General features: G+C 30.5%; 8 non-coding genes across 8 annotated transcripts; 3 read left to right on the forward strand and 5 right to left on the reverse strand.

The window, feature by feature from the left end:
* Nucleotides 1-28,135: 28,135 nt before the first annotated feature.
* Trnas-aga (transfer RNA serine (anticodon AGA)) lies at nt 28,136-28,217 on the forward strand. Its single transcript has one exon. It is a non-coding gene; the product is annotated as a tRNA-Ser (tRNA).
* Nucleotides 28,218-28,318: 101 nt separating this feature from the next.
* Nucleotides 28,319-28,400, forward strand: Trnas-aga (transfer RNA serine (anticodon AGA)). Its single transcript has one exon. It is a non-coding gene; the product is annotated as a tRNA-Ser (tRNA).
* A 101-nt stretch (nt 28,401-28,501) lies between these two features.
* On the forward strand, nt 28,502-28,583 carry Trnas-aga (transfer RNA serine (anticodon AGA)). The gene has a single exon. It is a non-coding gene; the product is annotated as a tRNA-Ser (tRNA).
* Nucleotides 28,584-41,057: 12,474 nt separating this feature from the next.
* Trnas-aga (transfer RNA serine (anticodon AGA)) lies at nt 41,058-41,139 on the reverse strand. The gene has a single exon. It is a non-coding gene; the product is annotated as a tRNA-Ser (tRNA).
* Nucleotides 41,140-41,243: 104 nt separating this feature from the next.
* Nucleotides 41,244-41,325, reverse strand: Trnas-uga (transfer RNA serine (anticodon UGA)). The gene has a single exon. It is a non-coding gene; the product is annotated as a tRNA-Ser (tRNA).
* Nucleotides 41,326-42,438: 1,113 nt separating this feature from the next.
* Trnas-aga (transfer RNA serine (anticodon AGA)) lies at nt 42,439-42,520 on the reverse strand. The gene has a single exon. It is a non-coding gene; the product is annotated as a tRNA-Ser (tRNA).
* A 4,126-nt stretch (nt 42,521-46,646) lies between these two features.
* Nucleotides 46,647-46,728, reverse strand: Trnas-aga (transfer RNA serine (anticodon AGA)). Its single transcript has one exon. It is a non-coding gene; the product is annotated as a tRNA-Ser (tRNA).
* A 99-nt stretch (nt 46,729-46,827) lies between these two features.
* Nucleotides 46,828-46,909, reverse strand: Trnas-aga (transfer RNA serine (anticodon AGA)). Its single transcript has one exon. It is a non-coding gene; the product is annotated as a tRNA-Ser (tRNA).
* Nucleotides 46,910-72,089: the final 25,180 nt, after the last annotated feature.

Here is a 72,089-nt window from a genome sequence, read left to right on the forward strand (position 1 = left end):
TCTCAATTTAAAACAATTTTAGCGCCGCTTAATTATTCTGAAGCGACCTAACTGATTTATAACTGCTTTTCGTGTTGCGGTTGAATTAATAACGCTTATGGTGGTATAATGATACCAGGCGCTTTACTGCGAGGATATTGTTGTATGTAAATAAGCTTGATTTATTATAGGAACATTTCAATTAATGCACTATGCGAATCTATATAGGAAATTAGGGTTAAATTACTTTATTTTTTAACGAAATTAATTAAAAAGTTAGAGATAAATGGTTTATATTATTAACCAACAATAAAATTGTTAAACATACAGTACGAATTTGGAACTGATCAATACGTATTCCTTTTATGTTTAGTAATTCAAGAACTTTCAACGAGCTAGTGTTGACATAAGGAGAGAAGACAAAAATTATAGCAGACCTGCTCTATCGAGCACCGTCTGGGCAAAAGAAAAAAGACAAACAAAAGTAATAAAATCAAACTTTTATGTCAATAAAGAAATTTCTTATATCATTACCCGTGTTTGTATTACCGTTTTTGCACCAACTAAATTCCAAAGTTCTAAACGTTTGTAGTTTGATGTTTGCTTTTCCACGACATAATTACAATATAATTAAAAAATTGGTGAGCATCAAGCCAAAATGCTCAACCCTTATCCACATTACAACATGTCATAGCAATTTGTGTTCTTGTATGTTTTCCAGGATATAATTTAATATAAATTGTCTGGAATATCAAACGCTTAGTTCAAAAGCATTAACAAGTGGCAGCTATATCTGCCTTTGTTCTTGAAAGAGACCTTAATATAACTAACAAGTTACATTAAGCGTTCCATTATCAAAAGATCATCTACTAGACGGTATCAAAGTATGAAGCCTACCTGCATCCCCTTTATACCGATAACAAAACAGAGTGGATCGCGACCCCACTTTGCTCACAATTATTTGGTTAGCACGATGTGTGCTGAAACATGTTACTTCAGGCTTCATTAAGACAGACGCTGACGTTGAGTTCGATCACGTCGATATAAATTACTAATTATGTGTAAGGAGTCTGCTGAACTTTCTCGTCCTCACTCTTCGGTAACTTTAATAAGATGGTTTCTTTGACAAAGTTTAAACGTAACTTACAAAGTATCCGATGTTTAATTATTAATAAAACCTATGCTACTTCTATGCATATATTAATTACCAATTTAATGTTTCATACGTGTTCGTTAACTTTCTTAAAAGTAACTTTGTATCTCTATTATTTTCTAATGTTGGAGATTATAGAAAACATTTTGTTCCACATGAATAAGGCAATAATAAATATGCCATCAAAGAATTTAATAGTCTAATACATCTGTTGCTACCTCAGATAATATTGTAGAAACAAATTAACTTTTTATGTGTATCTTTTGCTATATTGGCTATAATATTTAATAGGCTAAATCTGGCAGTGGAAATTGTGGATGTCTGTAATAAACTCCAGTCGTTCATATAAAAATGATATTTAGAAGCTACGAGTACTAAACTCAGATATATAAAATGTTGCTGGGTTAATAAATTTTATATTGGAAGCCCACATAAGTTACATCAATGTAACACAACCGTATCAAGAAAATACAATTTTTATAGTCATAATTAGAATTATTGTAGTTTCATATATATATTTTAGCTACAACATTAACATTCATATCCACTGGAAAATATATCCACGTAAAAGTAATTATTTATTAAAATCAGACCTAAAACAATGTATTTGCAACAAAGCCATTTCCACATTGCTAATTAGCAGTGCACACAACATAAAAAATAAAAAAAATCTCTAAAGAAAACAGCTGAGCACAAAGCAAATTCCCAACTAAGCAAGACTGTTTACTGTATGAATATTTAATAGTGGAAGCTATATAATAAACGGATTTCTATGCAATGTTTGCCGTAAAAATTTTGGAAAACTTGGATGTTTGATTCTCGTTATTCAAATAACTAATGAAATTAATTCCCATTTCTGTTCTCTAATGTTTGTCTGAGTAAGAATTTTTAAGGAGATCTAGTTACTCGACTGTAAGGTTTTTATGTTTCAAATTATAAGTAATTTAATTTTCTATTGATTTTTCTTAAAAACATCTTAAAATTGGATTAACTTTAAAACGTTGGTTGCTCAGATCATATTTAATTTTTTGTCTACTTCTGAAATATTTATTAATTTGTTTATTTTAGACAAACGGTGAAGATTTTTTACTGGCACTTTTTTTATAATTCTAGTTTATTACCTCAAAAAAATATGTCCTAAAAATTTCAAAATTTTATTTCAAATACATCTTTGGGGAATGAGCCAAAATTTTGTTATACACGAATAAAAAAATAGAGTTTATTTGAGGTTGTTTTACGGTAGCAAAGATTCATCCCACAAAGATCGTTCCAAAATTCGAAAAATTAATGTCAATTTCACCTCATGTTATTTCCATCCTGGGACACACTCTATATAACCAATATGTGACAAGAAATTCAAAATTAATATTTTGAAAGATTTAATAAAAAAACGAATACAATTATCAATTTTCATGATTCTAATAAATCTCCCAATAAAAATAAATAGTATCAAAAGCTTTAAATTAATATAAAATATGAAATTTATAATTTTTCATTAATATCTTGTATGCATTTTATCATACTATTGTTCTTTAATTTGAATATTAAATAATACAATATAATAAATATATTTTTAAGCCTTGGAATAATATACAATATTGAAAGAAAATAGAGCAACTTTAAAAACATACCAGTTTAATCTGGTTAGCATTGATAGGATTTTAAATGTAAGGCGACCTATTCCTGAAAGGTTTAACCCAAAGATTACCATACTCATTGTTTTTCGGGATTTGGAATGTGTTCCCTCTTCTGAATAGGGAGTCATGGATCGTTTAATGTATAAAGAAATATTGAGGAACAATATGGTTTCGTATTCAGATAAAAAATATGCCACTAAAACATTATTTTCAACAAGATAATGAGTGAATATTACTGATTATGTCCATTTCCGTGTCTAAATTGCATTTAAAACTTATGGGAGATAAGATAGTGAACAAAAAGTATAATAAACAGCTAGATTTATTCACAGTTCTGCAGGAGGCCTGGTAAAATATGAATCCAAATATTGTTGATCATTTGTTGCTTTCAATGAAAAAAGGTATTTGGAAGTTATTCATAATAATGGAAATTTTACAATATATTAGTGTAGAATTAATTAAAATATTAATTACAAATTATTCATAATAATAAAATTTTAAATAGCATAAGTTGCTTTACTTTTTGCCAGTTAAAGTTAATTTTTAATATATTATATATGTTTGTTTGAACGTAATAGCTAGGACAAATATTATTTGAATTTTAAATAAGTTGCTCTACTTTCTATCAATACTGTATATATTTGATTAATGGATTAATTGATTTTGTTTCAGATTTAATATTATCCTTATTCATGGGTGCAATTTTATCAAATTGTTAGTAAATTATTATTACTAATATTATAATAATTTAATTATATTTTACCACTTGGGTATGTCAAGAAGTAAATACCAAAAATCATGTGACAACTTTGTTATAATTTTGCTCGAACAGCGTGAAGAACATAATTTGATCGTCTCCAGTTTTACATATTTATTTATTTATATTCAAGTTGTCCGATAAAAAAGTGAGAAAGTCCGTAACATAGTTGTAGTTTTCGAAAGTGTTTATCGATGGAAGAACGCCGTCGTAGAAATTTGATTACCAACTGTTCACTTGAATGTACTCGTAATGTCACCCTAAATCAAGTTACGAATTCAGAACCTTCGAGATTGTGAATCAATTTACCTCGCTTTATTTTATGGCATTCCTAACACCAGTCTAGTTTATAAACAATGTTGCAACTTAGAAATCGACTAGTTCGGAAAGCTTCCTGAACATGTCTCCTGTTGGAAAATGCGGAGACAACTAACAATCAGACATATTTGATCCAAAAAAAATGTTTAGAAGTAAAATTTCTGACAAAAAGTTTGTTATTGCTTAAAATTAAATTTCTTCAACGGTTTTATTGGAGAGCAACTATAATATCAATTTTTTTGGTATGGATAATCTAACAAAATATCGACTGTCAACCCAACGGATCCAAATTAATCTAGTGGAAATATATAGGCGTTCCCTCCGGGTTATTAAAATATGATTAATGGCGTTATAATTAATATTTATAATCAGAAACAGTTTGCATTCACTTTTGCCGGGTCTAATTTCAATTTGCAGGTCGTGTACAAAAAGCCCCGTCCCGACCTAAAGACGTTAAACGTTAATACAACCCTTACAGGGTTTGTGCATTATCCCTTATTTGTGTTGTGTTCTGTTTTTGGTATGGGCATATCAAGCGACCTCATCATTAATACCAAGTAGTCCCGATGATGCTAACATGTATTATATAGACGGACCGACGACTCTGACTGGGAATATTTAACCCTCACGACTTGAGGAAATTTTACTCTAAATAACACGTTATTAACTTCTAACTCCAATTAATTTTGGGGCAGTTAAATATAGTTCTCCAGTTTTGTTGTTTAATCGTTCTAAACAATGGGGTTCATACGTCATCAGTGCATTTAATTTGTCTGTTTCAATTATGTTCTTTATAAATAATAGTCTTTTAATACAATAGTAGTATAAAAAATGAATTTGCCAGTATAAATAATTACTAATTACATTTTAATCGCCCATTTGATATTACATCCAAGGATTCTAACATTTAAGTCGTATAACGATAAAATTAATGTCCCCCCGTCACGAGGGTGTTCTCTAAAAAAATCCTTATCCCAACATGCAGTTGGCATTGGGAACTGTTGAGACACGACTTTTAACGGTAAAACGCGGCACGTTCTTTTGTTGCAACCATTTAAATTGCCGCGCTGTGTCAGTTTTGCGCTATCACGACATCGATCACCGCTTTTTGCAAAGTGAGAAATTACACAGGTATTAAATAAACATATTAATTCCGCATGTGTTACACACGACTGGGTTTTATGTAACTTAAAGTAAATCACGCAATGCGCAGTTTACGAACGTGTAATTTGTACCGGATTCTCTGCACCAAAATATGCTGCAGTTGCAAAATATTTGCACTTTATTATAGATCATTATAACTAAATTAGTGGTATTAGGCTTGTTGAGGAATTGTTTTTGATTGCCGCCACATGAAAATTATACCACACACTTCTATTAATAGAAGCTGTAATAAACATAGCAGGAGGCCAATTATAATTATTCAGCATATATACAATGGAACTTATTTAATTGTATAGAATTAAATTATTTTTTCTGAAAATTAATAGGAGTATAATCGGACCAACATTTCACTAGTTGTTTGAATTTATAGTGCTGATAATGGAAAATAAGTTGCTAATATTATTTCATCCGAAGGAGAACAACAAATTATTTTAATTGTTCTTAATCTAATTTTAATTAATAATCTTTTTAGTAGATATAATATATCGGTAGCCAAGTTATGGTTAGAATCTACCGATTGAAATGTGTTTACTTAAAAAATGAACACCACACAACACCACCACATTAGTTTTTCATTAGATAGGACTCATCACCAGAAAATTATTCCAAAATTTGTCAAATTAATATAATATCCATTTCACCTCTTATTACATTTATACTGAGACACACTGTATATAATATGTATCTTTTTACTCCGGCCTCTGAAAAAATAAAATAATTAATATAAAAAATAATAAAAAATTTGTTCATTTTTTACATATTTATAAGTAACAAATAAAAAAATATATTTTTCCAAAATTTAGTCAATAAAGAATTTAATCAGTATTAATTTTAATGCTTTTGTTTATAAAACATGCTCTTTACGATTATATCAATTAATATTGACATACATTAGTTTTTAATTAGACAAGACTCATCCCCCGAATATCATTCGAAAATTTAATACCTATTTTACCTCTTGTTACGTCTATCTTAAGACACACTATATATTTTTATATATCTTTTAACATCAGCCTCTGAAAAAATAATATATTATTTAAAATTAATATTAAAATTATTAAAATAAAAATAATATTCCTGAAATTTGATATCAAAAACAAAATTCCAATATAAATAAGTAAAAAATGAACAAGTAAAAAAAATATAATTTTCCTATAATTTAAATGACATTTGTCAGTAGCAACAAACTGTTTACGGTCATATAAATTAATTTTTTTTACACATTAGTTTTTCATTAGATGGGACTCATTACCAGAAATTTATTCCAAAATTCGACAAATTAATATAATATCAATTTCACCTCTTATTACATTTGTCCTGAAACACACGGTATATATTATATATATTTTTATTCCAGCCTCTGAAAAAATGAAATAATTAATATAAAGAATAATAAAAAATTGTTCATTTTTGACTTATTTATAAGTAACAAATAAAAAAATATATTTTTCCAAAATTTAGTAAATAAAGAGTTTAATCAATAGCAATTTTAATGCTTTTGTTTATAAAACAAGCTGTTTACGATTATGTCAATTAATATTATATATACATTAGTTTTTAATTAGACAGGACTCATCCCCCGAATATCATTTTAAAATTCGGAAAATTAATACCCATTTTACCTTTTGTTACATCTATCTTAAGACACACTGTATATATTTATTTATCTATCAGTAACATCAGTCTCTGAAAAACTAATATAATATCGAAAATAGATTAATATTAAAATCATTAAAATAAAAATAATATTCCTGAAATTTGATATCAAAAACAAAATTACACTATAAATAAGTAAAAAATGAACAAGTAAAAAATATATATATATATATATATTTTCTCATAATTTATATGACATTTGTCAGTAGCAATTTCAAGGCTTTTGTTTATGGAACAAGCTGTTTATGATTATATCAATTAATGTTGACATACATTAATTACATCATCCCCCAAATATCATTTTAAAATTCGAAAAATTAATTCCCATTTTACCTCTTGTTATGTTGTTATGTTAAGACACAATATATATACTTATATATCTTTTAACATCAGCCGCCGAAAAAATAATATAATATAGAAAATATATTAATATTAAAATCATTAAAATAAAAATAATATTCCTGAAATTTGATATCAAAAACAAAATTCTAATATAAATAACTAAAAAATGAACAAGTAAAAAATATATATATGTTTTCCCATAATTTAGTCAATAAATGAGTTTAATCAGTAGCAATTTTAATGATTTGCTTATAAACCAAGCTGTACTATTAAATCAATTAATTATTGACATACATTAATTAGACAGGACTCATCCCCCGAATATGATTCCAAAATTTCAAAAAGTAATACCCATTTCACCTGTTGTTATATCTATCACACTGTATATAGTATATATCTTTTATCAATATCAATCCCTGAAAAAACTAATATAATAGCACTATAAAATGTAGCTTCAAATGAAATAACTTATTTTTATATATGAGCACATTATGACAAGTTTCTTATAAACTATAAACATCCCTTTCAATGACAAACTATATATGTTATTCAGATGAAAGAAAATTAGTTTCAAAACAAACATTCAAACTTGATTGAAATAAAGATGAAAGTACCACCTGTTTTGAACATTCTTATTTTTCTATGATAAGAGTTTTTCTGTAAAATCACATTAATTTTAACACCTTTTGTCTTTATCCCATATTAGCTCCTGAATAATAATAAGCCCTTCTAAGTGACTAAGTATGAATACGGTGTATGAATATATCACGTAAGAATTGAAAACCGAAACAAAGTCCCAAAAATTTTAGAAACCATGTGTTCATATATCATTTTTAGGATAAATATTTTCTATGGAAGAAGTTTAAATATATCTTGTCTTAACCAGTTTAATCATTAATTTTATTTTGTCAATATATTTAAAATGGGTAATATTTGGATAACATATAACAGCTATTTACTGTACACTCTGTTTAAACCCACACGAAATTCTGCCTCATTTAATATGTATAAACAAATTTATCAATTTCGACTGCATATCATACAATTAAACAAAAATATTGATTCAACAACTTAGATAAATAAAAACCATTAATTTATGTAATAGCCTGTTCAACAACCCATCTTAATCTCGCTGCCAATAAAGATATAAATTATATGTGAACGCCCCGTAATATTAAACCTGTTGATATAAAAGATTAGCGAAATGCGTAACGTAGAGGCGTTAAAGGACTAGCCGAGGCTCTACGGCGGTCTTATGGAGAGCCTTTAAATGCCCTCTAAACTGCAAATACACCGTCTGGACCCCACATGTGCGACACAACCTAAATAATTTTATGGATAACTGAGCAAACTGAACCGGTTTGCTTATGTGACTACGAGAGCCGGGCGAAAATTAAATCCCGAAGTAATATCGCACCGCGTTAATTGAATTCGCAGATAATATCAACGATATGTGAACCTGAGCGGGCTCGCAGCGTTGCTTAAGAAACCGTGAGTGATTCATTCGATGGGGGCCATTGTGCATGTGCACGTTCTCTAAGGAGGAATGTTTCTGAAACTAATTGGAATTGTTGCGCACAAAGAACAGCCCAATTAAATTATGTGATTGTTCCAGGCGATGCGGAGATTTCGATATCTATGAGATCATTTAAATGCGAAACGTCAATCGAGCCTGTGTTTTATTTCAACGGCGATTTTAATTAAATAGTTCTGTGGATGCCTTCAACTACTTTTAAGAAATTGTTTGCAGTTTATGCTGTGGCTACTAGGTCCGTGATTTAATTAATATTAGGTCGAATTGGGGAGTGATCGACGAAATTATATTAAAAGTAGAATTTAGTCTCATTGTGCAGTCACCAGTTAAAGCCGTAAGGAACTGGGTCAAGTCAAGTGAACCGTGTGTTCAGACGGAAAAATCCCCGAGTCGTCGATACACATAATAAAATAAAAGCAGAAAAAAGTGAATCTTTATAGAAACCAACCGTTATCCTGTCATCGGTCCAGTCGTGGAACGGCTTCGTCCTTGCCCAGAGGGCGGGTGGCGGCTATGATTTATTAGACGGTCGCTTGACTCTGACATTATACAGCCGTTATGGACACTGAACTCTCAAAAACTATTTATGATTCGTGTCTTGATGATGACCTCTGAGCCCGACCAGCCGGCCAACGGGCCTGAAAACTTCTTATTGCGTTCCACTGTCACTGACAAGGACATATTTCCTTCACTATTAATTTTCGAAAGTCTCCCTCTGACCCGGATACATTTACTTAATCTTTCTTCACCACTCTCATTATTCTTTATTATGATTGCTTCTGCATGGACATGTATTAATTTTTGATTTACTGATTAATTGACCTCCATTTATGTGACAAATTTGCCCTTGGTTCTTGATTCTTTGTTTGATTCAACATTTAATTTCCTGACGTATTAAAAATCTTGCAAATGTAATTAAATATCCCATAATTCTTGTTGCGTTTCTAAACGGACAAAATAAATTCGATTTAAAAAATTGTCGGGACATATCCGCAAATCTAGAGTGTTTTCCTATTAGACAAGGCAGGAAATGCATTCCGAAATGTTTCCATTTCCGTTCGTCGGAGAGCTTCTGTTGGCGTGCGGTTGGTTTTGACATTTTTTTCTTTCACGAATCTGGGAGCGAATATATGACCGACTTTGTAAAAATGTCTAACGGAACGCAACAAATGATCTGAAGAATTTGTGCCACTAACTTTTATATTCAATGGTAAATTTAAAGAAAAATAAATATCAGATATGTCACTTTCATGTTACCGAAAATAACTTTTCACTCTCTGAACGTTTATCAAGTTATCAATTTATTTACTACACGCATAATTCCAACAGGCATATATTTTCATAATGTTCATGTTCATGAATAGATTGCGAATAAATGTGGCATTTTGGGATATACAATATTAAAAATAACACATTCACAGTGTGACAATATGTCCATAAAATGGAACGCGACGATATTATAACCGAGATATGTCAGTTACATGCGGTGATAAAAATCCAAGTATAATATGGCTTAGGGACACATCTCCATGGTGTTAGTGTAACAAGAGGACAAGGACGATTTTCTAGACATGTCCCGTGAAAACATAAACACAATAAACATGTCTCTTTCATATATTTAATAATAACTCTGACGTATCAAATATGCCTCATGAGGAATTTACATTGATGTCCTAAAAATAGCTCTAAACACAAATGTTTCCTTGTGATTTTTTCCTTTATATTTTATGAATTGTAGAACTAGGTTTAAAGATACAATGTACGAAGGCAATCCGAAAGTACACAACGAAAGAACGTATCAACCTTTAAAAGCTTATGTCTCAAGTTACAAGACGCTGAACTAATTGGTATTTATTGGATAAACATCAACTGTGGACAGTTTCGGTAAATTTTATAAAAATGGAAAAATCTGGTCATCCTTATATGATTCAGTACTTACATTTGAAGAGCCTCAACTCAATTATTATCAAAAACATTTGTTGAAACTATTCTGAGGGCGTCAAACCATTCTTTTCTATTCCCAAATTTGGCTAATTTAGCTAAACAATTGTAAAGAAATCCATTTATTATAAAACATTTTAAATTTCCAATTTAAAGAATTTTTATTTGGATATGTTATTTTGTATTTGGTCCTAAATTATCTTGGCCCATTTGAACTGTTTTAAACCAAGCTTTATAAGTGAAGACAAAATGATTTAGGACGTCATACGAAATATACTGCAGGTAATATTTCATCATAACAAAATGAAAAGAAAGGCATAAAACACAACAATTTTATAAGCTCCAGCAATTAATTTGTGTGAACTTTAACGAGGCTACTATATTTCTGTCTTGGAATTTTTCCACAAAAAACTGAATCGTTGCTGAATATCGTCAGCATTACAAAACCGTATATATTATATTAAATGAGAAAGAAACCTCCTTTGTAAGTGGCTGGATTAAATTCCCTTAAAAGCTTTACAATATAAATTGCGCGTCAAACGATAAATACACTTTGCGAATATTTTTTTTAGGTTTTATAGATACGGCAGGTATTTTTCATGAAACTTCTCGAGTACGGCTCCCTTTATGTTCATCTTCAACAAGTTTCTTATAAAAAATAACCATAAAAAAGAGTTTTAATGTTAGTAAACTTAAGTTGAACGTATCGTGTTTTCGGGCCTGGAATATAGTTTTCAGGACCTGTACTCTGGGTGCAAATTTAAATGTAAGTTGTCCTATATATGTTTAAAAATATGTGATGGGAAAGGAAATAAATATGTACGTTCCTGAGTCGAAAGGTGTTCATTTTAAACGCGTATATGGGACAATTGTATCATTGCCTAGTGGTTTTGTGACGATCGTGTGGAAGCAAAGCAAATGCAATTTTGCACAAATGGGAACTCGTTTGTGTGAAAAAAGGGACGACAGTTGTGGTGCCTGGCCTAATAGAACAAATTTCAAAGAACATAATACCGAACAACGTACAAATTCTCATATTCTGCTTATACGTATTCCGGCACGCCAAATCTCAAAAACGCTTCCATAAATATGTATATAAAGGAGAAAAATAAAAAGGGCGTTCTCGTATTAAATGATGTGATTTATGGATACTGTGTTTTTTTTTATATGTGGAAAGAGGGATGTACTGTGAGATAAATGTCCAAAATATATTCGTGAATGGTTTAAATAGTCCTGGTAATCATCAAGTCCGAATCAAAATATTCATTATAAGAATTTAATTATTGTATACTAACTGTAAAAAAACCGTAGCTTCCAGAACGCATTCAGATATTTTCAAAAAATTTGGTGTACAAGTAGATACCTATTGAAATAAGAATTGATTAAAATTTGAAGTCGATGGAAAAACGTATTGTCGGTTTTTTGTTCCTTTTTCTTCTTATCTTTAAACTGTTTCAAACAAGTGAATACTTAGTTTTTGTCACAATTTGTTTTATTTAGTAATTTGTACTAAAAATTTAACATGCCTAGAGTACAAAGAAGAAATAAGGTCACATTCAGTTTTCATTAATGGCAATATGACGTCTCTGCGATATGTGGATGACGTTCTGGAGCCTTATTTTCATCCCTACATAAGAAGAGATCTCGGAGTAACTTGTCAGCAACATAATCCCTGTCCACGTATTGCCATGAATACATTAATTAAACTTCCTAGAAGCCTCCCATGTGAATTTACTGCCTTGGCCACCTAGATCTTTAGACCTTTAACCAATCGAACATGTGGGATATGATGGGATGACTGTTAAAGAATTTACGGCGCCCTTCACGGACTCTTAATGAAGTAAGACGTTAGATTCTGTTCGTGTAGGATGTGATACCACAAGATGTCGATAGTCTCATTAAATCGATGCCACGACGCGTCAATGAGTCTCTTAATCAAAGAGGGAGTTCGACACATTATTAGCATCTTACAATTTATGATTTAAGATTTTTGTTTAATTTTTTAATCAATTATTATTTTTCTAAAAAAATCAATTATATCTAGGTGTTGTGATTTTTTTTGCACGTAGTACATAACCGTCATTTCATGTCCAAAATCTGTTTCAGTTTATTTACTGTTGTTTTGAAATTCTTCTGATACTCCCTCAATATGACTAATACAGATTCAGAAGTTTTGTGGTACATTACACTCTAGGTAACTGCATAAGGGTTGTAACACCAAGATCTTTTCCTTTTTATATAATCAAAGGTTTTAAGAGGTGTTGATAAACCAGTATATTTAGTGATCATAGTCACATGTTTAATGGGTTCATCCCAGATCACAGACAGTTAACTTTTTTTTGGTGTAGTCTACTATAACCAACTATGGAGTAAAAAATGATCTCTCACCTCTTAAAACCTTTGATTATATAAAAAGGGAAAGATCTTGGTGTTACAACCCTTATGCAGTTACCTAGAGTGCAATGTACCACAGAACTTCTAAATCTGTATTAGTCATATTGAAAGAGCATCAGGAGAATTTCAAAACAACAGTAAATAAACTGAAACAGATTTTGGACCTGAAGTAACGGTTATATACTACGTGCAATAAAAATCGCATCACCTAGATATAATTGATTTTTTTTAGAAAAATAGTAATTGATTAAAAAATGAAACAAAAATCTTAAATCATTGTGGTACATTACACTCTAGGTAACTGCATAAGGGTTGTAACACCAAGATCTTTTCCTTTTTATATAATCAAAGGTTTTAAGAGGTGATGATAAACCGGTATATTTAGTGATCATCGTCACATGTTTAATGGGTTCATCCCAGATCACAGACAGTACTTTTGGTATAATTTACTATAAACAACTATGCAGTAAAGAATGATCATGAAGAAGAGAGAAGAATAAAGAAATATACCCGTAGATCAGTTGTAAAAAAAAGTTGATCTAGGCATTTTATTTACTGTCTTACTGTCTCCTTTACTGGAATTCTTTTGATGGTTCCTGAATTTGACTGATACAGCTTCAGGACTATTATGATACTATACACTTCAGGCTGTCGTATAAGAGCTGTAATATTTACGCTTCCATGAGTATGAATTGAAACGAGATAAATAAAATAATAGTTGTAATAATTTATGGATGGAAATATATTCAATATATTCAAAATATATTCATAAATGGATTAAATAGTCTGAATAATAATTAAATCATTTGGTGTGTCAAATACATCGAATTCCGAATCAAAATTGACGTCCAAACTTAAACCGAAATGCCTAATGACTATTGCACTTGCGGTAAACCCGATTTGGTTGCAATCCGCTCATAATATCAGTAGACGAATTAATCCTGTCAGAAGAGGTCAGGTAGTAGTATGTAAATGTGGTGGAAAATAATTTGGACGAGGGCAGTAAAACGTAGAGGAACGTGCAACACTACATAATCCAGGCGTGGAGGCAGCGCCACTAACACCGGCACCAGATTAAATCATTTTCGTCAAATATTTTATGGGTTTTCGATGTGCGCCGCCCGTTATTTACGACCGACACACGCAAATCGCTACAGAATTTATGACGATATCGCTGATTTACTTGCGCTCACTTGCTCGCCGCGTTTTTCAATGTTCATCATATCATTATTTTGTGAAAAAGTCGGCCGCCGTAAAAAAGTCAAACATAAATTGTTAGGAACGGTCCTGTTCTGTAATTGCTGATTAATTGTCGATGCCGAACAAATTTACTCTTCTCATATTCATGTGTATTCACAATGTGACATTTTATGCTTTGTATTTTCAGTCGACTGAACGACGCAGTTATAAAAGTGATTCCACATGGAAAATTCATCAAATCAATTTCGAAACTGTAAAACACGCCAAATATATATATGCATAACTAATATATTTTATAAAATTTATTTTTTAAAACAAAATGATTGTTTTCTATTGTGAACGTTCATTGAACAAATTAATTTGGTTCTCACTTTATTTGTTTATATGTAAAACGCCATTTATTGCAATTAAAGCTCCAGCAAAAAAATTACTTTGTTTTAATCATACTTAGTTATTCCACCCAATTCTAATTTGCAAAGACGGATGGCGGACATAAAACAGTCGCCCGAAACGAGTATCGAGGAGCAGGAGAAACAGTCCTTAACGGACTGGACGGGAACGGTCCAGAAGTCGAAACTGACGTTGGTGTTTTTACGACGGCTTTTTTGCGGCGACGGTCAGAACGGCAATAAATAAATACAACCGTTTCCGAGGTGGGGTAATTTCGGTTTTGTTAAGACTCTTTTTCCAACTGTCGTGGATCGGTCGACCATTTGGCTTTCAGTTGCCGTTTCTCTGTGGCCCAAACAATGCCTAACTTATTGCGACTTTCCTTGGCTCGTACGTTTGCAAACCAATTGATACCGAAACTGTGCAGTTTTCTAAATTAATACGATCGTGACAGTATTTACGAATCGACATGTCAATAATTCAATAAATATAATTAATAATTACAATTATAAACCAACGCCTCTAGTGAGATCCGAGTTGGCCAAACTGTGACATCAGAATGGCTTCGAACAATTTCGTAATAATTTGATTTATAGGTGTGCGCATAAGTCATGGCTTATGTATGTAAGTCAACCCCTAAGTTATTGCTGCAATGTTGATCTTGTTCATAACTTAAGCAAATTTCCGGCCATTAATTAACACATTAAAGCTAGTCAGTTGCAGTTAGACTAGTCGGCCTGACTAGCAAATCAGAGCTTGCAGATTATTCCTGACACTGTACGTCTTACAACGTTGTTGCCCTCCGTTTTGAGTTCTGCGTCTATATCTCACGCTTGTTGATTATAATCTGTAACACTACTATAGATAATTTGATAACTTCACACTTGATGCACCATTAATTAATTAAACGCTTCACATTAATTAAATGAACACTTAATTACCACCACCATTCGTAAAATTTATAGGTAATTCGGCCTTAAAACAACACGCCATTATTAAATAATTTACAGGCCACGAGATAAAACCGCATTTTAATGTTATTTACCACATAAAGCCTTGTAAAACTTCTCTAAATTCGTAACGTCGCATTCAGCAGCAAGTCAATGTGTATGAGTGCACAACATCGAAGGCAACTAAGTAATTGATTTAGCGAGTGCAGCAACAATGTTCCGGACGACATTAAATCCGATTCTAAAACTCCGATGAGCATTATCTGGAAGATAAATTCTGTAATAAAATCGGATCTCAAACTTTAAATATTAATGAGCACCGTTTTCAAATAGAAATAGCTGGTGATAAATTTCAGATATTGAAAACTTAAATATAGTCGACATACTCGATTATTTTGACAACTCGAGCTAAATATTTGGCACAAACTTCGATAAGCCGAATTTCTCCTGTCTCATCTAAACTCTCGAGGTTTTCCTTTCCGATGATACGGCTATTATTCCCGAACGATATTCCCTGCCAACAACAATTCTAAGACCAATTATCGATTGATTAGAATAATGCCGGAAACCCCTACAATTTAGTTTATGGTGTTTACATAATTGCAATATCCTAAATTCTAAATGGAAGTACATTTTACTAAGAGTTTTTCCAATTTAATGCCTTAAAGACAACTACTACAGTGGTAATGTTTAAATTTCACTACTGGACGTGAGAAAACCTATGTATGAAAATGTCGATAAAGCTATTCTGCAATGGTTTAATCCTAGCTTTTTTGAGTATGAAATTAAAAATGCTTTATATAATAATCTAAAGTATCTAAAGTATCTAAAGAATCTAAAGAATCTAAAGAATCTAAAGAATCTAAAGAATCTAAAGAATCTAAAGAATCTAAAGAATCTAAAGAATCTAAAGAATCTAAAGAATCTAAAGAATCTAAAGAATCTAAAGAATCTAAAGAATCTAAAGAATCTAAAGAATCTAAAGAATCTAAAGAATCTAAAGAATCTAAAGAATCTAAAGAATCTAAAGAATCTAAAGAATCTAAAGAATCTAAAGAATCTAAAGAATCTAAAGAATCTAAAGAATCTAAAGAATCTAAAGAATCTAAAGAATCTAAAGAATCTAAAGAATCTAAAGAATCTAAAGAATCTAAAGAATCTAAAGAATCTAAAGAATCTAAAGAATCTAAAGAATCTAAAGAATCTAAAGAATCTAAAGAATCTAAAGAATCTAAAGAATCTAAAGAATCTAAAGAATCTAAAGAATCTAAAGAATCTAAAGAATCTAAAGAATCTAAAGAATCTAAAGAATCTAAAGAATCTAAAGAATCTAAAGAATCTAAAGAATCTAAAGAATCTAAAGAATCTAAAGAATCTAAAGAATCTAAAGAATCTAAAGAATCTAAAGAATCTAAAGAATCTAAAGAATCTAAAGAATCTAAAGAATCTAAAGAATCTAAAGAATCTAAAGAATCTAAAGAATCTAAAGAATCTAAAGAATCTAAAGAATCTAAAGAATCTAAAGAATCTAAAGAATCTAATGAATCTAAAGAATCTAAAGAATCTAAGGAATCTAAAGAATCTAAAGAATCTGAAGAATTGAATTGAAGGTATTATGTATTACATATTTTGTAGGTTTCAAAATGATGTTTTTTGTTATTAAAATGTGTACTTTAGCAATATTTTTTGTAATATCTAGCTTAATACATACTTACATATACATTTATAACTTTCTACGTATGTATTTTATTTAATAACTCGAAGTCTTGATATCTCGGATTTTTTTGTTTGATTGTACAATAGTTATGGAAAAATGATATTGATGATGTGGGAGTATATTTACCTAACTAGAAAGTCTTTGAAACCATTCTGGCGAAAGTGTATTCAAGCTAATCGTTATTGCTGCACACAGTATTACAACCGTATTAAATGGCACTTAATGCCGAACTTAACAGCTTTTAAAACGATACTAAAATCTTAATATCCCCGATATTATCTTTGATGTAACAAACTGGAACTGTTTGTGCTTTAACAATATGATTAAATTTTTTATTTATGGATTACATAAAAAATACTTTAAAGGAATGTCACGCCTGAAGATACAAGATAGAATTTCTTAAATTATTCACTACGTGAGTCACATTGGCGATACGACAATTATACGGGCTGAAAACAACTATCAATAATTACTGATCGATTGTGCCATGCGGTTTACGTTTAAATATGGGTACCATTAAGAGCTGTTATAAATTTTAATCTTTTAATAACAGTATGTAAATAAGCCACATTTATCATGTCACATTTCTTTATTAGATCTCATTCGCCAATAAATCATTCGACCCGCCGCTTAATGGCAATCCGTTTTGCTGCTGTTGTGACATGACATATTCCGTGTTCATGACCACAAAGTGCATTAAATGGCGGCAATTCTTATTAATTAAATTGTACTCAAAAGAATGTTATCAAATTGAGGAATTTCACGTTGCATGTGTAGCCTTGTTTACATACTATTAGAACAACAGCTTTATATGGGTCTAACCAACAGATTGATTTATTAACGAACAATTTATAAGGTAAAATTATAATGGACGAGTAAACTTTAATACTGCTGTAAAACTGCAAATGTAATGAGGGTTAAATGAGATTAGTTATATAACGTAACAAATTCCAGTTCTGGTCGTACGATCTTTTGAATGGTTATTTTCAAAGCGAATGTTTGTGATAGAAAAGACTGTAGAAACCATAAATCGTGCTCCAACAAAGGCATAATTGTTTATGGAATTGCCTGGACTAATCTAGAGGTAAATGTGGCTGCTGGGCTTTTCGACTTTAACCATAACGAGTACAAATTTGTCAGACAGACAATGAGAGTTTTCTTTGTGTAGGACAAACAATATTCTTTATCCAAGTTATAATGCAGTGAAACTACATCCTTCTTTGTTCGATTGTGAAATAACCGGACCTGCGAAAAGAGAAAAAAATTGGTTAATGCTCATGTAAATAAGGCAAGTCAGACTAAATAAATATATCAGAAATTTGCCAAAGTAATAAAAGTTTTTTGTTTTAAATTACTTAACTAATAAACTCATAAAGCAGTTTCAAATTCATATCTAAGTGGGTAATACATATTCGAAATGCACCATGTTTTCATTCAAGGCTTCGAGTCCAATTTCAAATTCATTTTTATTTTTGTTTGTTTCGGTAGAGAACACAGCAGATATTTTAAATATATAATATATAGCTGTAAGGTTTGAGAATAGATTGAAATTTTATTATATATTTTCATATTTTCTTTATATTACGTATATCACTTTTCGTTTGAAATGGGAATATTTCAGGAACAACGAATATCGAGCGCACATTGAGCTATAAAGTCGGAAAGGAATATTTTTAATAAATAATAAATCACATTTGAGCTTTTCATTAAAAACAAAAACAAAACATTGCAGCATGAAATGGCAGGCGAATTACAATAAAAATAATACAATTGTACATATACATATGTATAAACACTAACAAATTTCAAAAATTTTAATTATTTTTAAACAAAGGGTTTATTCAACGTAGATAAACAAATTTTAGAAGTTGATAATTTTTGTTATTCCTAAAACTAAAATAAAAAATGATCGTATTGTATTTGTAACTAAATAATAGACCACATTTAAAATTTTCTAAAACCAACCAAGCAAAGTCTAAATGTATTTTATAAAAATCCAGATAAATTACTTAAATTTGCTTTTTGTTACTATTATTATATATTTTCTATCAGTATAAAAATCCTGTCATGTTTTGTATAGATAAAGATGTTGTTAAATGTCTATTGCATCAAAATTATTGTGTTTTCAATGGAACTTAATTTTGGAATAAATGAATCAAGCAGTGGTTTAAGGTAAATTAAAGTAACTGAGAGGTTTAATGTTTTCCAAAGTCTTATTAGTTTATAGAAGCTGATGATCTGGCTGAATCTACCAATTCAGAATCTATATTTGAAGAGAATCTTCAGTAGTAATACTGTAAGAAACAAATTACATGAATCCAAATACGTTCTAGAATAAGATTCACCCCTCTTACTAGAACTAAACGTATAACGATTTCTAAAACTCAGTTGAAAATGATTGATTGGGTCACAGTTTTATTAACAGATGAATTCCATTTAGTTTCGATCCAAATTTCATCAAACGAGAGTGTGGAGGGTCTGGAAATTTAGAACATCTTAGGACATCCACAGAAAGTTTATACATATAGAAGTGGCACAATAATGGTTTAGGATGGTATCATTATTAACGATAAAACTGATAACGTTTTTCTAAATGATATTTTGCAATCAGCTTTCTTTCTATTTGTTGGTCTGTACAAGTTCGTAGACCAATGAAGGAACTGAAGTTTTATCATGGCTTGTACCATCATTAGACTTAAACACGAATTGTCAGAATGCATTCAAATACTTCAAAATGGTATTGACCTTTGTTCTATTTCTCTATCTCTATTTATGACCAAGAGCAGTTCTAAATAAACACAGAGGACATTGTTTATTAAAATTATTTTTGGTTAATTTAAATTATACTTCATGTTATGTTAAAAATTAGTGATATGTACGTTAATTTTTATATTTATATTTTAAAATTATCAAATATGATATTTTTCACTTTAATTTAATATAAATAAATAAATAATAAATTAGTTTTTTATTTACAAAAAGGTCTAAAACAAAATTCAAAGATTTATAAAATTAATTTTATACTTTTCTCATATGTATAATATACATAATTTACAAACTATTTCTATCTACTGTGTATGGGTTTATAGAAATTAGCAATTCTGCAAATGTAACTATGGACTAAGAAATATTTTAATCTTAATGCTTTGCTTTTGTGTCTTTATTAAATTATCTTTATTAAAATGCAGATTTGAAATTAAAATATGCCACATACATTTTTAAATCACCACAAACACGGTTCCGCTTATAATCCCGGTCAGCAACATGGTCCCTCAATTATCTAATGCCGTTTACAGGATAATGGAATCCTGGCGAAACGCCGTTAATCCTGCAAACATAACAGTCTTATATATGCACTCCATGAGGCTGTCATCAAACTTGATTAGAGAACAATGTAAGCATCGATCCTTTGGGCAACAGCCGGTGGGATGAATGGGTCATTATCAAACATCTGACCGAACATGTACTTTACCATCAGGCGTCGCCTAAAGTCAAACTGTGATGTATCTTGTCAATATGAATAATATATATCTCATATCAATTAATTAATACGTTTGAATTAAAATATAAAAAAAATTTACTTGAAATCAAACTCCCAATTACACAGCGGAGTATTTACCCGTATCAACCTAAATATTCAATCAAAGCCCAATGATGAAATAACAGCATAGAAGTGCAAAAGGCACTTTGGCTCATTAGACGCGTTTCGGGGTCCGAATCTTGATGCGGGTCTGACGTAAGTCGCTCTGGCGAAGTGTCGACTAGTTAGCTCGCCTCTTTCGCTAATAAAGACAGCCGTTTATCCAGAAACGATATTCTCTTATTCCAATTCCGATAGAAATACATAAGCAACACCGATATCTCTAATTATTTCGCCCTTTGTTCTGTCAGTTTCAATTAGGGTAGTTTCCGGAACGTGCCAACCTTCGTTTTTGATTAAATTAACACTAATTATTTAATGAATGTTGACTACATTCGTTTCGTGATGAAGTTCGTGTATTGTTGTTTATTGATATGATTCCAATAATTTCAAATCTTTGCCAACTGTAAAAGGTCGGGTATCAAAACATCAAGTGGCAACTGTAAAAACCACCGTCAAAACTCGGAACGTTGACAAGCACAAATCTGTTTCTATTTTCCAGCAGAAGATAGACTCTATTACCAATTTATTACGCCACTTAGGCCCTAAGAGACTACTCAGTTATTTATGCGGCAAAAAATTGCCTTAAAAATTACCCGCCGTAAAATAGAGACTGTTCTTTTTGTGTGCATTCCCGGTTAATGTAGCCGCAGTAATAAATAACGTTAACTAAAGATAAATATTATCAAAATATTGATCATTTCACAACTATACATGTATAGAGTTATATTATAACTTATATAGCTTAATAAATTTTCCAAAGTAGATATGATTAATATGATAAGTCTCCTTTCATCATTATTGAAGCATTTCCTTAGTATAATAGTTCTGATTACATAGTAAAATTAATATAGAAAATAATGATTAAAAAAAGGAGACCAAATCTTAGAGCTTCTTTCTTTAATATAGTTCATAAGTTTCAGGCAGAGTGTTCTTATAAATGTTAAACATTTGTCTATTATGTAATATATTGCACTACAACACTTAAGGAAACTATCGAGGTAGGTACTATAGAATCACCAAATAATCTTGCAGATGCGGAAATGTTAAGGGTAAAAATTTTTACATGAACTAATTATCGACACAAAGATGATAAGAAAACATATAGCTTCTTTCATTGCTACAGTTTATAAGCTTGTTATTATAAATGATCATGGTCATCTTTTCTCTATTATGCATCTATATTACTCATCTAACACTTAAGAAAACTATCGAAGTATTGTAGAATCCCCTGTAGAAAGTAAACATTCTTATAAGAACTAAATATCAATACAAAAAGAATAAGAAAACCCATAGCTTTTTTCAGTGGGGCTATATGCTATATTGCTTACATAATAATCGATAAATAAAATTTGAAAAACCCGTTTCGAAAGGTTGAAGAAGGAACCAAAACAGGGCACAACTCACCCCGATTTACCACTGAGAGGATAGCCACTCTAACTACAAAATCTTTAATGGCAATGTAGGTCATATGATAATTTGTTCAAAAGGTCTAATTCTTTAAGGGATAATGCGAAAAAATAGTCTCTTATTTTCCAAAAATACGCATTTGCAATAATTAATAGTCAGTGTGATGTAAAAAATTAATTAATTAATTGCTCAAATTCTTCTCCATTATTTTGAAGATGATTATTAATGTATCCTCATAAATAGAAGTTTAAGGAGGTTAAATCTGGTGATTTTGGAGACCACTCTAACGAGCCTTCCAATTCTTGTGAAATAGCTATTTTTTACTATAATATTGAAATGTGAGGATTTATCAGCACATGTATTTATAAACGTTATTACTATATATTTATATTATTCTATTGCTACATAGACTAATTAAGCAAATATAATTTTGTACATTGTTTATATTAAATTATTATATATATATATATAAATAACATTATTTAGTATTAAAAATTATTACTTAGAAACATTAATCAATTTAACTTCTGTGTATAAAATATACATAAACATAAATAATTGTGTTCTGAGCTGCTCAATATAATATTAGGACTTTGAATAAGTTCTCGCTGTTTCTTGAAAAATGACAGTACTAATACTCCATGCATGGATTTTTTCAATATATGTGTGTAGTGGACAATTGTGAATTGGAGAATAAAGAACGTCACGGAGCACTGAATAAAATTGAAGACAAATATTTGGAGGAATTATCTAAAGCGATGTCAGACGATATCAGAACTTGGAAATGGATTCGAAATAGATGAGTCAACAGTTTGAAAATGTTTAGAAGTGATAAGAATGATCCAGAAGCGAGGAACATTGGATACCGTATGATTTGAAGCTGAGAGACGTCGAATGGCGTTTTCTTACTTGTGAACCACTGCTCCAACAGCAGAAAATGTTTTTTTCACCGTATCGAGTCTGGCGATAAAAAATGGATACATTACGATAATCCGAAGTTTGAAGCTTCTTTTCTGCATTTGGTAGGTTCTGTTATACGCTTCATATTGCAAAACCAGTGAAAATCTACCTGAAAACGCTTCAATAAGAAATTCACTCACCATATTCGTCTAACATAGCTCCATCCGATTTTCACAAATTCCTATTCAAATACTGCCAGAAAGATGGAAGAATGTAGTGGCCAGTGATAGCCAATATTTTTGTTCCATATATTTTAGAAAAAGCTTTTATTTTGTTAAAACCCAGCGAGAATTTATTCAAGGTCTACCTAACTACAGTCTCTAGATAATCTTCCAGAAATTTCGAGTAAGGATACATAAAAATTTTCGTAGGATGTAATTACCGAATCAAAAAGGAGAAAATATATGGTACTTTCTTTGATGATAAAAATACTGCTTTGAATTTATAGCATATGATAATATGTGAATATATTATTATAGTTTCCACAAACAAACCTAGTTATTATTGTTAATTATTACATTCATTAATAATTTATACCGGAACAGTGGAAATTCTCATTTAATTCTGTTTAACACTGCCGAGTTCCAAATTAGACAAACGCGTATGAATATCTGTTGCAAATATATTTACAAAGAAGATTAATTAAACCGCGCTCCTCGCTGCGCACGGCGGAACTTACGGCTTGCATCAGCGCCTTTGCTTCTGGTTATTTACTATTTATTGTTGTGTGCACATTCCCTCGCTGTTCTACATAGAATAGATCCGTTTTGGTGCATTCTCCTCCCCGGGATCAGGCCCTAATCACATTCAAGGTGCAATCGAGACGTGCAGGTGAACCGATTGAATTATTCACGGGATCAGTCCTTGTTCAAATATGTAAAATAAGAAACTGCATATACAAACTTACATATCCCGATCTTATGCCATAACAATTTACTGAATGTGACCTGATTGTCCGACAACGGTGCATTGCTAGTTCCGACTCACTCGACAATGGCTGACGGCTGAGCTCGAAGGTGGGGAGTAAACCGGATGCATTTTAGATAAGCGGCGGAACTATCACCAACTGCTGTTACGATCCTGCTGAGGGTTCGCCGAAACTATCCAGAACTTGTAACTGGACACACTAAAACTTCCCGTCGTCCCTGATGTCACGGTGCATAAAATAAAATCACTTGAAGTGTACCGGTAAATTCATCACTCCAAGCTCATAATGAAATAATTAAACATTTTAAAAGAGTGCGCCGTCATAAAGCCACTCATCTGTTTACAACTGTGAGCAGTCACTCCAAATAAATCCGGCAGAAACTGCTTGTTTGATGGAGTGTTGTCTATTGTTTTATAAGCTGCCTACTTGGTGTTGTTAATATTCCGTCCAGAGTGCTCCTTAGGCACGGCAAACTGTGATCAAACGGAACTCTGGTTTATGCTCTATTAGAGTCCATTCGATTGTCCTTTGTGTTACATCGTCCTTTCCCTGTGATTGATAATCCTTCCACAGAACAGATAGACGCATACTACAATCTATGCTTGTGGCTAATATGATTTTCCTTAATTAAATAACATTTCTGTTCGGAATCTAACAGAGAGCCGTCAAGGAGAATTGGTCTTAAGTAATATGTATTATTAGTTCGTATTAATTATTCGCTCATAAGATCTCATCTTAGATGAAAATCACTTAGTGGAAATCTTATTTAATATAATAAAAGTATAGATAATAAAAATTATAAATAATGTTGAAACTGTTGCTTTTTAATTAATAATTCAACAGAAAAATACAGATTGGATTTCAGTGAAGCTTTTGACAGAAAATCATTCTATTATATTGGGTGTTACAAAAGTAAAGTAAAACATTCAGGTTCATTTTAAGAAAAATCATCATATATCCAAAACGTCTTAAATTTTAAGATACAGAGCGATACGATTTTCAAAAAATTATGTTATCCTTACAATATCTATGATACCACTGTAAATATTATAATCAAATTTTGTACCTAGCTAATCAACATTTTTTGTAGTGTATTCACATAAGGTACGGAATAAAGTAAGCAATGGTCATACGCTATTCATGTCTAGTATGCGTAATTGTCGAAAGGGCCATATTTAAAACCAAATATATCCAAATAATATTTTTAGACAAATATTAAAAAAAATTCTTTTGGTATCAATAATTTAGCATAAAAATAAACAATAAATTTGTTTGTCACTCCGTTCCTAGTTTGAATGGAGTATAGTAAAGAACATTTTTTTTTATTTATATTTTTGCTACTTTTTTCTAGTATATATTCCTGCATATCGTCTTATATAATATGAATATGAATAGTTAACTGTTTTAATAAATATTCACTCCCATATTTTGACCATCTATTTTAAAAACACCTTGTATTCATATTAACAAATCCGACTGAATTTAAACCAAATTTAAACCAAAATTTCACCAATAAGTGTCGGAAATATTGAACTAAATAAATATTTATTAAATTACTTTCAAATTTATTACATATATTTCAAAAATGTTTAAGCCATTCCCAATAACGAAGGAATTAAAATTTTAATGTGTAACCTATAATTGGTTATATTTTATGTTTAAATTAAATATTAAAAAGTTCATTATTACCACTCAGATTAATAATTTAAAAATAGAAATTTAAACTCTCAGAAAACAGCCATATAGGACGAAGCAATAAGACGAGCACGCTTTTTCCATAATCAACGGAAGTGGGCAATAATCCAATTCGCCTAATGAAAATCGCAAAAATGGATCGGTTCCGAGTAATGTTAACAATTTTACACACAGTTTGCGCGCTGAATTAGCTGTTTTGGCTAAATTAAAATGTCGGATAATGAAAATGTTGCAATTACTTGCTATGAATGTAATGAATAGGGCGACTGCTGGTTATACAAGCTGCGGCGCTGACTCCCTCTCTCGACCAATGCGACCACCGATGCACACGAGAACAGCTCCATTTCAATTTACACGAATCCCTGGTTTTCACTTAATTAATACATCAGATCTGGCATCAATTTATTATTAAACCTAAATATGCAAATTGCTATAAAATAACATTTTATTCAGCTCAATTGGTCTATAATTAGATTTTGGTTTTGAAATCTACCATCTACTTTATGAGAATTATAATTATGGAGTCATATTTGTTATGGTTCAATTTCAATTAAATTTTATATTTGGAGGGATGTCAAGTTAGGATAAGAATAATTATTTTAGATTTTATCTGTTAAAAAAAGATAATTTGTTTTACTTCACTTCATAGACTACTTAATTAAAAAAATATTAAGACCGGAAAGTAAAGTCGCTTTTTTACATTAAATTCAAACGAATAAATTAAATAATTATTATTTTTAATCAACAATAAAATTACCTTCATTGTCAGCAACTTTCTGCCATTCTGGGACAATAATAGTTTTTGAGTAAAATATCTCGAGATGACATTTTGGACATCATGCAAAATTTCAATTTTTTTGCCACTAAGAAAATGTTGTAAGGATCAGAATAAATGGAAATTCAAGAGTGCAAATCGGGTGAGTATGACCACCGATGCACACGAGAACAGGTCCATTTTAATGTACACTTAATTAATACATCAGATCTGGCATCAATTTATTATTAAACCTAAATATGCAAATTGCTATAAAGTAACATTTATGATACTTATAATTATGGTTCAATTTCAATTAAATTTTATATTTGGAGGGATCATCACAAGTTAGAATAAAAATAATTATTTTAGATTTTATCTGTCAAAAAAAGATAATTTGTTTTACAATTGTCACTTTATTCCATAGACTACTTAATCAAAACAATATTAGAGGGACCGGAAAGTAATGTCGCTTTTTTACATTAAATTCAAACGAATAAATTAAATAACTATTATTTAACAAAATTACCTTCATTATCAGTAACTTTCTGCCATTCCGGGGCAATTATATTTTTTAAGTAAAATATCTCGAGATGACATTTTGGACATCATCCAAAATTTCAAATTTTTTGCCACTAAGAAAATGTTGTAAGGATCAGAATAAATGTAAATCTGAGAGTGCAAATCGGGTGAGTGTGACTTAAAGATTCTCCAGATTCATTACTTCAAAGTGAACAAACTCCGGGAGTACTCCGGAAGCATATTTTTGGTATTTTGTAGGCCATTTCACCACAAACAAGTTTAATATTGAATTATTTAGAAGTGAACAAGTCATAATAACCTTAAAATTTGGTATATAGTCATTTCTGGGGGTGCCAAATACAGCGGTGTACTTAGATTTCATGTCTAAAATATTACCTGCTGATTTTGGGTCCTAAAAACGTGACATCGTATATAAGAACTTATTTTTATGTTCATGTAAAATTAAAAAAAAAAGTATAAATTTTATAGAGGTTTCTCTCTTTCAAGTGGGCCACACTGTATAATTTTAACCTTTCAAAAATGTTTTTTAATTTGTACTCTACTGTAAATTTATGATATATAAAAAACCCCAAATAGTGATGCAGTTATTATTCACAATGAAAAAAAAGCTTTGTAGTCAAATATATAATTAAAAATTTTACCCTAGAAAATTTATTTCTATGTGTAATCAAATGTAACTGATTAAAATAATTTAGGGATACAATGTAAATAAATATTACCTGAGCGAAGTTCAGATGCGTACATTTACCACCCTCAGTTCCACCACTTAACCCAACGATAAAATATGTCAAAATCCTTTCATTTTCTACTATTTCGTTGTCACTTCTTTATGTGTATGTAATTTTAGCATTTAATCTTCCTTTTTGCACTTCACAAAATATTTTACATAATGAAAATGTATTTAATGACACAAAATTTATTTTAATAAGACCGCCCGCGTCGTTATTTTAGCCGTTAACCTTGGGCAAGCCACTTTAACAGCACAAGATGAACATAAAAAGTGAAAGGATCCTCGGAGATGAAAGTGGACCATTCTCGGCGGCTGAAATTTACACTCCAAGAAAAAAACATCTGCAGTCGTGGCCGAGCGGTTAAGGCGTCTGACTAGAAATCAGATTCCCTCTGGGAGCGTAGGTTCGAATCCTACCGACTGCGATACACAATTTTTTGTTATGAAAACTGACAAAAGGATTATTTTATTAAATAAATAGGAATAAATTTTGGCGCCAATCCTCGACATTACAGATAGAACGTGAGCAGTCGTGGCCGAGCGGTTAAGGCGTCTGACTAGAAATCAGATTCCCTCTGGGAGCGTAGGTTCGAATCCTACCGACTGCGGTACACAACTTTTTGACATGGAAACTCACAAATGGATTATTTTATTAAATAAGTGGGAATAAATTTTGGCGCCAATCCTCAACGTTACAGATAAAACGTGAGCAGTCGTGGCCGAGCGGTTAAGGCGTCTGACTAGAAATCAGATTCCCTCTGGGAGCGTAGGTTCGAATCCTACCGACTGCGACGTGCAATTTTTTAAATGAGCTTTTCAAAAGGTCTTCGGTCCTGCATTCAAACATTATTCAACTTCGCACCATAAGCCGGACAATACGACAGAATTTTTTCAAATATCCATCCATTATGTATGCCGCACACTGTATGCACAAATTTATTGCGTAAACAATTATAGTTGCAATTGAAAAATCTGCCAACTCGACACAATGCCCCGATAAATATGATTTTTAACCTAACATGTTTCGATGAAATTAATTTCGTCCATTCACAGTACACCAGAATTTATTCTGCTTTAATAATCCCTTTAATTCTTTATAATATGCATGTTACGTCAATGAAAAACTGTGGCGTTCATCATCGAATAGATAATATAAAGCACTGCATGCATTTTTACCGTTGCACATGTAAAAAAGCAAAGTGTGCGCCTGTTTTGAATTTGAAATTCATCACAATTTAAATTGGATTTATAATTCAAAGTTAAAAAATGAAACTATCTGACTTGATTGCGAAAATACGGCCAATTCTCTGACTCATTATTTTCCGAGTTGTTTTCCCCATTTCACATGTCAGTATGGTTACGTAGCAATTTTCATTATTATGTTAATTTGTTAGGTAACAAAATTATACAGTGAATACAGTATTATTATATGTGTTAATTGTTGATGGGAAATAAATAAATATTTTTATTTAAACTTATTTCTAATTCAGCTAAAAAAACAAAAATAATTCTTCCGAATTTATCTCATTACTTTCAATTTTTTATTATTCTAGGAATGACTGAAAGTTGAGACTCACAGGTAAGCTGTTACTATATTTATTCAAATACTTCTAATTTTAGATGTCAATTAAATCTTATTTAGTCGAAATATTTTTTAATAAACATTGTTTATAGACCTCATAATATAGTACCAATTACACTCTTGTTATTTCAATCTACAATTCGAGTAAGAGTAAGAGTAAGAGAGTAAGAGTAAGAGAGTAAGAGAAAGAGAGTAAGAGTAAGAGAGTAAGAGTAAGAGAGTAAGAGTAAGAGAGTAAGAGTAAGAGAGTAAAAGTAAGAGAGTAAGAGTAAGAGAGTAAGAGTAAGAGAGTAAGAGTAAGAGAGTAAGAGTAAGAGAGTAAGAGTAAGAGAGTAAGTGTAAGAGAGTAAGAGTAAGAGAGTAAGAGTAAGAGAGTAAGAGTAAGAGAGTAAGAGGGTAAGAGTAAGAGTAAGAGTAAGGAAGTAAGAGAGTTAGAGTAAGCAGTAGGAGTAGGAGTAGATGAGTAAGCGTAGGAGTAGGAGTAATCTTTTAATAAAGATAGAAATCAGTAGTGCCATTAAAACCGTTCTAAAATTTTCTAAATATTTACTAAAATTTTATGAGAATATTTGCAAATTTGAAATGAAATAGATGCACTTTCTAAGTATAGTTTAGAGACCAATAAATTTTCTTTAATAATCTAGACACTCATTGACTCGTCTTAACTTTGATCTAACAAAAATATTGGAAATACTCGCTCCCAAAATGAGATCAGATTTTAACCTGTCGTATTTTGTAATTTTCTAAATATTTACTAAAATTTTATGAGAAAATTTGCTAATATGTAAAGAAATAGATGGACTTTCTAAGTATAGTTTGGAGACAACTAAATTTTTTTTAATAATCCAGACACTCATTGACCCGCCTTAACTTTGATCTAACGAAAATGTTGGAAATACTCCCTCCCAATCTGGGATCAGACATTATCCTGTCGTATTTTGAAATTTTCTAAATATTTACTAAAATTTTATGAGAAAATGTGCTAATTTGAAAAGAAATAGATGGACTTTCTAAATATATTTTGGAAACAACTAAATTTTTTTTAATAATCCAGACACTCATTGACTCATCGTAATTTTGATTTAACAAAAATGTTGGAAATACTCTCTCCCAATATGGAATCAGACATTATCCTGTCATATTTTGAAAGTTTCTAAATATTTACTAAAATTTTATGAGAAAATTTGCTAATATGAAATGAAATTGATGGGTTTTCTAAGTATAGTTTGGGGACCACTAAATTTTTTTTTAATAATCCAGACACTCATTGACTCGTCTTAACTTTGATCTAACAAAAATGTTGGAAATAATCCCTTCCAATATGGGATCAGACATTATCCTGTCGTATTTTGAAATTTTCTAAATATTTACTAAAATTTTATGAGAAAATGTGCTAATTTGAAAATAAATAGATATATTTTCTAAGTATAATTTGGAGACCAGTAAATTTTCTTTAATAATCCAGAGACTCATTTACTCATCTTAACTTTGATTTAACAAAAATGTTGGATATACTCCCCCCTAATATGGAATCAGACATTATCCTGTAGTATTTTGCAAGGTTATCAATGAGGTTCTACATTTTCCATGGATGTTTCCAATGTTTTACGACCATGTTCATAATTAATTAAAACAATTCTATTCATTATTATTTTTGTTAATCATATATTAAATAAATTGTTTAATAAAGAATGTTTAATTAATTAATAGAAGTGTAGTTTTGCATAAAATTTGTTGCTTCTACTTTACAATATTTGTATTTGTATTTGCTAAAATGAAGCTTATTTTTTCAAAAATTATTGTTTTAACTTTCACGAAAGAGAAAGTTAGTTATCTAAACAACTTTATTAGAGTGGTTTAGATAAATTTGATTTATTGATTGAATTTGATTTTATTTTGAAGGAAGAAAATCTTATACGCTTCCTTTACCCTTTCTTAATTCAAAATAAAATAAAATCAGTGGAACTGTATTTTTTGCAATCAAGTCCATAGTCAAATTCCTTTTTAATCTTTGTCAGACAGAAATTAACTATACTTCCTTCCTTTATATACATGTTAAAAATAAATTGAACTAATTAATGTACTTACAATGTAACTTTATGTTTGAAAATATAGTTTCTATAAACATATGGTTTTCAGTAACCAAAACATTTCTGCTGGTCGACCATGAACAAGAGAATTAACTCAGTTTTGACGGTTTTTTTACGGGAACAGACACCTCTCCGTTTTTAACTCAGGTTTCACCAATTTTAACCTTTTTTTAATAAATTGTAAATGCATCATGTAGAGTTTTATGTTTCTTCCGAATAATGTGTATAATTTTCAATACATGATTTGTGTGAAAATTTAAAAAACATTCGAGTTTTATCGGGACTCTTTATTAGGTTAGGTGATTTTGATATATAACGGTGTTATTATTGTATTACGACAACAATATTTTCCTTCCAATGCTCATAAATCAACTAAATAGAATAAAGCTTGCAAGTTTGACACAAAATTTTAATGGTTGGTCGTTCATTTGTAAATTAAACAGGTATATTGAATATCACTTCCAGAAATCACAACGAATTTTGAATCTCTGTTTAAGTACTGTGATATTAACGTATGAATGAATATATGAGAATTTGAAGGAATTTAGGACGTTTCATTGAGATTTTTTGTTTTAATTTTTATGTATTTCATATATTTGTGTCATTTATTTCTAGTTACATTTCATACTTTTATTAATTACACTAATTAAAGCATTTCAATACGATAGCGTCGAATCTTTTTGGGCGGGCAGAATTTAACGAAAACATTAACGAACAGAAATTTCCATGAAGACAAGACGCTCCCCGTGTCCTTAATGATATCTGGTAAGCATAAGCAAGACACAATGGAGCAGGACATGAAGTTTCATTCCGTTTCCTGCCGTGTCGCTGCTTGTACACCATAAAGGGAAATGATATTTGCTCGGGCCGACCATAATTCAGCGCCGTATTGCGAAAGTGTCGCGCAAAGTAGAAAGAATTAAACGTAAATATTGGGACCCGGCTTCCATAACCCAACAATATCGTTCACGTACGTGTCGCATTACCGTACGTTTTACTTTAGTTGTTGTTTTTTCTGTTCCGCATTTACATTAAGTAATTACCGTCGATTTTGCGACTAATCTTTAAATACAAATTTATAATGCTACACACGGATAATATGTAGGATAGTCGTAACGAAACTTTCCAGGATGAAAGTCAAAACTACATTTGTTGGAATAGTTTACTTTGTATGCATTTAATAACTCCATAAATGAAGCAATTTAGGAATGAACATAATGTCTACAACATAAAATTTGACACAAATCTGAGATTAAAACATGAATAATAAAACTGTACGGGTCTTGATTTTATAACCAATGTTTTTATTGCAAAAACAAGATAATCTAATAGTTAGTTATACGAATTTAATTAAAATGTATTTAAAACACAATACAGTGGTTCATGTCGTTATGGGCTTTTTAATAGTAATTACATTCAAATAATAATAAAAAGGATATTTCAATAACAATTACGCCGTGACATTTGTGTTGTAAAATAAACATTTATTTTTCGGATCATTAGTGAGCTTTTGCAATCAATTATATTTAGTAATTACACACAAGGACCATAATTGTTTGAAGCTTGTTACTGCGATTTTATCTCGCTCGTCATTTCGATGAAATAACTGTAATTCACGAATGTCTTTATCGGTATTAATTTATTAATAACAATAAATTAAGATAATTAAGGGGAGATGTCGACTAATCATCCATCGCCATGGCAACAGTCTGCGTTTTTGTGTGATGTTTTGTGCCATGCTTTATTATAATCGTTTATTTTAGTCCACTATTTGCGATATGAAATTGCCTGCGACCAACAATTTCGTAATATCATCAAAAGCACAGACATTCATGGACAATGTCTCGTCTTTTTTCTTGTGTTTCTTTTATTGAGCCGGCGTGCGTGGTCTACAGCAAATTTTATGTGTGCGACTCGCAATGGCGAGGACTTACGTTTCCCATATAGTTTCGTATATGGCTCTATTTTTGTTGCTAACCCTAAAATATGCAAGATGGGGGATTTTCGTACATTCCCTCAGTTTAGTTTTATTTCCATTCGGAACATATTTATATCACGCCAAATTCCTGCTGCGTTCTTTTCGTTGTCTCTTGGAAAAAAATAATTTCCATGGAAATATGTATTTATGTTTGCACTGCATCGCTTCGTTTACTTAAATATGCACATTAGTTTGCAGGAAAATGAATAAACTTTCTTGTTATATTTATAGGATAATTCGGAACTCCAGGGTATGACAATCATATTTCTTTTCTTCATTTGCTCTATGGCAAATTTGTTTGTAATCATTCGAGGTCGATAGAAATAATTACTACCTAATTCGTTTTTTTGTGAAAAGTCCTAAATTTTATATTCTTACATTTACAAATAATACAAAAAAATTAAAGATAAAAATTGTATACACCTAATTTTCTTTTTACACGAATTTGATTTGACACGAGTTAAAAAGAAAAACAGATCCTCCTTTTATACGAAGTGTTTTTTTAACACAATTTGCAATATTCTATAAATTTTTCTTGAATCTCATATTATTAAGTAATTTTCTTCTCTTCAAAAAACTTCGATTTAAACCTTGATCATTTGCTCAACTCTAAAATTTCGATATCATATAATTAATAATAATTATCTTTTTGTTTTATTTTTGTTTTTTATATAATTTTGGGACTGATCTTGTATATCGTGGTTTCTTCTTTCTATAGTATTTTTTTATTATCTGACAAGGGCTTGACAGGCCTAAAAATATAATGAGTGGACTATGGAAAAAATGTTAAATTTTGTAATTAGTTTTTGTGGAAGAAATTATCAAAATAGTGAAAACGAACGGATATTGTGAATGATGAAAATAATACAAAAAAAATAAAGAAAACATTGGTATATACCTAATTTTCTTTTTACACGAATTTGATTTGACACGAGTAAAAAAGAAAAACAGATCTTCTTTTTATATGAAGTGTTTTGTTTTAACACAATTTGCAATATTTTATAAATTTTTCTTGAATCCCATATTTTTAAATTATTTTCCTCTCTTCAAAGTGTTATTTATTATTTATAATATAATATAATATTTAATGTATTAAGATATATATTTACATTTACAATTAAACATTTTATACCTTGGTACGTCAAAATCGGAATTAAGAGTATATTGAACATTTAGGATGAGAAGATGAAAAAGAGCCTCTAATGTTTCACCCACTTATTTCAACTATGTAAAAAACTTCGATTTAAACCTTGATCATTTTCTCAACTCTAAAATTTCGATATCATATAATTAATAATGATTATCTTTTTGTTTTATTTTTGTTTTTTATATAATTTTGAGACTGATCTTGTATAGAGTGGTTTCTTCTTTCTATAGTAAATTTTTGTTATCTGACAAGGGCTTGACCGGCCTGTAAATATAATGAGTGGACTATGGAAAAAATGTTAAATTTTGTAATTAGTTTTTGTCGAAGAAATTATCAAAATGGCGTAATGAACGAATATTGAGAATGATGATAATAATACAAAAAAATTAAAGAAAAAAATTTGTAAACACCTAATTTTCTTCTTACTAGAATTTGATTTGACACGACTTAAAAAGAAAAACAGATTCTCTTTTTATACGAATTGTTTTGTTTTTAATTTGCAATATTCTATGAATTTTTCTTGAATCTCATATTATTAAATTATTTTCCTCTCTTCAAAGTATAATTTATTATTTATAATATAATATATTATTTAATGAATTAAGATACGTAAGCACTAAATAAATTCTTAAGCGATGTCTAACAAGAATTTTTTAATATTGTTGTTTACATCTAATTCTCTTTATACACGTATTTTTTGGGAACGTATCTTTCGTGTAAAAAGAAAATTAGTTTTTTATTTAATTAATTTTAATTAGAGAGAAGTTGTAAAATAATGTAATAAATAAAGGAGTCCTTTTATAAATTTTTATTTGTATTGACTTTAGTAAACATATTATATATTTAGCTATAATAAATTTTATTTTATAAAAATAATTCACTTATTATAAATGGCAGAATTCAACAGCAATATTAATGTATTTGTCAATTATTCCTTTACATCTGATTTATTAGCCGTCACAAATTAATAGGTACTTTTTATACCACATGTAAGGAAAATGATATATATCTTAATTAGAGATCTAATAATGTATCTGAGTAATAATTCATATTGATTTAGAATTCGTACCTCGCTAATAAATGGCAAGCACTTCGTTCAATTTAATGTATTATTTATAAATCGATTTTATTTGTTAAGCAGGTGGTGGTCGCAAACAATGCGATAAACACGACGAAGTTTATACTAACGAGAACCCTGAAAAATATCGAACACTGATTGCTGGTTATTACGGCAATATTTTTCTGTATCCAGGCTATTATGGCACTGAACGCATTTACGGTAATGGCTCCGCAACAATTACTTCGCCTCATAAATATCAACACGTTGTAATTAAATATTATGAACAATCAATAATAATAAAGTGGATTAGCATAAACAATATAATTACGAATATGCAATCCGTGATCTAGTTATATTGTGCGCTTTTGATATTATTTAGCATTTTTCGAAGCTCGCCATGCACGAATACGCAAACTAATTGTTACGTTCGCACACTTACTAGTTGCATTATAGTACTTATTTACTTAATTGTGAACAGGAAATTATTTTAAATGGTGCTCATTGAAATATCAAGGTTTTTGACTTTTAACCGTTCTATCTGCATAGATGGAATGTCGCTTCTTATGATCATAAAGTCTTTATATTTCGATAGATTTTCGTTTGCTAAGGCTTAACATATTTACAACTGAACTAAATCATTTAAAAATGTGGAATTTGAGATGTTGAAATTTAGGAAAATATTACTCAAGTGGAGAAAATTGCTGAAAACCGTTAAGAATTACGTGTATTTATTAAGTTCTATTTTATCTGTTTTTTCTCAAACTACGTTGAATTAATTACCACTGAATTAGCAACTAATTTAATTAACTTGATAGTTAAATATAATTTACTTCTATCAGGCTTGCAGTTAAGTAGTAGAATAAGTTGGAGTAGAATGAAGAGAAAAATTAATAAATTATGGTTATAAAATTCAACTGGGGAAAGGTCTAAAGGTCTAGGTGGCCAAGACAGTAAATTCACATGGAAGGCTTCTAGGAAGTTTAATGTATTCCTGGCAATATGTGGACGGGCATTATATTGCCGAAAAATTAGTCCGAGATCGCTTCTTATGTAAGGAAGAAAATAAGGCTCCAAAACGTCATCCACATCTCGCTGGAATGTCATATTCCATTCCACTAAAGGTGACCTGCTACAATAAACAATAACACCCAATATCATTATATCCATTGTGTTGAGAACATGACTCTCCGCAGCAAAGCAATATTAAATATCTTAATTTATTATTTTCTAGATTTATTTTCTAAAAATATTCATACTTTTTTTAAGTTAAAATAAACTCTTTTAGTCGTTTACATAACTTAAGGATTTTCTTTCTCAATTATAATTTGTAAAAGTTTAAATGAAACTTCATATATTTTTTCTTCCTTCTGTCGCAGTATTTCCATATTTCATTTGATTTTAGTTTGAAATCTTTGTAACTAAATAAAATATCAACATTTGAAATATTGGATTATTTGTATCAGAAAAAAGTTACTCAAATGAAAGAAATTACTGAAAATCAATAAAAACTAGGTGTATCGTTCCTGAGCTGTATCTTAGCTATTTTTCTCGAATTGACACCAAATGAGTTTCGCTGGACAAGCAATTAATTTAATTAATTTCTTCACCGTACTAACGAAATAATTTACTTCAATTAGTAAGTTGCAGCTGTATTAACACATCAAAGATTATTTATGTAACTTTGTTTTTCGGTTTTAACAAATTTTCCTAAAAAATATATGTAAATTAAATTAATATTCACCCTTTTTTTAAGACGAAATAGTTATAATTCAGTGAGTTATGTCTTGACAATAATATAAAATAGCTCAATATGAAATACGTTTTACTTTTGTTATCGTGGTTTCTTCTTTCTGTAGTAATTTTTTGTTATCTAAGAAGGGCTTGACAGGCCTAAAAATATAATGAGTGGACTATGGAAAAAATGTTAAATTTTGTAATAAATTTTTATTGAAGAAACTACCAAAATGGTGAAAATGAACGAATATTGTGAATGATGGAAATAATACAAAAAAATTAAAGAAAAAAAATTTTTATACTTCTAATTTTCTTTTTACGCGATTTGATTTGACACGAGTTAAAAAGAAAAGCAGATCCTCTTTTTATAGCAATTGTTTTGTTTTTATTTTGCAATATTCTATGAATTTTTCTTGAATCTCATATTATTAATTTATTTTCCTCTCTTCAAAGTGTAATTTATTATCTCTTTGTACATGATTTTTTTGGAAAGTATCTTTCGTGTAAAAAGTGAATTTAATTAATTTTAATTAGAGAGATGTTGTCAAATAATTTAATAAATAAAGGAAAAAATAAAATAAAATAAATAGAGAAATAAACTAAGTACACGGTTGTTTGTAATAGCTTAAAGATATGAAGAAAAAACAAAAAACCGACAATATGCTTCAAATTTAAACCATTTCTCTTATTTCAATAAGAACCTACTAGAATACCAAATTTTATAAAAATATCTTAATATATTATTTTTTAGATTAATTTTCTAAAAATATTCATACTTTTTTTAAGATAAAATAAACTCATATAACTTAAGGATTTTCTTTCTCAATTACAAGTTTAAATCGAACATCATGTATTTTTTCTTCCTTCTGTCGTAACATTTTCATATTTCATTTGATTTTAGTTTGAAACGTTTGTAACTCAATAAAATACCAAAATCTGAAATATTGGATTATTTGTATCAGAAAAAAGTATCGAAATGAGTATCGCTGGACAAGCAATTAATTTAATTAATTTCTTCACCGTACTAACGAAATAATTTACTTCTATTAGTAAGTTGCAGCTGTAGTTTTCCAATTAATTTAAGTAATTGTAAAAACACCAAAGATTATTTATGTAACTATGTTTTTCTGTTTTCACAATTTATCCTAAAAAATGTAAGTAAATTAAATTAATATTCATCCTTTTTTTAAGACGAAATAGTTTTCTTTTTTTCAATTCAGTGAGTTATGTCTTGACAATAATATAAAATAGCCTCAATAGAAACATATAATAAAACTGCATTTTATTAGAAATATAGAAATGTTCAGTTATATAAATCACAAGTGCTTTCTATAATAGCTTTTGCGGAACAATCTTTACAAGTTTCAAACTGTTTAGCACGATTCTCTTACTTCCAGAAGCGCAGGCAATTTTTCTTTATACTTTTGCAAACTTTACTTACTTCTTGGGTACAAATAACATTTTTCTCTGAATTTGTCATGGAAAAGTTAATATATAGAGTTTTTAAAGACTTTGCATGTCTGTAATTTAAAAGTTATTTAATCTTCTTCACTGATAATACATCTCAAAAATTATGGGACTCTTTGTCATTAACATGATTTAAATATGTTAAATGAAATATTGGAGGAACGTGGTCCTCTAGGCTCCTTTTGAAATTATAGATGATAAAACTTAGCTGTATAACATAATGCCACACGAGTGACTGCTTACCTAGAAAACATTTACCCATAAAAAATAACCTTTATATCGGAATAATTTGGCGAAAAAAAAATTTAATAAAACTGGACCGGCCTTTCCAGCCAGCCGAACATTCAACAGTCTCCGATCCCAATAAAAAACAATAAACTTACAAGGGACGGTCCACCTTGCAAATAAAATCAAATTTCATGGCCACCGGCCTGATTAAATCAAAGGAACGACAAAAAAAACGGAGGAAAACAATAACTCGAAAATACCCCTGGCCCGCCTGGCGAGATTGCCGTTCATCCCGTAAAGCTGCCCGATCTCCCGCAACGAATAAATTGAAACCTAAGCCCGGTCCTGATAAGGAGGAGTTATGTCTTTACGCATCTTAACTCCCTATGCAAAATAAAAGGCTTAAAGAATAAATATAAATTACACCGGCCTGGGAGTTTGAGTTAAACCTCGGGTTATTGTTTATATAATGGGCCTTCGACTGGGGTTTTTATTCCCATCACGGACAGAGGAACCAGCGCCGTTACTTCTCCATGTGAAACATTTGTTATTCGAATGGTACGTTTGTAGCCAAACATTGGTTTGACTTGAAAAATATTTCTCCAGGGTGCTTCGGGATGTTTATTATTGCCTGATGTTTTACCTTATAAGCAAATTGAAAGGCTAACGTCGACAGGAGCTAAACAATCGGGGTCGACAAGTTGAGGCCGGTCCAACGTATGTAAGTTACATCCGGTGGGCGTAGGCTAAGACCCAATTGCCCCTAAGGGGACAAAAGACATCTGTGTTGTCGGTTTCTTAGGCCAGATCCCACTCGGCTGGTCCATTGGGGACCATTAAAAATAAGTAGGCAGTATTTCCAACCTATCGGCCATTTTAACCACTTATATGCCGAATGTATGCCGCTAGGAGTGTATTCGGGATGAACGTTTTACGAGGAAAATTGGGTTAAGAGTATTAAGGTTATGAATATTTATGCTGTCGCCGTATTGCGGCATCGGATGTTTAATTTTATATGAATAGTCATGTACCACAAGGTCGGAATTAATTTTTTTCTTAAACGTGTAACGTGTTATTTGGTTGAAGAGCAAAAATCTTGATCAGTGTTAAGACTTTTAATGAAATTGCTTTATTGTTTAATGCACCGATCTGACGCATCTTCTCGAGGAATCTGTCTTCTTAGTTTTATTTCTAATTTTAGACTGAGGCTTGATCAATTAAACTGGTTTGCACCAAAAATGTGGAAACTTTCTTTTATATATTTTTAGAGAAATTCAGGTGTGTTGAACCTGTGGCATCCAGGAGAAACGGCGATCGAGTTGGATATTACTTTAGAAATGTGACTCAATGATGCGTCTGGCAGTAACGAATTAGTTTTGATTGGAAGATAAGTAACTGAATTATAGAAAAGCTGAAATTTCATGCAATTTTTTACCATTTTCAGACACTTTTTTCAAAGATTTTCAATGTCTAGTAGACAAATATAGGGTAAGAAATAAAATTTTTTTATGAAAAGAAGAAACCACTCATAATCCTAAAACTTTGGTATCTTTTTTAAAATTCAGACATACGTTGATGATTCCTTTCATCTTTTAAGACTATTTTGGAACACTTCTAACACTAATTAAATGTAAGAGAACAATTTTTCGAATTAAATAAATAAATAAATAATTCTTCATTCTTATATATTATAAATAGTTTATTAACATGTTATTTTAATGTATATTTTTATTCAAAAATTTTACTTCGTTGACGTTTATCTGAACCTTGAAAATGATAAGTACAGTAAAATGTGCAAGAATGTTATTCAAGGTTTAAATACCTTAAAAAACAGATAAAAATAGTCAAAATAAAAATATTTTATTTTTGTCAGGTAATCATTCGCTGCACTCATAGATTTTGAATGTCATACCAATATTAACTTATATAGACACCAATATAATTGGAGAAAATAATTATTTGCCTAAACATAAAAAAATCGCAGTCGGTAGGATTCGAACCTACGCTCCCAGAGGGAATCTGATTTCTAGTCAGACGCCTTAACCGCTCGGCCACGACTGCTCATGTTATTTCCTTAATTTCGAAACTGGGCGCCAAAATTTATTGCTATTTATTTACTTCATAAAATAAATCTTTGGCCAGTTTTCATTTAAAAAATTGTATGTCGCAGTCGGCAGGATTCGAACCTACGCTCCCAGAGGGAATCTGATTTCAAGTCAGACGCCTTAACCACTCGGCCACGACTGCTCATATATTTTTTTTAACTTTGAGAATTGGCGCCCTAAATTATTCCACATGCAACGTATTATTTCAACCGATAATAATCTAAAACGCAAACGACAGAATGAATCACCACGATGTACTACGAAGCCGGGTTTACATCTGGAAAAGGTGTTTCTGTGTGTCTGTTGGAGTATTCCCGGAATTAATAACTTTGAAGTACTGAAACCTGGGCAAACTGTTTTGGCGTTCTTCAGTGGCTGGAACACCTAGTTTTCAAATCCGCTGGAGTAAATAATGGACACATGTAACTTGGGCAATTATACGACAAAAATGTAACTGACTTTCATTTTGTTGATCACTGAGAGTGGATTGTGAAGCTGGTTCGGATTGAGGAGTACGGATGAGAACACGAGAGTGTCCGTTACTGGACGTCTGAATGAATGTCTTCAGACAGGGTGTTCAGGTTATTTAATAGGGGTCTAGGTACTTCTAAATCCAACGAGCCTTCCCGGAATCTAAACATCTAAACATTATGGGAATTCCCAATAATAAGCGTACAACACATAGTAAAATATAATTTATATTCATCCAAAGAATTTTTGTGGACCATGGGCCCTACACTGTTAATGCAGACCTTTATTGTAAACAATTAGATTGAGTGAACCAATCTTTAGTCGAAAAGTACCCGACGATTGTCAACAGAAATGTGGTCATCATGCAACATGACAATGCCAAACCACATTGCGCAAGACAAACATTGGAAAATTTAGTAAATTGAGGTGGGAGGTACTATCTCACCCATCTTACTCACTCGATATTTTACCCTCAGATTTTATTTATTTCGATCCCTACACCATTTTTTTAGTGGCAAATAATTAGAAAAGTTGAATGTCTAAAACGTCATCTCGAGATATTTTATTCAAATTCCAATTGATTTTTATCGATCTGTGATTGAAAATTTGCACACTGGATGGCAGAAGGTTGTTAATAATGAAGGTGATTACATTATTGAATAAAAATAAATACTTATTAAAAATTTATTTGTTTAAATATAATGTAAGAATGTGACATTACTCTCAGGTCTTAATATATAATAAAATAATTCTCTTGCAAGTTTTCATCTAAAAAATTATGTCTCGCAGTCGGTAGGATTCGAACCTACGCTCCCAGAGGGAATCTGATTTCTAGTCAGACGCCTTAACCGCTCGGCCACGACTGCTCATGTTTTTTCCTTAATTTTGCGAATTGGCGCCAAAATTTATTCCTATTTATTCAATAATATAATCCTTTCGTTTATTTTCATCTAAAAAATCGCATGTCGCAGTCGGTAGGATTCGAACCTACGCTCCCAGAGGGAATCTGATTTCTAGTCAGACTAACTAACTAAACTAAAATATATTTTATTTGTCTTTTTGTTAAAATACATATCATTGGCTCGTACAGCTCGAGACTCCTGTGGGCACTATATATAGTAGGCTCCGTTCTTGTGGGGGTGGGTTACCGAATGGAGTCCGGGGTTGTCCACCTTCTTGGGGATTGGCACGGCCAATTGCCGGTGTCGTGGCATCTCCGAGCGTCAGCAACGATGTTGAAAGCAAAATGGGTCCAAGACCCCCCTCACATGGTCGTTGCATTTCTGGGGGCATTTTGTCTCAATATGATTTAGATAATGGAACCTGTAGATGAAATTAGCGGAAACTGTTGCTGGATGGCCAGCTTTGCAATTTAGTGCGCTCGGGAAAAACTTAGTCAAACTTAGGGGATATAGTGGCTTGATTGCACCAAATATCTTTGGTCTAATTTTGTCTATATGAGGTCTAAAGGTCAGCCGATTGTCCAGATAGGTGCCTAAGTATTTCACGACTTTTTTGCATGGAATGATGGTTCCGTCTATAGTGGGTGGAGATACTATCCTTGTGTTAGTGTATTTTTTTGTAAAGTTGATCAATTCTGTTTTTTCAGGATTTATTTTAATTTTCCATCTCTCAAAAAACGCAGTGAGCATGCCCAGATGGATTTTAATCTGTTGGGTGGCGACCTGTGAGCTAAAGGACGAGCTGTAGATGGCAGTGTCATCAGCGTATAATGCCAAGTTAGTGTGGGAAAACTTAGGGATGTCGGAGGTATAGAAGTTGTAGAGTTTTGGTGCGAGCACCGTTCCCTGTGGTACTCCTGCCGAAGTGTTTTGTGTTTCGGATAATTCCCCGCTGATTTTTACCTGGAAGGTCCTTCCTCGTAGATACGAGTCGATTAGTTTGACCAGACATTTAGGCAGTTTTAGCTGGTCCAGTTTATACACTAGTCCATCCAACCATACGGTATCGAAGGCTTTCTGCATATCTAAAAAGAGTGCAACTGTGTTTCTCCCGAAGTTCCAGTGCTTCTTAGTGTGTTCAGCAATTCGCGCCACCTGCAGGACTGTGCCATGTTTGGGGCGGAATCCGAACTGCTCGTGTGGTGTTATGTGTAGGTGTGAGTCGGCTGTTTCCAGGCGTCGCAGTATAACTCTTTCGGCTACCTTGGAAATAGAGCTTAGTAGCGATATTGGCCTGTATGAGTTGGGGTTATGTGGCGGTTTACCGGGCTTTAGTACGGGGATAACCACAGCGTGCTTCCATTGTTCTGGGAAGTATTGCAGCCTAATAATACCATTGATAATATAGGTTAGATGGACCAGTGTCTTCCTTGGTATGTTTTTTAAAAGGATGTATTGGATACCGTCTGGTCCTGGAGCTTTGTTATTTGGCAGCTTTCGCAGAATTTGCTGCACTTCACTCGGCCTTGTGAGTAGTTTAGCAAGTTCATTGTTTTGAATTACCTCTGGTTGAGCTTTGTGTATATTCTGAGCCATTTGCTGTATGTAGTTTTGTTCCGGTGTGAGGTTTGTCGTATCAGTTTTATGAATTTCTGCAAAGTGTGTGGAGATGGCTGTAGCTTTAGATTTGTTGGACATGTGCTCGATGTTGTTGTAGAGGATGGTCGGGTATATAGGACATTCCCCTTTTAGTTTCTTTACGTATCTCCATAAGGAGCAATCCGTGGCTTGGAGCCTGCCCAGAAGGTCCCGCCACACGTTATTTCTGTGTTGCCCGATTTTATATGTAATTTCGTTTTTGAGCCGGTTCATTATTTGTTTGTCATTGTCGAGTTTGTATTTGTGCCAACGTTTTTTGTGGTAGTTTTTTGTTTTGATAGCTTCTGTTATATCATCTGGAAGATCATCTGCTGGTAGTTTGGTTTTTGTTACCTTAGTAGTTTTGTTCCTGGCTATTTTTAGATTGAGTGTGAATAAATCCACTTCTCTCTTTAGTGATTCCAAATCCGTGATGTGACCTCTTAGGACCGTCAGAGTGTTTAGCTCGTGCCTGTGCATGTCCCAGTTCGTTTCTCGGAAACAGAATTTGGTTTGTTGGAGGACATTTGTTCTTTTTTGTTGGATATTAATTAGCACTGGGGCATGGTCGGAGTCTAGTTCATGGAGTACAGTTGGTTCAGTCACTCTGCGTACTCCATTGCTTATGACTAGGTCTATTGTTGATGGAGTGCCCCCGTTATTGGGATAGTGCGTGGCTTCTTCAGGGAAAAGGAGGTCAACGTCCGAGTTGAGTATATAATTACACAGGGTGGCTCCGTTGGTATTATTTCTGTGGCAGTTCCAGGCTGTGTGGCGAGAGTTAAGGTCCCCTAAGATTATGGTTTTGTTATACTTTTTGCAGAGTTGGTCTATTTGTGGTGTAGAAAAATTGTTGGATGGAGGGTTGTATGCGCACATTATTACGGTTCCGTCGGCTAGTTTGATTGATATATTCTCTATATGACTAGGTATACTATCTATTTTGGAGTGTGGGGTGGAGTTTTTAACAAGGATTGCAACTCCTCCGTGTGTGTGGCGGGTGTGACCCGGGTTGTATTGCCTGTCTTCTCTGTAAGTTAGATAGTTTTTAATTTTGAAATTATGTCTGCTGGACAGTTTTGTTTCTGTTATGCAGATTATGTCTATTTTGTGTGTGTGCAGAAAATTAATTAAACATGGTATTTTGTTATTAACACTGTTAGCGTTCCAAGTGCAGATCTTCAGCCTAGATGTCATAGTTGTTTACGTCAAAGATGCAGAATTGTAGGAAAGCCTGGAATCTTTCCTGCTTGGTGCCAGCGTTGGACATGATTTCAAGTCAGACGCCTTAACCACTCGGCCACGACTGCTCATATATTTTTTTTAACTTTGAGAATTGGCGCCCTAAATTATTCCACATGCAACGTATTATTTCAACCGATAATAATCTAAAACGCAAACGACAGAATGAATCACCAGGATGTACTACGAAGCCGGGTTTACATCCGGAAAAGGTGTTTCTGTGTGTCTGTTGGAGTATTCCCGGAATTAATAACAGTACTTCAACTGAAACCTGGGCAAACTGTTTTGGCGTTCTTCAGTGGCTGGAACACCTAGTTTTCAAATCCGCTGGAGTAAATAATGGACACATGTAATTTGGGCAATTATACGACAAAAATGTAACTGACTTCCATTTAGGTTTGTTGATCACTGAGAGTGGATTGTGAAGCTGGTTCGGATTGAGGAGTACGGATGAGAACACGAGAGTGTCCGTTACTGGACGTCTGAATGAATGTCTGACTGGTTGACTGACGGTCTTCAGACAGGGTGTTCAGGTTATTTAATGGGGGTCTAGGTTCTCCTAAATCCAACGAGCCTTCCCGGAATCTAAACATCTAAACATTATGGGAATTTCCAATAATAAGCGCTACAACACATAGTAAAATATAATTTATATTCATACAAAGAATTTTTGTGGGCCATGGGCCCTACACTGTTAATGCAGACCTTTATTGTAAACAATTAGATTGAGTGAACCAATCTTTAGTCGAAAAGTACCCGACGATTGTCAACAGAAAAGTGGTCATCATGCAACATGACAATGCCAAACCACATTGCGCAAGACAAACATTGGAAAATTTAGTAAATTGAGGTGGGAGGTACTATCTCACCCATCATACTCACTCGATATTTTACCCTCAGATTTCATTTATTTCGATCCCTACACCATTTTTTTAGTGGCAAATAATTAGAAAAGTTGAATGTCTAAAACGTCATCTCGAGATATTATATTCCAATTCCAATTGATTTTTATCGATCTGGGATTGAAAATTTGCACACTGGATGGCAGAAGGTTGTTAATAATGAAGGTGATTACATTATTGATTAAAAATAAATACTTATTAAACATTTATTTGTTTAAATATAATGTAAAAATGTGACATTACTCTCAGGTCTTTTAATATATAATAAAATAATTCTCTTGCAAGTTTTCATCTAAAAAATTATGTCTCGCAGTCGGTAGGATTCGAACCTACGCTCCCAGAGGGAATCTGATTTCTAGTCAGACGCCTTAACCGCTCGGCCACGACTGCTCATGTTTCTCCTTAATTTTGCGAATTGGCGCCAAAATTTATTCCTATTTATTCAATAATATAATCCTTTCGTTTGTTTTCATCTAAAAAATTGCATGTCGCAGTCGGTAGGATTCGAACCTACGCTCCCAGAGGGAATCTGATTTCTAGTCAGACGCCTTAACCGCTCGGCCACGACTGCATATATTTGTTTAATATTTGCAAAATTTGAGGCAAATATTTGCTAAATTATTCTTTAAATTCACAATACTTTCACTTATAGTTGATGAAAAGTCAAGGCCAACACGTCATGTTATATTAATATATATTAATATATATCAGAAACGTTCGTGCATGTAAATTACTCATATTAACAAAATGATTTTGCATATTATAAATTCTATAGTTGCGAACCAAATTATCAGTTTACGGGTCCAAGAACTAATGGAACGTTTTGAATAATTATCCAAATCCATGTAGAAAACATGTTTATTAACTCCACTGAAATGGAACTGTATACAAATGTTTTATGCATTAATATTAATACTGATGCTTTGGGGTTTGTAATATTATTACATTATTACACTCTATTTGTTCTATTTTTGGGATAGTACTAATGCAATTTACGTAACATAAGTATCGTTAAATGTTTGTTTATAATAATTACGTTTGAAATCAGTAATTTTACGACTAATTTAGTTCAGTTTACTATAAATCAATCAACCTAGACAGAAAATTAGATTTGTTTTGAAAATTAATACAGCACTACAACAAAACAACATCATTTAGCCTATTTCATGGCAATATTAAATTACCACGAATTACCAGACTGAATATTTAAGCGAGAAATTTACTTGGAACTATTTCGAATATGAGATTGTTGAAAAGATGCACGTATAAAACACAAAGACGGCACAAATCTAGCGAAGAGTTGATTATTGCCTACATAGCCGGTGGTTGTATTCGGGGACACTTCAAGATGTTTATCTTTATCTATCTGCAACGTCTTTTTGAAATCTTAAGTAGCCGAGGTGTCCAACCCCCATTCGTCCTAATCCGAAGGAATCAGCAGCAAAGCCCATACGAATCTAGTGGCCTGCGGCTTCACTTTTCCGGCTCCGTTCCCGGACATTTGTCAAGTCGGACACCGAACACACCCCAGACAATGGGAGAGCTCGGAATTGTTTCAAATAAAAATGAGAAGCTTAAGACCACTCACTTTGACAATTGCGACAAGGAACTTATGAACTGACAATCGTCGCGGCTTTAAATATGTTGTTCCGACGTTGTCGACCGGGTTATCTGCGGCTTTATGTTGTCTTGAGTGTTCTACATGTTCTCGCGTGGGAATGGTTCGCTAGTCCTTTTATCGCCCGGAGTGGAGTGTTTTTATTTAAAGTAGGTTGCTTGGATATGTTTGGTGCAGGTTAAAACTGCACTAAAGGTGGTTGTTTTGAGTGATACCAACGTGGTTAATTCAGCAAAAAGCAAAATAATATACACTCGTATATTTGTTGTCTCTTATCATGGAGCCAAGAACTGAAACGAGATGTACTGCAATAAATAATAATCATGAGGGACTGCAAAGGCATTCCGGCTTTGCCTTTCAGAAATGATTTTAAGACATTTTTCAATTGAAAATCTCTGTTTTCCAAAGATTAAATTTCAAATAACTGGGGATTTATAAAACTGAAACTGAAAGAGGGATCCCCTTTGAGTGCTCGTCTCACCTCTTGCCAGTTTCGTTTTTCACACACTCGTACGCTTGTACTATGGGGGGGACTTATATTGCTCTTTACTACTTGTACTTTCTTGCCAAACAACATTCCAATATATTTCATTACTTTTTTATTTGTCGTGTCGTGTAAACCGGTTGTTAACATGCATGAATTTTTCTTTGATTCACTTTGTTATGATGCAGAAAATAGAATATTGGTGTATTTTCCTTAAAAAGCGAAGTGCGAACGTGCGTCGTATACGTTCAAAATTATACCAGAAACAATAGAAACAAAGCATTAAACATGTTCATTTATGTAGAATGGCATAAATTTCCCTATCTTTATTTAAGCCAAAAACGCAATTTAGGCCATCTAAACAATATCCATCCTCAATAGGTAAACCACTATTATTGGATATTTAATCATTTCTGAATTTGTATGCGGTCGGTTTAGTTTGTATTGAAATTTATCAACATATGCAAACATTCCCATGTTTGCATATGTAGTTGGAGGGTTAAAAATGTTTCTCATTAATATAATTAACAACAAAACATATAAATTCCATTTAATAATTAATAACCAATTGAACAAATATTTCGAATGTTCCTGATTTACATTAAATTGCATAATTTTATCCGAAAATGCAGCTATGTTGAGCTTTGTGTTTGTATATAATCTTGTGTAGAAATACAGGCGTAATTTCATTACAACTCAAAAATGACGCTGAAAGCTTGTCAGTACTATTATATACTATTACAATAATTTTCATTGAAAGATTTATTATCATGCATGACTGTAATATGAACTGTATCAAACAAATTTCACATTTTATTTGGATTTAACGTGACCGTTTCTACATAAAATATATTATTAATATCAAATCGATAAAAATGAAATTGAAAATAAAGAAATTAGGATTAGCTAAGATACCTAAGATTATTAAAAAGTGGTTGTAAAAAGAAAATTTAAATAATAAATTAATATTTTATCATTTTTATTCACACATTGTTGAAATAATTAATAGTGTAATTTATCAGAAATACAGTTAATCAACTTTTACTTTGTGTACTGATTTAAAATTATTTACGCAGTTTTAATTAATGTTTTTTAATTGTTAATGTTGTGCCACTGACAGCTTCATAATACATGCCTTGTCAATTTAAAATTTTTGATAAATTATACATTCCTATTATTTGTAAACAATTACAATTGAATATTCAATGCTGAATTTACATTGCGTTGTATTTTCTATGGATTTTATGGTATGCTAGTGTAATTATAGCAAATCACACATGCTATTAAAACCCTCAGTTTTCATTTTAATTAAAAATGTTACCTCATAAAAGCAGGTACATTAATGACATTGGAAATTGTTAAAACAATTACCCCAATTTTATTATTCACTGTTACGAAACGAAATCCATAACATAAAATATTCAGTAGTGAGTAATAACACGAAAATATTGAGTGGTGTATTTTTAGTAGAAATAATGAAATTGTATTGTGAATCAATCAACTATTGTGTTGTTATCCAGTGATTTGTCAAGAGCATGCCTGGACCAGTAGATTTATGTTGAACTCATAGGAAGGTGATTTCCTGTTTTATTTTTGAGAACATCTGGAAATATTACCCGCGGATAAGAAATGTTAAGCCGTGAAAAAATCGCCGCCCATCTATTATAAAGCCACCATCCAATAAATATCATCGCGCCATTTAATAAAATTTATCTACCTGTCAACCGATATTAATTTTGAAAATAAACTTGCTCTCCGGTGGATAAAAAATAATCATCCCCAATCCGCCCCAAGGACAAATTATACAACGGAAAAATCTACTGGTTGATGACGTCACGTCCTATGGCACTGCGTTTCCACGTTACAGCTCTTATAACAGATCAAAATAATCTGTTGGAAAAATCGACCACAGCCCAACCAGGAAAATAGAAACGGGAAAACTGGCTTAAAAAAATTATTACCCATAAGTCTTTCAGATTCCTTCTCTTGTATGAAAAAGTCCAGCTCGTTTACATACATTAGCCAGGTGGAAGTAAAGTTCAATTGTGACCACATTTTCCATACGAAAGTGTGTTTATGTTAGCTTGTTTATTACCCCATTCATATCCATTATTTAAATCCTGCCGTTGACGTTGTTTGAGCGGATTCGTAATCCAGTTCTGTACGTTTAAAACTGAACCTTTTTCCAGCATCTGTATCGAGTCGGCTTCGAACTAATACCCCGTTTTCAGTAAGATTTTTTAGACATTCGTCGAATAAAGCCCGACGCATCGCCCTCGTTATGCCGGGGCTTTCACGTACCACCAATTAAATAAAGCCGAAGGAATACATTGGAAATCAATCTGAGATAGGATCAAGTGATTGGAAATGGCACCGAGGTAAATTACGGAGCCAAACAATTTGTAATTTTATACGTCGACGATTCAAGTGTACGTCCGCATTATTTTCGATTTAATCCACTTATGTTGATAACTGATTTGGTTTAAAGTCGGCGATGAATCTAATGCGATTTTGTGATTAGAAAATGCCATCAAGTGGGGGAATAATTTCTTAAAAGTTTTAACAGAATTAAAATGGCTCAGATTTCGTTTAGGGGGTATAATTTAATTTATTCGTCTTATTGATGATTTAATTAAATAAAACAATTTATTATTTTCACTGTAATTGATGAAGTAAACGCGAATTTCCATTATAATTTTAAAGTTTTCTTATCCATATGAAACTCTCTGAGAAATCTTTGAAAGAAATTGTTGGCTGTGGAATGTATTATTTACCACACAAAGAATACAAACAAGCTCTTAGGCTTAAAATAAAGATGAATATACCACGAATAACAAATGTTTTTGTTATTCAAAATTTTTTCGTAGCAAACGAGAACAAGGGCTAAATTAGTTTTTTTTTTCTTTTTTGTCTTCGCTATTCATATTTATATGTAAATTTTTCACGTATGTTAAATACTGCGAATATATGTGGCGATATATTGGGGAAAAATTTTTAATTTTTAATTTATTTTTATGTTACGGACGTTTTTTCATTCATCATTCATTGTTAATATTTCATTTAAAAATTCGGTACAGTCATAATTTTATAATCTATTCAACTTGCGGATCAATAAAAGCCATTTTTTTACACAAAATAAATATGATTGTCATTTATTTGGGTAAGTTAATTCTAAAATAGTTTTGTTTTATAAGACATGGTTAAAAATTAGTACCTAGGACTAGTTATTTTTTACGCCACTAAATTTTTTTAAAACTATTAAGCTTTTCATATTCTTCTTCTTCACAATTCAGAAGAAAGGTACTTTTGATTAATTTTAATTATCATCTGCTGTTTTGAGATATTTTCTATTTAATGTTTGAAAAAAGTAAATGACTGTCGTTTCTCTAGAAGAAAAAATAATAATATGTTTTATATTTTCTTCAATTTTTGACACGTTTACTTGCTTCCCAAACTGGACCACCAGTTTCAGAAACATCTTGATAAATATTAGAACAACGTATTTGAAATATACGAATTGATTTCAAAATAAAAACGATTTCCATAATTTTAAAAACACAATTGAGAAACTTTTTCATAACTCACGTTAATTTTAAATTCCGGACGTAAGCTGCGGACCAATAAATAAACTGAAAAATCCAAATTACTTCCTCGGACACAAATACTGGCAATCCCGTACGTCAAGAGAGCCTTGAATATATTGAAAGTTAATTGCTTAAAATAAAAAATCATTGTGGAGTTTAGTTTTATTACTGCGGCTGAAACGGGAAGAATCTTTTTAGAGGCAGTCTCCTCCTCAGGATGTGCGCCTATAAAACGGGAGCGTTTTAAAACTGTTTAATTCCACCAGTATATCACGTTCGCAGCGAAATTAAACGAGCAGGAATACGAGAAAAGTTATTGATGGTGTCTGCCCCTCTTCGCCAGTGATTGCGTCTCTGAATTTCGTCTTTCCCGTTATCCAATTGACTGAGAAATATAACATTGTTACGGCGCCGTCTAATTGTAATTCCTACTAAATAGTTGCTCGCCTTTAGGCCAATAATGAGCTGGTGATTAAAAATATAAATTTTAAAGAATTATATTTAGCTACCATTTAATATCACACGGACGCATTAAACGGCATTGTTTGGTCCGGCAAATTAAGATGTATCTACTGTGACAACCTGCAGGTTGCGGAGAAAGGAAGACTGTTTGACGTAATTTAAGCTTCAAATCCGTTTAATCCATAATTTATTGTGTCAGTTAGCATTATAATTTAGGGCAGATGGAACAACAATCTCATCAATCTTGATACAAAAGCCTCTGGATGGAAGTGGGCTCACCTAAGTGACACGGGTTAATGACAGTTTTAATAAGGCCGCTTCCATCTAAAGCTACACGCATCGTCATTCCTGAAAACGTACATATCGGACTACAATTTGTGTTTCTACGTATACGGTTTTGTTGAAATGATTGCCTGTGCTAGACAGATGAAAATTACAATTAACCTTTCTTGGATTTACAAGTTTGTCTGGCGTGAGATCCTTCGGGGGAAAATTTTACGGTTACATTGCTGCTAACATCTGATTAGTCCAAAATACATTAATTTATTCTTTATGATCTTGTATACTATTTATCAACCCCAGCACCGGTTTCACTAGTATTTAATTGACGTTAATATCTACTTGGTGAAAAATAGGCGTCCGTTTTATATCTAATACTTTTTATTTATGCCATAAATAGATTGTAAAAGATGAATTCATCTCCACAAACATTATTAAGTTTCCAGGCATAGTATGGAGGATAATGCGTTTTCCCATTAGAAAAAAGCTAACGACATGCTTTCATAATGAGTAGATTCCTAGAAAATGAAAGCTTTGAAGTGGTCAGACAAAGTGGAGGGTCTAAAAGAGGAGCATCTGACCAACGTGCGGGCCAAAACCACTTGGGAAAATTATTTTTGCGGGCACACAATTATGAATAGACCCTTTTACTTAAATAGTTTCAATAGATCTACTGACTAAATCATTTATTATAGATCCGTGATTTTATAATGTTTCCATTTAAAATAATTGCAGCATGTTAATAACTTTATGTAAAAGGGACGGTGAAAATAGAACAGGGTCGATCGTATCGTAAAACGAAACTAATTCCATTACACGGAACACAGCCAAATACACAAATAACTGGAAAGATTGATAGAGATGCTGTAAAATTATCAACTCTATGTATGTATAAGCGTCGGGATAAATTTGAATGCAACAAAATGTCTTTGTGTAATACATTTACAGAAATGCATTTATATGCACATACGTAATGCGAAACAAAGGCCACATGCAGATTGAATATAAAGTTTTGATGAAATATTTAAAGCACAACTCATGTTGTACTTTTTTTAAATTTCGTTACTGAGTTTACGACGCTTCACTTTGCTTTTATGGGAAACAAAATGAAGAAAGCTTTAGTTTTCAGTTTTCGACCCGCATGTAAAATATGCTTAAAATGTATGAAATGAGGTTTAAATGGATAAATTTAAAGAATTAATTTAACATTTAATGCATATTGAAAATGAAATACCCGTATTGTAATGTTGGGTTCAACAAAAACAAAACATTATTAAAAGCATATGGTTAAAAGCTTTGGTTGTTGTATAACTCATAACAGTTCTTTTTAAATACAGTAATAATTTTAAATTATTTATTGAAAATTAAATTTAAAACCAATTTAGTATATTTAATTCATTTATTTATTTTTATAAAATTATATAAATATAGATAATTGTGCTTTGAGCTGCAAACACTTATAAACAATTTGAAAACATTAACGTTATAAACTGTTATATAAAGAAGGTAACATATTTAAGAAACCTATACATATGAACAGATATATTAGCGGTCGTAAATTTTATTTAATATTTTATTTTAATTTAATGTATTAACATCTAATTCAGTGAATAAAATAATAAAATGAAAAATTTAAAAATAAATATTATTCACAATATTTATGGGTTTTGTGACATTCAAAACAAGCGTAATTTGGTGTTATTGAAAGTATGAGATAATAATTTAAAAGCTTTTGGATCCTAAAAATATTGTATGTTTATTATATATAATAATAACAATTTTAGCATTTAATTAATAAATTTAATTTTATCAGTTTATTTAAACATAAATAATGGTGCTTTGATCTATAATAATAAACTTAGAATATGTACAGTACTATGTTTATTAAACAGAAATTAATTAAATAACGCAAATTCACAAATAATTTAAAAGGACAAACACCATAAACTCTATAAAATTATATAAACAAATTAACAAATTTAATAAACCGGCACTAACAAATACAATAAACAATTAGCTGCTATAAATTCAATTAATTAAATATATAATCATTTTAGTAGTCCTAACATTGTATTGAATGCATTATATTTAATTATTATTAATTGAAATTGTTGGCATTGAATAAAGGAATATAAATGTGTATTTTTATATTTAAAGATTTGGATTAAATATATATTCAAATACAGTAAGATTATTAGATAATTTTAAATATGTGTATATTAAACTGGTCGTTAAAAATAAATTTTTTTTGCGTCCCCTAAAAAGATTTTTTGATGAGAAAACAAAGTAACACGTGTTTCTGTACGAAGTTAATTTTTGTAAAATGGGATTTTTTTAAAATACAATTTTATTCGAAATATAAACAATTTTAGAACCTACAGAAATTACACAGAAATCCAAAAATTTACACATATATATATATATATATATATATATATATATATATATATATATATATATATATTCCATTAAGAAATTCGAAATTACCAGATTTCATTTTGATACCGAGTGTCTTAGAAATTATGCCTAATGGATTGATTAACACCCTGTATATTTAAATGTAGTTTAACAAAAATAAAATATTGTTAAAATCATGATTTAATGGTTAAAATTATTTTAAATTTATGGATACAGAAAATTAAATTAAAGCGTTTAATTAAATAATTAGTTGAATTAAAGTTATTTATTTATAATTATGACAATTTTAGTAAGACAAATGTCTAATTTATGTAAAAGTTTTCTTAAAAGTTTTATTTATTTTAAAAATTTTAACCATGGAATATATAAAATTTACAATTTATTCTAATATTATGTATGCGTAATATTTTATGATTTGACTGAATACGACTATCATGTTAATAAATTAATGATTTATTATTATTTCTACTACCACTTTGATATTATTTTTTAGTTTGATTCATAAAATGTCTTAATCACTCGATATACGAAGACTACGAAGTTCCTGACAAAATTAATGAGTATTTAAAATTTGTTCTTGAAATCTCGACATTCCTTACACCCAATTGGATTTCAATTTAAAATAATCACCGAAAAAAGAAACGCCCGCATAAGAACTGAGCAAATACTCTGGAATTGAAGCGAGACGGCCAATAAAGGAATTGATATTGTTCCAGTAAAAATAAAACTGAACGACAGTTTAAGGGTTGCATAAAGAACTGCGGGAGCAGTTAAGATGTAGATCTGGAGGACCGATGACCCTTGGCAAGTTCACTGTTATCGCCTGCGAGCCAACAAAACTGTCTTGAACCGCAATACTTTCACATGACGCTCGTCCTCACTTCCTACCCCAGTGATTTATGGATTAACTTTTAATGCATGTACAGTAAAAACCATACATTTACATAAAGTTTCTTGTGGCCTTTCCGCTCTACATATTCGCTTTAATCTATGTGGTCGATTGGTAATTATTATTTCACCAATAATAAGTATTTATTTAGAATATTCTATTTTAATTATAATCAAATTATTTTTTATAAAATTCTAAGGAACGTTCAAGTGTTTTTAAGACGTGGTTATTATGGTTCCGTCAGGGCAGAATATTTCTTAAGCAATTATTTTGTATTTAACTGGAACAAAAACCAAATAAAAGAGGTAATTTATTCAAGAAATTTATACATATACCACTTTTTCACCGTATTGTTAATCAGCCCCCTTAAGAATGATTGTTTTTCTCTTCCCTTTTACTTTGGTAATTATTTTTAAGACAGTGCCAAGGACGTTATCTCAAAAGCGAGTCGCAATAATTACAGCGAATTTTCTTAAAGTAACAAGCTAATTTTATGTCATTATTCATTTAAATTACTCAACATAAATAAACATCCCTCCGGTAATTCTGTAATTTTATCCGTTCGACTCTTATAATTATTCCCCGTTTTGCCAAAAGATTTTTATTTACCTACTTATACTCCACCTTTCCATAAAGAAAGCATAACAATTAATATGTTGAAATAAAACAGACGCACAAATTGCATAAATATTGCTTATAATTTAAAGTAGGATGCTAAATTTCAACGTTTAACTTCGAGTATAATGGCGGATGGCAGTCCCTCATTAAAATTCTAATGCATTAAGTGGAATGTGGTTTTCTGCGTCAATTACCAGAAAAGCCTACACCGAACGTTGTTGACCGATCCGATGCTTTCATCCCCAATTCACTTCTGATTAAAACTGACCTCAGGCGTCAATCGTTTCTGTCCGCTTTAATTTAAAACACCTTTTAACACTTAGGTAGCTCACATTAAAATTTAAGCAGTTCTTCAAGAAGCCAAAAATAAGTGTTACGATGCAGCCACACAAAACTGAATCGGAGGTGTAAAAATTAATACGAGGAATGTAAAATTACAATAAAAAAGACGGCTGTAATAAACGTTATTATCTAGTAAGCTCGGTGGGGGAGAGTGTGTACTGGCCTACTTCCCAAATAATAAACAAGCTGGTAATTAACCTACCCGGGGCTGAACACCGGTTGAATTAATAACTTCAGGAGATCCTGAAAGCCTTCGGCTTGTGCGCTCCACGTTTCCAAGCCGCGTACTCCAACACACACACACTCGCACACCTTTTGCCAATTTATACCCTTCTTGCCTCCACCTTTGTTTATGTATTACATTCATCTAGTCTAATATTAATTACATTAGGGAGACACTATCTGCATAGATTCCGAATGTCCCCGGTCACTGGGGACACAACTTTGAATTTTAATTAAACAACGGGTCAAATAAGGGTTTTTAATTTAATTAATTATTTGTTATGGAATTTCTAAACAAACAGGCTCTTCTAAATTTTACTTGGAATTTTCAAAATTGTACTAGCCCTTTATTTGCCACTTTGTTTATGTTTATAATATTGAAATGTGAGGGTTTATCAGCACTGAAATATTAATGTGTGTTTATAAACATTAATTACTACATATTTATGTTATTCTATTGCTATATAGTCTAATTAAGCAAATATAATTTTGTTCATTGTTTATATTAAATTATTATATACAAAAATAATATTATTTAGTATTAAAAATTCTTACTTAGAAACATTAATCAATTTAACCTGTGTGTAATATAAATAATTGTGTTTTGAGCTGCTCAATATAATATCAGGACCTTGCATAAATTCCCTCTCTTTCTTCAAAAATGGGAGTAGCAGTACTCATGAAATTTCGAATGGTAACGCTCCTGTAAGGAAGTACTGTATCTAACCTTAAATTTCAGTGTTTGAAAAGGCTTAAAAGTGTTAGGAATGATCCAGAAATAAGGACATTGGGTACCTTATAATTTGAGCTGAGCTGAGAGATGTCGAACGGCGATTTCTCATGTGTGAACTACTATTTTTTATGTACTGATGAAAAATGGATACACCACGATAACAACAAGTCCAAATATTCATGGTTCGAAGCTTCTTCTCTGCATTTGGTAGGATCTGCAGGGCGTAATTTATTATGGGCTGATCAAACCGAATGAGATTATCACGAGAGGTCTCTATCAACTCCAATGGTGTGTTTGAGTTGAGTCCTCAAAGAAAAACGGGCACTATACGAACAGAAACATCACAAAGTAATTTTGTTACATGACAACGTTCGGCCTCATGTTGCATAACCAGTGAAAATCTACCTGGAAAATCTTCAATGAAAAGTGCTACTGTACCCGCTGTATCAACCTGACGTATCCTTTTCTGACTTTCACCTATATATACTAAAGAATAGATCGATTCTCAGAGAACTTTATGATTTTTTTGACGAGTAATATATGAGCTGTCAGGAAGATGAGAGAAAGTAGTGGCTAGTGATGGTCGATACTTTGAGAGAAATATTTTTATTCTTTGATTTTAAATAAACCTTTTTTTTGTAAAACACAACAGAACAACACGAATTCATTCAAGGTCTTGTTATTAAGTTAGAACCTGTAGAGTATCTGTATTAATTAACCAGAAATTAATTAAATAATACAATACAATACAATAATTGACAAATATTTTAAAAAGACAAACACCATAAACTCTGTAAAATTTTATGAACAAATCAACAAATTTAATAAACCGGCATTAACAAATGCAATAAACAATTAGTAGCAGTATTGAAATTAATATAATTAAAACCATTTTAATAATCCTTAAAATTGTATTATATCCATTATATTTTAATTTAGTTTAATTAATTAGCATTTGTTACATATAATAAAAGAATAAAACGAATGTGTAATTTAAAAAAATTATTATTTCCAATATTTATAAACTATTACTTTTTTGAGATGTTTAATTATTTAAAATTAAAAGGATGATCATCTCAGTCAATTGTGATTTGTCGCTATCGTTAAAATAAATCCATAACACTTAAATGCCATAAAACACAGTTACCGAAATTATGAAGTGCACTTGAGAAAAGAAAGCATCAACTGGTGGCACCCTCGGACCACAACCAGGGCAATCCAAAAATCAGAGAGGAAAAGGACTTGGTCGTCTGCGGGATCAGATGCTGCGAATCGCCGGTGCGCCCCCACTTTCAGGAATTTTTCCTCCCACTATTCCATCGTCGCAGGGAACTGCGCCCTGTCACGCCGGTCAATCCCAGTCCGGACCTAAACTCGGCATCCTGCAGGTCTATCTGTCCCGATACGCACCCACAGACATTCCCTGAACACATTCTTCACATTTTCCGTGCTTGGAAACGGACTATGCTTTGATCAGAGCTGGAATTCTTATTTAATAAATTTCGTTTTTATTTTTCTGACTATCTGAACTGGCAGTGCACGGTTTTTTAAAACTTTGTGCATGACAAACAAACTTTTTTTGTGAAGTTTGTGCACTAATTTTGACGATGTAGCTGGGCTGACAAATGCTTTAGGTATGTCCGCATCGTCAATAATTTTATTATTTCGTTCCAGAATTCGTATATTACCAGGTTTTGGTTCCTGTTAGAAAGAAATCAGCTTTAGTTTTAAAAATAACAATAGCATGGTGTTAGTGTATAAATTTATATAACCGATCTAAACAATAAATAATTTATTTATATACTATTTATACAATAAATATACACAATTAACCCGAACGATATTATCTAAAAATTCAGATAGAGTTGAAGTTATAGAGATAGAAACAGAGTTTGATAAATAAATGACAACACCAAATAATTAATTAATTAATAAATTCTGTAATGTATTATTATATTAACAAACTTAGGATGAGGTATTTTTTATTTTAAAAGGTAGTTTGGTACACCGCTGAATTATCTTAACATGTTATTTGTTATTTGGGATACCCACATTTGGAAATATTGAAAATAGTTATTAGGAAAGTTTACTTAAAATATTATTTTAAATCGATATTATTTATTTTGATTTTTTAACTATCCATATTGGTTTTTTAATTAACTATTTTCTGTAACAATTGAAGTAAAAACTGAAGTTTGCGAAATTTATATACGGGGTCAAAATAGTTATGTATTTATTATTATATTATTTATTATATAACATTTTCTTCAAACATCGAATAAAATTAATATTATTCTTTTGTTTTTTTTTAATTAACTGTTTTCTGTAATAACTGTAAAAAAAAAAATAAAAAATGTTTGATACTGAAATTAATATTCGGGGACAAAATAATAAGTAATAATAACTTATTTTGAATATTATTTTAAACTTTTTTTAATGAACTGTTTTCTGTAACAATTGAAATAAATGCTCATAATAATAATAATGAAAAAATAAACAATAATGTTTGGTAGTGAAATTAATATTCGTGGTCAAAATATATAGAATTTATAATAAAATGAAAATAAATATATAGAATTTATAATAACTTATTGAAATATCGTAAATGTTGTCGTAAATTTATTTAGATTAAATATTATTTTAAGCCAAGATTACTTATTTTGATTTATTTTTTTTTAATTATTCATACGTTTTTTAATTAACTATTTCCTGTAACAACTGAAATAAATGTCAAAAAAATAATAAACAATAAAACAAAATGTTTTACTCTGTAATTAATATTAATTAATTATTAAAATGATATTTATAATAGCTATTTTAAGATGAAATTATTTATTTTGATTTTTTTTAATTATTCTTCAGGTTTTTTTAATTAAGTGTTTTTTTCGGTAATAAACGAAAAAAATACCGATAATAAAAAATTATAATACAAAGTTTGATTATGAAATTGTTAAATAGTATTCATAAGAACTTGAAATAACGAAAATGGTTGTCAGAAAAACATATTTGGAATATTATTTTAAACCAAAATTATTTATTTTGATTATTAATTATCCAAATCCGATTTTACTGTTTTTATAATAATTGAAAATACAAAGTTTGTATTTGAAATTAATAAGATTGAATAGGTCAGGTCAGGGAGATTTTGCTAAGAATCAGACTGATGTGCGAGTTTTAACAATTTACTAAAACTGACATTATTTGTCTTCATCTTAAGTCATTAAATGTTTTTAATCTTTATATACAGATATAAAATGATTTTAATAGCTTTGTTTTTACAGTCATCTATTAGACTTTATTCCGAGAAACTTTTGTTAATTATTCGTTTTAGAGCCAAAGATTAAAATTAATTTTATCAAATAATTTTTTTAAGTTATTTTCAAAGCTCAGTGTTATTTTTAAATTTTATATAAACAATATCGTTTTTAAATTGTGATAAAAAATTATAAGTGAAATATAATAACATAAATATAAATAATCCAAGAAAAACAATTTTTAAATTAACTTTAATAGTATTTATTGGAAAAGATATGCTTCAATAAAAATCCTTTAATTTTTTTATTAAGCACTGAATTTTAATTGAAAATCATTTATTTAACTAATCGATAACTAAAACGTTTGACTGGTCCTTGTTGTTTTTTACTTACAGCAATCAAAGTTTATTTAACATCGATTTAACATAGACCAGCAGACAGTCAACCTTTTTATCTTCAAAGCAGCGATTTGTTAATATACATATCCAGAAACTTAATGTGAATCCGAGCTTTGCGGAGTTAGATTCGACTGATTTAGTCAGAAATTTCTCGGCACACTTTGCTGGTCGTGTCCTGTCAGATGAATTTAAAACGCGTCCTAACCCAGAACGTACCGTCTCTAACTCAATAATTGAATTTACATAACATTTTCAACTTGTGCTACACGATCTTAAAACTTTGCGCATGTATAAATGTGTACAAACTTTGTCGTTACTGTTTATGATTTTTATTCGAAATGTGTTTCGACTTAATAACTTCTTGTATATTTTTCGTATTGAGAGATTTGTATGTTACATATTTATTTATTTAAATTTCCGCCAACATAGAATTTACTGATATTAAAAAAAAATGTTATTGCCGTTTAGTTTATTAAAACACTTTTCTTATAATAATTACGTTGCTGAATAAAATTAAAAGTTGTAATATAAAAGAAAAGTTAAAAGTTTATCATTATGCGAAATTAATGCAGTTAATAGCTAAGAGAAAGTCAAGATATGCAATATTGAGAATTTATTTCTCAGTACGCTGCAATTTCTTTTGAAGTTTATGAACTAATATAAAACTTAATTGCACATTGCAACGAAATTTACATATAATTTTTAACCATAATAGTAAATTTAATTGTATATTTTTATTGATCAAATATTTGATAAAATTGTATGATGATAATCCGGTTGTGTATCACCCTAAATTTAGTTGGGACAGTGAGACTGAAAGTAGAATAAATAAATATTATAAATTGCTTTGTTGTTAATGTTTTTATCATAATACAATACACAGCTACATTTCCTGCTACCTTTTAATTTAAATTTATAATGTGCATATATTTTTATAATTAAATAAATACAATTGTACTATAATAATTACGAGCAGCATTTCCTACAAATAAAAGAACACGAAATTTCTAAAAATATGCGAATTAAATTAATTATTTAAAAATTATATTATAAATTTCTGTGTTCCGTGCTCTCTAATTAAAATATTTCTAAAAATGGTTTAAATAATAAGCATACATTTTATACGAAATAATTTTAATTATTTTAGTATTAGTTTAATGTTCGTGAAACAAGTAAATTTATTTCTATATTACAATTTGATAAATTTCAAATTTAATTAATTGACATTAAGCTTTTTTAACTTATTTTGATCGAATTAATTTAAACGTGGAGTGGAATACCAAACCAAACTAATTTGTCTGTTAATTTGATTTTGGTTAATATTATTAAATTTATATTACCTTTATTAGTGAATTCAAATATTAGTTTATTTAATTCATGTATTGTAGTCAAGTTAAAAATTAACTGTAATTGAACCTATGGTGCAACAAATCCATTAAGTAAATTATCATTTAAAGTGCCACTAATTTGTCAGAGTTACGTAATCCTCCAAAAAGTAAATGATCTTCGGTCTTAGTCACCGTCGTTTCCTGATCGTGCAACATAAAAAGTTGTTTGAAATATATCTCCAGATAAATCGTAATTTATTTAAATGGAAAACAAAATAGCGGTAATAGATAAATTTCGTATCGCTGGGAAAGAATAGTCTGGCGAAACGAAATCCAACATGAAACCATCCAATAAAAACATCAATAAGTTTAATATCGACTACCTAATTTATTATTTACTTTACGCTAAAAGCACTTTAAGTTAAAAATATTAACTTTTCCATTATATTTATAGCATGTTTTATTGCCTTAATATTTTATATGCCACAGTTACAAGTTTTTTAATACGGATGCGATAAATAAAATTGATTCTTGGCTACTTTTAGAACGTTACTGGTATTTATCAAATCACGACTAAATCGCCACAAAAATAGGGTGATATTGTACAACTTTACTTGTATTTATTAATAGTTCGTTCTGCAGTTATTCAATATTTGCCTTTTCTTAAATTTTTAAATCAATGTTTTAATAAAACGTTTCCATATTCGTGTAGGTGAAATATTAATCAGTCTCTACTGAACTTTAAAAAAATATATTCACAACGAATCCATCATTTACTACGTACAGTTACTATGCACATAGTAAATGCAGCCAATATAGGAAGTCAATATAAAACATGAGTTTAATAATTGGTTGTGAAAAGCAATTTAATGGAAAACTTCAGTGTTATATTAAATTTACAAAAAGCGCCATCGGCTTTAATTTAGTGCACTGATATAGCAAAAATATTTCAACGTTCAGTTTAAAATAAATATTGCAAGAAAGACTGGAAATAAAGTTGCTGACATTTGCAAAACTCCGCAAAATGCAATTTCCACAATTTCCGTTCAATTTTTATAGTACGTTTCGAAAATACATTGGATTTTCAACATCCAACCTCTATTCGCGTATATAAAATTTAAATCCCCGTATCTAATGGATAAACATTACCTATACCTGCGTCTCCCGCTTATGTTTGAGGCGCTGCGATTAAATTATATTCCGACTTGGATAAAACTCTTGTGCCTCTTCAATTGGCAACATTATGACGAATTTATTGTTTGCCTCCAAACACAATCGAGTTCTAATTAATTAGTCGAACGGTATGTTTTACAGTAATTTTAGGTTTTCACTCGGCGACGACTTAAATAGAGGAATTAATTTAGCTGATTATTTGTTTATCGGTTTCAGTAAATATTTGGGAAAATCTCTTAATCCTTCATCTTAATTAGATTCCGATTTGTAATGGTTTAACATTACGGATTTAGCAGCAACCAGCAGCTCGATTACGTTTCGAGATCCTGCATGAATAAATTCTCTGTAAATATCTCGACATAAATTTAAACATTTTGCCGTGTACTATGCTGGTAACTAATCTACTGAAATAGAATCGAACATCATCTTGTTAAATTAATATATAAATTATATTTTATAAAATTTAAAATATATAATTTATTGAAGAAACAAAAGACAATTAAATAGTAATAAAATAAATGTAGTTTTTTTTATTAATAATTCGGCATATTCAGTATGAAGAAATAGATCTACCATATAAAAATAATGAAATATTTAAGATTTTAAAAATAAATTAAAAAATTTTGTTATGATTTTTGGGATTTATTCTTTTTACAGAATAATATTTTTTAAGCGCAGCAACATAACAAATTAAAAAATGTAAATATTCACAAATTTAAAAAATATATATTTTTGAAGAACCTTTAAAATTCAAGATTCTCTGATTGATTTATCGAAAGTTTTTCTAATAATAAATTTACAAAATTTGATTTTTTTTTTTTTAAATTATTAAAATTATTTAAATTATTGTATAAATTATAATTTATTTTATATTAATTATTTTTATTAATTGTTTAAATTTGTTTTCTTTATATTTAATTGTTAAAATAAAATGAAATAATGTAAAGACATACGGAATAAATTTATTTTTTGTGTTTGGTATATTATTATTTAAATCATAATTTATATTATTTCAAATATTTTTAAAAATTCTATAAATTAAATTCATTTTAATTGTATATTGTCATTTTATTTTAATGATAAATATAATTTGTGAAAAAATGTGAATATATATGGAATAAATTTGTTTTCTATTTCTATTTTCTTCTTTTTTATTATGTAAAATAATATATTTTAAAATATATACTTTATTGAATAAAAAGGTAAAATATATGCAAATAAACAAAAAAGAAAATTTAGTTTTTAATTTAATTTATCTCTTCCTTCATATAAAAAATAATTAAATATGTCAGATTTTAAAAACTTAAGCCAATATTATAATAAAAAATCACGTTAATTTCTTTTACATTTATTTTATATTTTTAGTAAATGATGATAAATAATAAATATATAATTTAAATAAATCAATTCTGTTGACACATTATTTGAATTGTAAAAACATAATAGATAATTATCATAAATAAGCTTTTAAGAAAATCAATTATTTTTAGTAATATTAAATAAATATTTTTATTATATAATCCTTTTTCTTAATGATCATCGAAAATTATGCAATTGTTTTATATTTAAATATATTTTTTATAAAGTGTGTTGCTTTAGTTAACACATTTATTTTTTATAAATTTATGAATTTTCATTTTTGTTTGAATCTGAAATTAAATCAACGAAAATCATGGAGTGTATTGCTGTTGTATTTATTAAATTTTCTGTGTTGATTTTATGTATTAACCAAATAGTTCCTAATTAGGAAAAGCAATATGAAATTCTGAATTTCCAGAATATATATAAGGAAAAATATTTATTTAATATTACTAAAAATAATTGATTATCTTAATGCTTATTTAATGTACTCTGCGTTTAGTTAGTATTTTTTTTAGTCAACGGAAAAGATATATGTAAATTATTATATGAATATTATTATTATATTATATTATATTATAATGTAATATTGTATATTATATTATATATCTATTATATGTTTTAATTATATTAAATTTATCATTATTTACTGGAAATATAAAAATATAACATGTTTTTTATTATAATAATGGTCTATGTATTTGCATAAATATTTTTATCTACCTAATAAAAATATACTAAAATGTTGTATTTTAAGGTCTAAAAAAATTAAAATTTTAGAAATTATTTTATAATTTATTTCGTAATATAACAAATAAATTTGGTTTATTGTATTATATATGTTAAAACACACTGAATCACAAGTTTTAATTACTCGAATCACGTAATTTTAATTGATAATTCGAATGTCTTGACAACTTGAACTGAATATTTGGCACTAAAATCTCTTCTGGAGGGAATCCCTAATTGTGCTGGTAAATGTCCTTGTTCAGGCACTGTATTTATTAAACTATAATAGATACACAAAAAAAATCTTTTTGATTATAATTTTATCGACATTTTTATAATAAAAAAATATGATAAATATCTATATTTGGAATTGTTTATTGAAATTATTTCTTAACGTTTCGCTAGCATGAGTGGCGAACATCTTCAGAGGTTTGATCTGGTCCGTCTCTTTAATGTCGCCGGCGATCTGCAAACCCGAACAAATATAGGGATAAACAGTGGTCACGAGAGCATTAATCTTTACAATGTGGTAAATATTTACAAACTAAATACCTTAATTTAATTGATATATTAGAAAGCAATTGATTCATTTGATGAGTTAGTTGGGGTCATCTTAGAAGCTCAAAGCCACCTTTCTATCGGGACCACTTTTATTAGTAATAAATTGTTATCTATATGTATTTATGTATGTCCTATGGGCACCCGGTACATTCAAAATTATTTTGTAATTTATTAGATAAATGTTATAAACTGTTTTCCCGGTCATGGTTCGAGTTAATCCTCTGTATTTATAAATAAAGCTTATTTAATGATCATTCATGTTTTTACCAATTACCCTTTTTTACCTTTAAAATCCAACGTGCTCTTTGATTAACAGATTTGCTTAGAAATAAAATATTTAAACATGTTTTCCATGTGCCGGTTTTAATTTCTGTTAAAACTCGTTGGGACTTTTTTTGGGATTTGGTTCAATTTTAGCTTTTGATTAATAGTTGGCTAATTTTGATTTCTCCTCTTTTTTCCAATGATTTCGGTGCGCAGCAAAAACATGCGAGCTGGAGGCGTCTGGAATGGTGTTTTAATTTAATGGAGCTGTTTGAACGTCAGCAATGTTGAATGTGCAGAGAAAACAGTGACATATAAAAAGCATTACAACAAACGTGGCGCATCACACCATCACATATTATTAATAGAGGCATTAAAATGTTATGCGGCGGGCAGTGGAATTGACACCCCAATAGACAGATAATTCATTCGAAACATTTGTTTTATACGTAGAACAGGGGAATATACACGAAGCTAACGATTGCTTTGAATAAAACCGGGCGTATTGTTTTCTCCAACAGTGAAATAGTGCGCTCGGCTTACATTACGGAATCATGCAACATTGTCAATAAGTAAATAGGATGTTGGATGAAAATGGATGTTTTAATTTTCCAATTGTACCGCAGAAAACATTCGGGACAGATTTAATTAAAATCTTCGGCCTTGTTGAGCGGAATAATGGGATGAAGCGATCGGAACACTATCAAATTAAGGGACGGGTGTTTTGAGAAGATATTGGTCTTTTTTCTATACGGGGTTCGTGTTTAATTGTGTCATGTTTTTATTATGTGTTCCCTTCTGTCGTTCATTAACTTGAAACTCGAACAAATAATTTTTTGTCGGTCGAACGATCCTTTCTTTAAAAGTTTCAAAGCTGATTTGACTTTGATTACAAATAATTGCAATTAATTGTTGAAGAGATTCAGATAAAAAACAATTAATTATAAACACTTTTAAAGAGTTCGAAACCCGAAGCATTTATTAAATTAGTTAAGTCCCAATGATTTTGCTCATTAAATATTTGAGTGTACCCTTTATTTACATTCACAGTCATTTTTATTTGTGTTCGTTTTAATTAAATCTGCCAACGGCATTATGTATTAGTCAATTTTATAGCAGACACAAAACAAATGCGTCTAATCGCGAGGATCAATGTTACGGCGCTTCAGTTCGTTTGTTGATTAAGCGAATCTGACTCGTCGCATTTGTCTAGTCGTAGTAGACAAAATTGTAATTAGTCCCAGTTATCAAGATATCTATATAATTTGACGCTTAAACAGATGTAGTCTGAGAAGTTACCTCCATGTCGAGACGGGGACCGCATATTCTGCCACCGAAGCGGCCTTGGCATATAATTGACTAATCCTGATAAAACTTCAGACTCACTTCACAATAACTGCTGTGTTATCAAACAGCGGGGATTCCACGGGATCGAATATATGCGTGCACAACAACTAAATTACATCTACTGTGTTTGATTTATATTGGGATGATGTTTAGTGTCTGGGCTGTTTAAACAGTGGTGTATCAGTTCAAAGTTGATTTAAATACATGTATGTTGTACAGTTGACTTTTTGTTAATCTACAAAATTAATGTTTTAGAATATTACAGTTCTTCTCTCTGTAAAAAGTTCTTTTAGACAATGTTTAAGGTTTTTTTGAATTATGTTCGAAAAATGGAGCAAATTAGACACACCTCATGTCATGTCACTAAAAAAACTGACTAACGCTATCATTCAAACAAAAACATCCAACCAAAGATCACTTTATCTCGTCAAAGTGATATATAAGAATAGAACAGCTTCTACATCAAAAAGAACACTAAAGAGTATACTTACTAACTGTGACCAAATCCCAAGAACAAAAAAACACGAAAAACTAAGAAGACGAAGGTTGTAGAAAAGAATTAGTTCAAAACAAAATTGGAGAAAAATCCATCTTGTTTCAAACAATTCATCATAACAATAGCCCAATAAAAAAAAAAAGAAATCACAAGTCCATAACGAAAACGTCTCTGACAAGAAGATAAAGAGCAAAACTCAGATCTGCTTCTTAATTATTAAAATTGATAACAATTCATATTTGTTAATAAAAAATGTTGCAAGAATAAAAACTCCAAAATTAATCTTATCCCCCATTCAAACCGGAACTTTTAATTCTTCTTGGTGCAGAGTAATTGTAGGACTAACCTGCAGAGTAATTGTGGACTAACCAAGAAGATTACTACATCACCTCAAAAGTACTGCCAGTTAACCAATTCTAAAATTTTTGGTAACACATCAGAAAGTAATAATACAATTTAGGTTTTGACGTCGAGTGTAAACAACCCTTCAGGTTACCTACTTCTAACTTAACAGCCTTTTTGATAAATGTGATGAATTATTTATTGGGTTGTTCGGAAAGTAATTTCGTTTTTTTTTTTCGTATAATAAACAAATACTCTATTAAATTATATATATGGTGGGTGTGGAATTGTATCCCATTCAAGCTGTAAAAGCTTTTGGCGAGTGACCAAAGTTGTGTGAGGTCTCGCGTTGTCTTGGTGAAACACTACACCTTTCCTGTTGATTAGTTCTGGCCTTTTCTGTTGAAGTGCATCATCAGTTTGTCCAGCTGATGACAGTAGACTTTCGTATTAATCGTTGTGTTATCTGGTAAAAGCTCAAAAAAAAACGATTCCTTTAAAATCCTACCAAACAGACAGTATCACCTTTTTATTGGTGAATATCGGCTTTGGTAATGGTTTGATCCGGTTCATCTTTTTTGCTCCATGACCTCTTGCGTTTGACGTTGTTGTATACAACCCATTTTTTGTCCCCAGTGATGATGCGCTTCAAAAATGAATCATTTTCGTGACGTTTGAGAAGCGAATCGCAGACGTCAATGCGGCGACACAGATTTCTCTCTGTGAGTTCTGTTCTGGCACTGGAGTAGTGTCAACTCACCTTCTCCATACAAATCGGTCAATTTCTTTCTGGCTTGAACAGCATTTTTACCCTTTCTGTAGTAAAATAGTAAGATATGTCGAAAATGCTGCTTATCGCTCTCCATATTTAAAAGGGGACCAACCAAAAACTACTGCGTATAATTAATTGAAATTTTTCACACACAAGCCTTGTTATATGAGCTCTCAATGCGTATAAAAATTATACGGCTTAAGTGTGAAGTTGGGTGCAAAAAATACAATTAAATTCTCTATTGGGAAAAAACGAAATTACTTTCCGAACAATCCAATATAATATGTGTAAATATCAGTAGTTAACAATCAATAGCTACAGATGTTCATTCTTATAGATGAAGGAAGGAAAGCTCATCCAGGTAACTGTCATTGACCATGGGATGTAACAGATCATTCTAATACATTTTCAACCCTTCAGAGTCTCAGAATGTGATTATCCACATCATAAACCCATACTGAAGGAGCAGAAACAAGGACAAGCTTATACTTTAGGCCCCGAATTCAAATCAATAAGGGAATACTAAAAAACATAAATGAAAATTAGCTTGCAATTAATCAAAAGCTAAAATTGCCCGAGACCTAAAGACGGGACGCGACTAGCGAAACTGAAAACCCATGCAATTTAGTTGTAATCTAAAGTTCTTGACGGAAACTGAAATGAGAATAAGTTGAAAACCAACGGCAACATTTAATTTGGGAAATTGTCTTTAGGGGATGCGGCTGCTGCTGCTGCTCCCGCAGTCTTTGACTCGGATAATATGAAACGACTCTGTTGTTCTTCGACGGTACGTTCGCACCGAAATGCGTTCATGCTATTAACTAACTATTTTAATTATGTAATTTAGGATTCCTTTGCTTAAACAGATAAATGTTGTTTAACCGAACCCTTGAATTCGGCTGGAAGAAAAGTCTGTTTACTAAAGAGTCAGTCATGAATAAAAATGGCAAGTTAAAATTTAATATTAAATAACTGCAATTTGCTTGCTTATTACGTTAAATAATAATTGTTGAACATTTTTTGATTTTACGTCTACCTTTTCAATTCCAGTAAGTGATTTAAATTCTTACTTGTACATTAAAAGTCCGTACACCCCCTCATTTTGCACACAAATAGCTATAAAATAATTTAAATCGAACATTACACTTCCTTGTTTTTACACCCGTTTTCACAAGCTTATTTCTCTTTCAGCTTACATATTTAATTAAGAGTCTGTGAGTGATACACTTCCCGCTTGTAATAAACGTTAAATTGTTAAATTCCAACCTAGGAGATAATTAATATTAAATACCCTCTTTATTTGTAAGTCGGTTTTTTCATTAAGATCGTGTTCATCAAAATACTTAGAGGTCACGCTAAATTTATCATGAAATTTTGTAATTAAATTGCTTCTAAGTTTACGGCGGGGTTAATTAAAGCGTTATTGAGCAATTTTTAATGCGAACTATCCTATCTGTTACAACAGTTTTTGTATATTTTATTTTACTAAACATTAGCTTCAGTTAATCTCTGTAGCAATAGTCAGAAAAACAATATAACATAAAATGCATCAAGTGTTTTTTTTATTTTATAGCTTCATTGTATTTTCTATAAATTGCCTTTTAGAATAACTTTAAAAAGCCTTAAAATAAATTTATTTATGTAATATAATGTATTGGTAGAAAGTAGAGCAACTTTTTAAAAATTCAATTAATTTTTGTCCTGGTTATTATGTTCAAAAAATGTATATTAAAAATTAGCTTACTTTTATAAATTTAACAAGTTAACATAGTTAAAGAATAAAAAAAATAAAGAGTTTAATTTTACTGGTGATTATTTGTTTTGGACTGGCAAAAAGTAGGGCAATTTATAGTTTTATTACAACAAATAATTTGTAATTAGTATTTTAATTAAATCTGCAATAATATATTGTAAAAATCCAAATTCAAACACGTCTTTTCATAAAAAGCAACATATGATCTATAATATTTGGATCCATATTTATCTAGGCCTCTTGAACTGTGAATAAATCTTGCTGATTACTATACTGGGTGAGTCTTATTTTGTTGTTCACTATATCCCATAAGTTTTCAATGAAGT

Source organism: Aethina tumida, chromosome 2, assembly GCF_024364675.1.
Source record: "Aethina tumida isolate Nest 87 chromosome 2, icAetTumi1.1, whole genome shotgun sequence".
Taxonomy (NCBI): domain Eukaryota; kingdom Metazoa; phylum Arthropoda; class Insecta; order Coleoptera; family Nitidulidae; genus Aethina; species Aethina tumida.